General features: G+C 36.5%; 3 protein-coding genes, 3 long non-coding RNA genes and 4 pseudogenes across 7 annotated transcripts; 4 read left to right on the forward strand and 6 right to left on the reverse strand.

Annotated features, from left to right (window-relative positions):
• Window positions 1-4366, forward strand: part of LOC139823605 (uncharacterized) — a 9393-nt pseudogene extending 5027 nt beyond the window's left edge.
• Window positions 4367-22043: 17677 nt separating this feature from the next.
• Window positions 22044-23871, reverse strand: LOC139823606 (uncharacterized; annotated as a pseudogene).
• A 1430-nt stretch (window positions 23872-25301) lies between these two features.
• LOC139823569 (GTPase-activating protein and VPS9 domain-containing protein 1-like) lies at window positions 25302-26563 on the reverse strand. 2 transcript variants are annotated; one of them, XM_071796104.1, is made up of 3 exons: window positions 26344-26563; window positions 25872-26263; window positions 25302-25803 (listed from the first exon to the last, which is right to left on the reverse strand). In XM_071796104.1, exons 1-3 carry the CDS (start codon window positions 26366-26368, stop codon window positions 25765-25767), a joined length of 456 nt encoding a protein of 151 aa, XP_071652205.1. In that variant the 5' UTR covers window positions 26369-26563; the 3' UTR covers window positions 25302-25764. The 2 variants fall into 2 exon arrangements, with proteins under 2 accessions (XP_071652205.1, XP_071652204.1); XM_071796103.1 differs by having other exon boundaries at window positions 25888-26263; window positions 26344-26560.
• Window positions 26564-28189: 1626 nt separating this feature from the next.
• Window positions 28190-29112, forward strand: LOC139823574 (uncharacterized). The gene is made up of 3 exons (XR_011734821.1): window positions 28190-28548; window positions 28639-28808; window positions 28927-29112. It is a non-coding gene; the product is annotated as an uncharacterized lncRNA (long non-coding RNA).
• Window positions 29113-29118: 6 nt separating this feature from the next.
• On the forward strand, window positions 29119-30598 carry LOC139823573 (uncharacterized; annotated as a pseudogene).
• A 2285-nt stretch (window positions 30599-32883) lies between these two features.
• LOC139823607 (transcription factor Adf-1-like) lies at window positions 32884-33542 on the forward strand. Its single transcript, XM_071796134.1, has 2 exons — window positions 32884-33049; window positions 33301-33542. Exons 1-2 carry the CDS (start codon window positions 32884-32886, stop codon window positions 33540-33542), a joined length of 408 nt encoding a protein of 135 aa, XP_071652235.1.
• A 1134-nt stretch (window positions 33543-34676) lies between these two features.
• LOC139823583 (NF-kappa-B inhibitor-interacting Ras-like protein) lies at window positions 34677-35262 on the reverse strand (annotated as a pseudogene).
• A 591-nt stretch (window positions 35263-35853) lies between these two features.
• Window positions 35854-36657, reverse strand: LOC139823584 (uncharacterized). The gene is made up of 3 exons (XR_011734823.1): window positions 36503-36657; window positions 36274-36416; window positions 35854-36196 (listed from the first exon to the last, which is right to left on the reverse strand). It is a non-coding gene; the product is annotated as an uncharacterized lncRNA (long non-coding RNA).
• A 246-nt stretch (window positions 36658-36903) lies between these two features.
• Window positions 36904-38859, reverse strand: LOC139823577 (uncharacterized). Its single transcript, XM_071796109.1, has 3 exons — window positions 38780-38859; window positions 37940-38702; window positions 36904-37869 (listed from the first exon to the last, which is right to left on the reverse strand). The coding sequence occupies exons 2-3, from the start codon at window positions 38585-38587 to the stop codon at window positions 37168-37170; spliced, it is 1350 nt and encodes a 449-aa protein (XP_071652210.1). The 5' UTR covers window positions 38588-38702; window positions 38780-38859; the 3' UTR covers window positions 36904-37167.
• An 8702-nt stretch (window positions 38860-47561) lies between these two features.
• On the reverse strand, window positions 47562-52655 carry LOC139823572 (uncharacterized). Its single transcript, XR_011734820.1, has 5 exons — window positions 52238-52655; window positions 51931-52112; window positions 50703-50834; window positions 49970-50391; window positions 47562-49653 (listed from the first exon to the last, which is right to left on the reverse strand). It is a non-coding gene; the product is annotated as an uncharacterized lncRNA (long non-coding RNA).
• Window positions 52656-66056: the final 13401 nt, after the last annotated feature.

A 66056-nucleotide genomic window follows, 5' to 3' on the forward strand; every position in this document is an offset into this window, starting at 1 on the left:
AAATGCATTTTGTGTACTTCACACATTGAAAGAATATATATTTTTGGACAGTATTGCACGTACAAAAGTTATCACATTGTCAATTTTGTAATCGCTTCATATTACATTACATATTACGTACATCTAATTTTATTGCATCAAAAAGTACAAAATACATTTTTGGATAACTTAATAGAGAATACTGAGAATACTAAGGAAAGAATTAAACAGAACTGAAGAGAACTAAACAGAACAGAATAGTTATAGATATTAATAGTATCACGCTCAAATGCACAGCCATATTGAATATACATTTAATACTAAGCAAGGAATTAAACAGAACTACTATTTCCGTCGAATAAACTTATAAATCTGTCGCTTACTTATAAAATACATTTGGCAGCATGCATAAAAAATCTATTAAAAAATCTATTCCATTATTGATACACATACGAGGGTAGTCAAAAAAGTTTAGAGCCTATCGACTTAAAAGGAGACTATTTGACCGAATTTGACCGAAAAAATAATGTTTGAGGTTCAAAACTTTTCAGACTACCCACGTACATTGTGTTATTTTTTGTAGTTTATAGAAATGAATAAGTATCACATTCAAATGTACAATCATATTGGATATACATTTAAGCAAGGAATTAAACAAAACTGAACGGATCTAAACAAAAGTTCTGTTTAATTCTGTTTAGATCCGTTCAGTTTTATTTAATTTCTTGCTTAAATGTATATCCAATATGACTGTACATTTGAACGTGATACTTATTCATTTCTATAACTACAAAAAATAACACAATAGGTTTGTTCGCGTTGCTTAAATCCCCAGACATTTTGCACTTGAAATGAGATAAATATATATTCGGCCGTTGGAGAGAGAGAAAGCGAAGATGCTGAGTACAAAAAGTGCAAGCAACGCGAATGGAGTGAATGTATGTGTATCAATAATGGAATAGATTTTTTATGCGTGCTGCCAAATGTATTTTATAAGTGACATAGATTTAAGTTTATTCAGTGGAAACAAAAGTTCTGTTTAATTCTGTTTAGATCCGTCCAGTTCTGTTTAATTCCTTGCTTAGTATTAAATGTATATCCAATATGGCTGTGCATTTAAGCGTGATATTAAAATCTATAACTATAAAAAATAACAATGTGTATCAATATCAATAATGGAATAGATTTTTTATGCGTACTGCCAAATGAAAATAAGTAAGCGACCGATTTAAGTTTATTTGACGGAAACAGTAGTTTTGTTTAATTCTGTTTAGTTCTGTTTAATTCCTTCGTTAGTATTCTCAGTATTCTTAAGTTATCTAAAAACGTATTTTGTAATTTTTGAGGCAATAAAATTAGATGTACGTAATGTTATGTAACATGAAGCAATTACAAAATTGAAATGTGATAACTTTTGTAAGTGCAACACTGCTTAAAAATATATTTTTTAATGTGTGAAGTATAAAAAACGTATTTAAAGAGATTTGATATCCTTTCGTATTATTAAGCCATGTTGCTTGCACTCATAAATATAAACTTGGCGATAAAGTCAGGCGGGAGACTTCTGCATGTCAAGTAAAGCAGATTACATTTTCCACTATCTCTCTCTCTTAATATCTATCTTAATATTTACCTTAATATCTAATATATATTCGATAACCACAAATCCGGGTAAATCATAAATCCGGGTCCTATATATTGTGCAATTTTACTTAAGACACATAAATAGCTTTCTATTTACATCAAAACTCAGTTAATTCTCACTTGTGACGTCAGTTGAACGCACGTTCCTTTTAATGCTGATGGAGAGTGAGATTCAATGAATTTTTATTCACAATCGAGACCATGTCCTTTCTACTGTACTATTAAAAGTGAGATTAGAAACTTGTATTGTTATGCGATAGCTTTGTCACCAAAATAATCAGGTAAATTTCTTTTACTCACTAAAAAATTGACGTCTTATCTGATTATTCTCAGCCTAAAGTATTCACGTAACTGAGTGACTCAGCTCACTTAAGTGTAAATAGAAAGCGCTTATACTATCATAATATAAATTGTAACGCAATTGCCTCAAATAATAAAATTAATATAAAGAACGTAGATACATCTTTCTCTTTTTTTCAGAAAAAAATAGAACTTCGCTTAAAGATAGGAACTAGAAAAGTACTTATTAAAAATTGAACTTCTTTAGCAGGGATAACGCTATAACCAGCTCGAACAATATGGTTTACAATTTATTCTGTTATTGATTATGTTAATAACATTGTTTCAGCATTTTTATTTACTATTGTATATTTAGTTTAAGAAATTTATTAACAAATTATAACTCTATAAAATTCATCATAAAATGACAATGTCGGATATAATTCCGTACCACTGCATTGCACATTGCTGATATCATGATATGACATTTTTCCTAACCTCTTATACTAACGTAAATTACTGCAATATGTAAAATATGAAAGCTGTATATAAACGAGAAAAATGATGAAAAATGTGACATAATGCAGTATCGACTATATCAATTTATTGCTCGGGAAAAAATAACAAATACTATTAAATGCAGCGATAACAAGATCGCATTCAATATTGTCAATTTCAATGTAATCAAACGAGACCGTGGTCAATCGGGACGGTAGTCAATCGGGACCGTGGTCAATCGGGACCGTGGTCGATCGGGACGGTGGTCAATTGGGACGGTGGTCAATCGGGACGGTGGTCAATCGGGACGGTGGTCAATCGGGACTGTGGTCAAAATCAACGTGGTTAATCGGGACTGTGGTCAATATCAACGTGGTCAATGGGGACCGTGATTAATAGGGACCGTGGGCAATCGGGACCGTGGTCAATCGCAACGTGATCAATATTAACGTGGTCAAACGCAACGTTGTTAATTTCAACGTGGTCAATAGTGACCGTGGTCAATCGGGACGGTGGTCAATTGGGACGGTGGTCAATCGGGACCGTGGTTAATCGGGACTGTAGTAAAATGGGACCGTTGTCAATCGGGACGGTGGTCAATCGGGACCGTAATCAATCGGGACCGTGCTCAATCGCAACGTGGTCAATCTTAACGTGGTCAATCTCAATGTGGTCAATCGGGATTGTGGTCAATCAAAACGGTGGTTAATCGGGACCGTGGTCAATCGGGACCGTGGTCAATCGGGACCGTGGTCAATCGAGACCGTGGTCAATTGGGATGGTGGCCAATCGGGACCGTGGTCAATCGGGACGGTGGTCAATAGGGACCGTGGTCAATCGAAACCGTGGTCAATCGAGACGGTGGTCAATCGGGACCATGGTCAATTGGGACCGTGGTCAATCGCAACGTGGTCAATATTAACGTGGTCAACCGGGTGCCACTCACCTCAAACTTATGTAACGCAAGTGTCAATCAAAGCATCGAAGAAAGAGCATCCTGTCCTAAAGCAAAAGCTAAACTTTCTCAAAATAAAACTTGCTAACGCTGCCACTCAAACCTTCTTAAAGAATACTTTTACTATAGACACATTTGGTAACAAGCCAGACACTGTGATGTACTATACTGGTCTTAAATACTTAGAGAAGTATAAATTAGTTTTATATAGTTTAGGGCCAGCAGCTTATGAGCTAAAGTACTGCTATGATACAGTATCAAATATTAGTGTTGAGGATCATTTTGTTATAACTCTCATTAAGTTGAGGAGAGCCATACCTGATTTAGGTTTAGCTTACATGTTTGATGTCAGCAAAAAGACAATTCAGAATATTGTTATTACATGGATATATTTTATGTATTGTCAGGTCTGAAATAGACATATGGCCTAGCAAGGACCTCATAATGTATTATATGCCCTCAGGATTTAAACAGATGTATCCTTCAACTAGGGTTATAGTAGATGGAACAGAATTTCCTATTGCTGCTCCTACAAATCTTACATTTAAGCAAGCAACCTTTAGCACATACAAGAACAAAACCACATTGAAAGTATTAGTTGGTGCAACGCCTAGTGGACTTATTTCCCATATTTTGCCAGCTTATGCGGGGTCAGTGAGTGATAGAGCGATAATTGAAAGAAGTGATCTTATTAAGAAGTGTGATCCTGGTGACTCTGTAATGGCTGATCGTGGATTTACAGTCCAAGATTTGTTTGCTCCAAGCCAAGTATCAATAAATATACCAGCTTTTCTAAAAGGCAGGACTCAGTTACCAGGCATGACTCTTCTTAAAGATCGCAAACTTGCCAGCAAAAAAGTCCACATAGAAAGACTCATAGGCTCAACAAAGACGTATAAAATTTTGAAAACTGAACTTTTTGTTTGCTATGTAACTGTAGGAAGTGAAATTTTCTATGTGTGCTGTATTCTTTGTAATTTTTGAGAAAATATTGTAAGTGCAGATGCGTAAGGTTTGAAAAAGGATACCCATGTGCAAACATAAAGACTCAGTGCTGGCTTGGTACTGGTGCCAGAATTACCAGTACTGGGTGACGATTCTGGGCCAATACAAGCTAAGATCGGGATCATTACTGGTGCAATGTCGGAATGATAACACGGGTCCCAGTTTTGGCGCCAACTTTGGCTTGACACAGAGTACTAGTACGGGGACAACACTGATTGCCATATCACTCGCGGCGTGTTGCTTTCGTGCCGCGGTCGTTACCTCCGGCGCCGCTCGAGCAAAAAGCTAAGTTCCCTCGCGGCGTGTTGCTTTCGCGCGGTTGTTACCTCCGGTCCCGAGCAAAAATTTTTTAAGTTAACCCAATACATCCCCAGTACTGAGCCGACTTTCGGCCATAGATCAATATCATTTCTGGCCTTATACACGGTCAGTACTGAGACGAGACTCGCCTTGGAACAGAATATGGTTGCATGGGAGTACTGGTCACCGAGACTGGCACAATACTGATCTAGCGGTTTATCCGTACTGGGGCGGTACCACCCATCAAGTCTTGGCAGCCAATATTGTGCCACTTCTGGGCCATGTGGACAACTCTGACAGAAGTCCGACATTCGCACATGGGTATCTATTTAAAAAAGGATTTTGGGTATGTTGCACAGGAATTTTCTGTACTCTTGTTTAAAATAGTAATCATTTGATTGACAAATTGATTGATCAGATACTAAATAAAATACAAAATGAATGCAATGCAAACTGTTTTTTTTTTAGCATAGTTACACTTGAACATACAATCCAATACCGAAAAAGCCTGCATTAAAATCATTTATTGCTATACAATTTACAATAAAACAATATAGCTACATTACAGAACATTGTATGAAACTATATAAAATACAAAACATTTGAGACATAAAAAAAGACAACGTAGAATAAAATATATAATAATACTTTCATAGATTTAATAATAAATAATTATATATAGCATCTCTCTCTGTAGATACAGTATTAAAAACAAAACTAAACTTGCAATTTTCTTCTTTACATATTTGTCGTATTATATTCATTTTTAATTAACTTTACGTAAAAAAGTTATAATTTTAAAAGTAACTAGCATAATGCATAATCTGTAAAACATGGCTTGATGCCGGTAGATCAAAAATTAAAAATGAAATTGTTTGAGATCGTGCAGTTCGGTACGGAAAATCGCGTCATTTCAGCAATTCAAGGCATAAGGCCAGATATTCCAATTGCTCGCGCAGCATATATGCATGAAGAAAGGGCGGTCGACAAAATTCAATTTCCACCGTGTCGTTTTAACCGCATTGCAGATCGCCTCTTCAATATTAAAGTTATCAGTATAGCATGGATCTTTCTTTCGCTCATATTCTAGAAAGTTCGCTAATCGCTTGCAAAACATTGCCACAGCTGACCGAGTGAACAAACAAAGTCAAGCTACACAATAGAAAGGTCCATGCTATAAACAAAAGCGAGCGCAAACAAGTAACGATCCGCGGATCGTCACGTGCGAACAGTGACGTCAGTGCAATGACGTAGGGTTCCGACGGCCAATCACCCTCCCGAAATTCGTAGAAATTTGTCTGGAGGGAGTTTCGCCTCGGAGGTGATAAAACGACCACCGCCTCGGCGCGGAATCGATTTCGCTCGCAGATCACAGTAAACCCGCTTTTCGTACTCCGCTTTGCACACCGCTTTTCGCTATTCCGCGTTTCGAACACGCTTTCGCCGCATCGCTCGCCGTAGCTTCTGTGCGCGCTTCACGGCTTCCTTGGCTAAAAGGAAAAGAACTGTAAATACTTGTATATTTTAGACATTATCGAATATATTTGTTTATTTCACAATTCGGTACTTGTTCCTTGCTTTTGTGGTCGTCCTGTTACCTCGCGCTATCTCGCGCAACCGCGTGCTCTCGAACAAAATACTGTTTTTTAAACATTTTTGTCTCCACAAAATATATGAGATATTTAGTTGCTTAAGTCAAAATGTAAATATATACTCTGAGTAATGCCTGTAATAATACTTATCTAAAAGAGCTGGAAGAAAATACTTCTCATAAAACAGATCAAGTTTAGATAACATTTCACTAATAAAAGTAGGATCTTGTTCAATTGATATTATCTTTAAATCACAATAGGTATAAACTACCAGGTAACAAACTTTTTTTTCCGCAACTGATAACTGACCTTGAATTTGGTACATATATTGATGGTCAGGTTTTAAACATAGAGAACCTTTTTCATCAAAGTACAAATATGGCACAGTAATTGGATTTATCACACTGTTACGTGAGAGTATGGGCATTTTACTTCAATTAGATCATTTTGTCCCAACAAACTATCTGGCGAAATAGCTAAATATGGGCGTTCCTTTGACACAATTAACCCTGACTCTTCTACCTTAAATTTATTTCCAGTATATTCAATATATTTACAGACGGCAACCTCTTCAATAATGATACCATGATCCATTGCCGCACTGTGTATTTTCTTTGGATTCAGCAGTCTTAAAGCAAGTGATCTCGCAGCCTCTTCTGTTTTAGCCATACAGCAATCTTTAAAGTGACTAGCTGTCATACGAACCTTCCTACGAGTAAACCACAAAGGATTATTAGACTGACCACGAGTTTCTATCTCTATTTTTACCACATCTTCGTCTGCCACATCAAGAAGGAGCATGGATTGAAGCAGTTTATTTTTACAATTCACTCGTGAATATGTATGATCCAATTCCACGCCATAGGGATTTGCGGGAACAAGAAGGTGCTTAAAAAGCATGCTCGAATTAAATGATGCACACAAATTATGAAGTCTTTCTTTGCTATATCTCTCCTTGTATTTCGGAGGTCTGGGATCAAACAGATTGGATGAATGGTTACTTTTCAGGGAAGCAGCTTTCAATGGAGTGCCTTGGTACTTCTTCTTTGGTTTATGGAAAGTTTGTAACTGTTGAGTACATGCCTGTCTCAATATTATATTACCTTCATGTACCATTTGTTCAATTTCAAGGAGCAGCACAATAACATGTTTGCAATGAGCTGAGCCTCCTTCTCCTGCAGCACATTCACAATGACTGGCTTCTATTACAGCTTCATTTGTAATCTTGAGATACACGTTGTAAGTCACTTTTTTTTACAACTGGGCATGTACCAGTCCTTTAAAGAAGAAAATGTCATCCCTCTTGCAGCATCTGACATATTCTAAAAACTTATCCTTGTACACGGCCTCACCCATATCATCCTTTTTCTCAAACCTGAGAACAAAAAATATGGATAATAAACAAGTGTAGAAATACTTTTACTTCATACAACTGCAGAATGCAAGTTACCTGCTTGTTTAAAGATTAATATGAAGCTTGGTGATCTTTGGTAAAGTTAAATTAGCATTTATATTCTTAAATTGTTCGTCCGGAGGAAGATCAAACTGGGGAAGGACTAAATCTAAATTGACTTCGATATTAAAATTGTTATTAAAATATATTTGAGCGACCCAACTGGCCAAAATTTCTCCTTTATAATATTTTACAACGTTTCGGCCAACATCTGGCCCTTTTCAAGTGAGGAATATAACAATAATTATTGCCAGCACTCCACGCATATACATCCTATGTCGCTTAATATAGTTCCCAAAACACATCATGCTTCATAAAGCTGAAAAGGTGATTACAGAGATGTATAAAGACATGAAACATAGCGAAAAAGGTGCCAAAAATGACTTACAAGTTTTATGCGTCGACAAAAGCAGAAGTAAAAGATACAATTAGTCAAGATAGTTGAAACCGAACATCTTGTCAAATGCGTCCGAACGTTACAACAGTCAAAGTCACAATAACAAAACTCAGAAAACACGCCGATAAAGCAAAATAGCGGGTTCTTAAAATAACTAAACAGCGGTCAATAAGCATAGATTAGGCAGCATTAATAACACGATCGTAAACAGCCGGTAAATCGGTGTCTTTTTGAAGCCTGCACTTTTTAATGAAAAACATCTCCGAGATCTCTTTTTTTTAATGGTTTTCTTTATATAAAATCGTTGACATTCTTTATATGAAGTCATGTTTATATGTGAGACGATGTTTGGAGACCACAGAGTGATTATTAACATGTTTATCACTTAATATCACTTTGATGTTCTTTTAATCTTGTCTCTAAGTGCCTTTTAGTTTGCCCAATATAGCAAGACTTGCAGCAAAAATTGTTATTGTTTACATATACTGTCAACCTGGAGGGTAGAAATAGAGACTGATGACAGTTTGCACAGTAACATTATTCTAACCTTAAACCTTTATGCCTTACAAACAGTCTATTAAGGTTCTTAGTTGAAGACTGTAAATATATATCTTTATATAGAAATAATGCTTCTTTTTGATCACCTTTTATTAAAATAATAATAACTTAACAAACGAAACGTACTTACCTTTCTACAAGTTCAGTCTTTCTTCCTGTCAAAGATGCTCCCCTCTTCCTCAATTCTTCCTTCAATTCTGCAATTTTCATTTTAGAAATATCCATTCTTAATTTTTATATTAATCTACATAATCACTATTCTCCAAATCTCTCCACTCATTGAACTTTCCACATTAAACGTAAACAGTATGATACGGCCCCAATCTCGGTTCTGCCCTCCGCGCTGAACTTGTAATCTCGCCGTCCCCATAGAATGTCAGCAGGCTCTGTCAGATTTCTAGCGACAGTTTTGGAATATTATCAGATAGAACAAATTCTGTGAAAGTTGCCTTTATGACATAAAAAATTTATAACAAACTGTTCAGAATCTGTCTGCGCAGGAGGTTTAGCTGTTTGGAGAAGATGTGATTTTGCAGTATTTATTCAATATTTGCCATATTTACTTTGTTTCTTTGATATAAAAAAATAACTTATTCATAAATCACCTTCTTTTAATGTAATTGATATGCTTATGTATTTAATTAGTAATTGAGGCTTCTGAGTATTTGTTGCAACTGTTCTTGTTTGATAACGTCAGAAGCGAGAAATTGCATGTTAAAAATGCTGTATATATTAAAATAAAAAGAAAGATCCATAAAACAATACTTTTGATCGATTCAGTGAATTTTTAAAATGCGCTAAACATTTCAAAAAAGTGTTCGGAGCATTTCAGTTTGCTGAATTAATTGCAAGTATCGTTTTATAGATATATCTCTTTATTTCAATGTATACCGCAAGAATTTTTGAGCATGCGATTTCTCGCTTCTGACGTTATCAAATAAAGACAGTCACAGTAAATATCTTGGAACTAAAGCAATGCTGGGCTCCGATATAACTGCTTTCGAAGTTTACTCTTTTTATTGGTTGCATAGAATAGCAAATGCTTTTACAATATAAAAGTACAAATGCTAATAAATGGAAAACTGCTCAATGTTACATGAAACTCTTTTGCTGAGTTTTATATAACTTTAGGCAGTGTTCTCTATTCATTAGCATTTAAACTTTTACACTGTAAAACCATTTGCTATTATATATATGGATTTATTGTTTGTCCCCGTAGGGTTTACAAGGCGTTTCTTTATGAGGAACGTACCCAAACCTCTTACAAACCCTTCGTTCATTCCCTGGCCATGTGCGACCTTACAACTAATCTTTTTCCCTTCCCTTAACCCTCCCTTCTTCTTTCGCGTTTTCGTTCGTCTCCTTCCACATCATCCTGTCTCGGTTCTTCCTTTCTATCTACTTCCTGCCCTGGGTCTGTTGATCATCGTCCGCGCCCATGAGAAGTTTCTCTTCCAACTCTCTCGTGATCTCCTTCTCCGACATCCTCTCACTCCTGCTCTTCTCCACTCTCCCTCCTAATCTCCCTTCCCACTCCGCTCTCTTTCTTATCCTCGCCTCCACCGACCTGTTCTCGTTTATCTTTACCTTTAACCTATTTCCCGCTTTTGTTCTTGCCTCTAGAACCCTCCACTTCTCCTCCTCATTCCCCAGCCTAACCAGCAACGTTATTCAATCCCCCCTCAGCCCTACTACCCTTACCCTCTTACTTCCGCCTTCACCTTCAGGCTTTCCACAAAGAGCTCCCTCACCGTCTCCAAATTTGATTCCTCTCCTACCCACCTCTCCTTCTCGATTCTTATTATAACGTTCTTCCTTCTCATTTTATCTTCGCCTCTTTCATCCTCTCCTGCCCACCATTTCCTCCTCCCCGTCCTACCTTTACTCACGCCCTCCTCCCTCCTCCCCCTCCTTGCTCCATTTTTTCCATCCTTCCTTTCAGACTCTTTACCTCCTCCTTCAACTCCTCCATCTCCTTCTCCTTCCTCTTCCCGTCCTCTACCACCTCCTTTAGCAACTTTTTCACTTTCTCCTCCACTGCCTTCTCCACCACCTCCTTCTCTACTATGCATCTTCCTTCCATCCTGGGCTATTTCTTTCGCATCCTCCTTAACCTTCTACCCTTTCACCACCAAATCTTTCTATGCTTTCCGCTTGCTTCCCTCTGCTTCGACTCTTCTTACGACCTACCTTCTCTACTACCACCATGTGCGTTTCCTTCCTCCCTCTTCACTTTGATCCATCGACCCCCTCCTTCGGTCTCTCGATCTCCGTGTCTGTCCGTCGATACCGTTGCAAATCCGCCCTTCTCTCTATTGCCGCCCTCTCCACTCAGTCCTACCAACCTTTGCTATCAGTCGTCCGTCATCTCGGTGCCCAGCGCCGCCTCGGCCTTCGCCTCAGCGCCATCTCGTCCCATGACTTGCTTCTTGCCATCCTCCCCCTCTCGTCCCTGCCTCTTCACCATTCCTCTCCGCCTCTTACCCTCAAAGGGATCCACTCCCTTTCTTCCCTCACCATTCTCCACTTACGTTGTTCTCACACTCTCCTCCATTTCCTCCACTTCCTCCACATCTCCATCGCTTCCACCACTTTTTTCCCGTTTTCACACCCTTATCTCCTCTCACCGTCTCATAAACTCTCCACTTAGCCTCCGGACCGTCCGTTCGCTCCCCCTCCTAACCGTCTTCTCACCATTTGCTATTATATACAATTAATAAAAAATAAACAGTAAACTACAAAATCAGTTATATCAGACCTCTATCAAGTTAGCCCCCCCACCATCGCAAAAAAAATCCGGACCTATTAAAAAATTTAGTGCTATTTATGTGCTAATTTGTTGCTCTAGTCCGAATTTTGTTGCTCAAACCGTTTAGCAGAAAATTGAGATCGAAAAGGGTGGGGCCAGTTTGTCGTCAAGCTAGCCTCCCCCCCATAATAAAAAACCTATATAGAGTGCTCAAATCCAAAAAAAAAATACACCAGAATTTTTTGCTTTTTTGTTGCTCCAAGATAGCGTGAAAACATTTCTGAAATATAACGTTTTTTTAGAAAATACGTATATCCAAATACTTAACAGATAGCACTATATTGACTACATCTTAAACAACGTTGTATTTCAGAAATGTTTTCACGCTATCTTGGAGCAACAAAAAAGCAACAAATTTTGGTGTACTTTTTTTGGATTTGAGCACTCTATATATATTTTTACGCATGGGGGGGCCAGCTTGACACAAGTTCTAGCCTTACCACATACTAAAAAACACATATAGAGTGCTCAAATCCAAAAAAACAATACACCAAAATTTGTTGCTTTTTTTTTGCTTTAAGATAGCGTAAACAAATTTTCGAAATATAAGGTTCTGTAAACAATGCCACTAATAAATACTGCATCTTCGACCGTTATCCGCGACTTCGATGGCTAAAAACTAACTAAAAGAATTTGTTGCTCAGGTCTTTTTGTTATTTAAATATTCTATGGACCGTGCCCTACCAGAATATACAACGTATGATTTTGTTGCTTGCCCCTAACTGCAAGTAAACAAATTATTTATCTCCGCGTCGACCGTTACCTACGACTTCGATGGCTAAAAACTAACAAAGGCTGCGTTTAGGGAGCGCGCTATTAGCGCTATTTGCTTATTCTATCCTTGTTTTACACTTGACGAGCGATAAAGATACAATAATGCAATAGCGCTAATAGCGCGCTCCCCGAATGCAGCCTAAAAGAATTTGTTGCTCGGCTTTTTATGGTCTTAAAATATTCTGCGGACCGTACCCTACCAGAATATGCAACGTATGATTTTGTTGCTCGCCCCTAACTGCAAGTAAACAATTATTTATCTCCGCGTCGACCGTTACCTACGACTTCGATGGCTAATAACTAACTAAAAGAATTTGTTGCTCGGCTTTTTATGGACTTAAAATATTCTGTGGACCGTACCCTACCAGAATATGCAACGTATGATTTTGTTGCTCGCCCCTAATTGCAAGTAAACAAATTATTTATCTCCGCGTCGACCGTTATTCACGACTTCGATGGCTAACAACTAACTAAAAGTATTTGTTGCTCGGCTTTTTTTGGTCTTAAAATATTCTGTGGACCGTACCCTAGCAGAATATGCAACGTATGATTTTGTTGCTCGCCCCTAACTGCAAGTAAACAAATTATTTATCTCCGCGTCGACCGTTATCCACGACTTCGATGGCTAACAACTAACTAAAAGAATTTGTTGCTCGGCTCTTTTTGGTCTTAAAATATTCTGTGGACCGTGCCCTACCAGAATATGCAACGTATGATTTTGTTGCTCGCCCTTAACTGCAAGTAAACAAATTATTTATCTCCGCGTCGACCGTTACCTACGACTTCGATGGCTAATAACTAACTAAAAGAATTTGTTGCTCGGCTCTTTTTGGTCTTAAAATATTCTGTGGACCGTGCCCTATCAGAATATGCAACGTATGATTTTGTTGCTCGCCCCTAACTGCAATAAACAAATTATTTATCTCCGCGTCGACCGTTATCTGCGACTTCGATGGCTAAAAGTTCGGTTAAATAATTAATTTTTTCATTTGTTACACGACGTATCGCGTATGTATGATTGATTCAATTATCTTGATTTATCTATAGCTTTTTTATTTGATTATTAAGGGCGCGGGCATATAGAAACGACTTTCTTCGCACGGTGTTTCTCTTTCTCTCTCTCTCTCTCTCTCTCTTTTTCTCGAGAAACAGTCGCCGCCTGAGAGAAAGAGTAGAGAGAGAGAAAGAGACGCCGCGTGAGTCTGGCGCCGCGCTCTTGTTGTTTTTCACGATTGTCGGGAAACTTCAAAAGGACATATTTGCGTTGCCGTCCTATGATTTTTCTACTACTAATACATTCGCTACTAATGCATACGTGATTGTCGATGAATTCTGATTTCGTCAGTCGCTTTTGATCACCGGTGAGAGCAGCATAGCTTTTCGCGTTAGTAGCAGCATAGCTTTTCTCATATCGTATCGAAAGCTGTTTGAAGGCGCAGTTCGTATTATACGCTTTATACGCGATTTACGCGTGTGTTGTGCGTGTATCACACGAGTGTTGTGCGCTTTTATATTATATATTTTTTTTATCTTACGGTTGTACGTCATACGTAATACTTTTGTTTAATACCTTTCGGTTTTAATATTTGTTGCAATGGCTACTCGTGGGCGTGGACGACCTAGAAGTATTGATAAGGATGTCATAATTGATATGTTAATGAAGTATAAAGATTAAATAGTTCAAGACGATGAAAAAATTATTTCAAAATTTAACGACATTTGGATAACAATAGCAAGAGATTTAGAAAATGTTATTACATCTTTATCTTTATACACACTAGTTACTTGCAACAGATATAAAATAAAAGAGAAATTATGTAATCGGCCACCTGTTTCTCCTTCTCAGCAACAACATGATGTGCAAGTTAGATTTTCAAACGTATCAAGTGCCTCAGGAATCGACGTTCAGACATCAATTGGCGAATCAACATTGAACGAATCAGAAGAAGGGCTTCACAATGATAAGGATGACGTGTTGAGATTTACAGTAACAATGCCAAAAGAAGATTTTACATCGATGATCATGACCAAAACATACAGGCGAAACGAAAAAGGCCGACCTCCTTCTACACGACAATACACAATATTGCAACCCGGAACATGGCAACAGGTATTTAGTGAAAAAATTTGGGAATGTGCAAAATTATCTTGCGGGTTCCATTTTAAACGAAATAAATTAGAACGCAATGGAGAATCAGGATCTGCATATGGCACGTGCAAATGTGGATCGATAATAAAATGCGTTATAGATAACACAGAAGAAATAATAACTAAAATAAAATACAAATTTATTAAAGGAGAAGGAAATTGTTGCGGGAAACGTTATTTGAGAAATCCTGTTAGAGAAGCTCTTGTGGAAAAATTAAAAGGGACCACTGTTATGAAATATAGAACAGAAATGGCCGAAAAATTAATGCAAAGTGATGACAGTATTGAGCCTCCGCATTTATTTAGTTCAAATGTCCTGCGAACCGCTAAATATGAAGTTAAGCAAAAGAATTATTTCTATAAAAATCCTATAAGAGCACTAGGAATTATGCAATTGGGGCCATTAAGAAATGTTATCCATAATATTGGATTAAATCCATTCTTTGTTCATTACTGGTCGAATTTTCGGTAAATGTTTACAATTAGGGCCTGACCTCCGATGACCTTGACCTTGACATATGTTGTCAAGGTCACCCTTCTGAGTGACCTTCAGAAGGTTTTAGTCGGGGGTCGCTTCTTAGTAAAAAGTTATAAACAAAAAAGTTTTGAAAATATAGCAGTTATTTTAAGTACTGAGAGGCATAAACGACTAATATTACGTTTTTCTTTAAAGCAGAGAATACTTTATTTCGCGAGAAAGTCGCTGCTTTACCAAAACACAACATTTAAAGCAGTAAATTGTTGATAAATTGAAGTCTTTTTGTTAAAGCAGAGAATACTTACATGGGTTAGATGACGCGCTTTAAACAGTTGAATATTTTTAAAGCGCGTCATCTAACTCATGTGGCATCTCGCATATTAACTTTCCACGCATGAAAAGTTCACGCATACACTTTCCACGCATACCGAGGTTCACCCACAACCCCCCCTGCTTTCGGGGGAGGTGCGGTAGCCCCGAAATAGTTCACGCGTACACTTTTCACGCGAACCGAGGTTCACCCACACCCCCTGCTTTCGGGAGAGGTGCGGTAGCCCCGAAATGGTTTACGCATGGGTTAGTTGACGCGCTTTAAACAATTAAATACTGTTAAAGCGCGTCATCTAACCTATGTAGATTAGTGACGTGCTTTAATCAGTTAAATATTTGTAAAGCGCGTCATCTAAACTACGTATTTTCCAAACTTTTTTGTTAATGACTTTTTAACGAATAACGAGCGACGGCTAAAACCTTCTGAAGGTCACTCGGGGTCATGACCTTGACAACATATATCAAGGTCATTGAAATCGGTGAGGTCGCCAAACTTTTTTTTGTTAATAACTTTTTAATAAAAAGCGACCCCCGACTAAAACCTTCTGAAGGTCACTCAGGAGGGTGACCTTGACAACATATGTCAAAGTCAAGGTTATCGGAGGTTGGGCCCTAACTGTAAACATTTACCGAATTTTCAATTAGATGTGTACAGGACGTACACAACGGATGAAACAGCTTCCGTGTATATTGATGCAACTGGAAGCATTATAAAGAAAATAAAACGGTCTGATCAATCGAAAACAGGAAATATCTTTTTATATAATTGTGTTGTCAATTCAGAAAAAAGTGGTCTCTTTCCAGTAGCACAAATGATATCAAAAAAACATAATACAAACATAATTCAATATTGGTTAACGGAATGGATACGATCCGGCGTGCCACGACCACGTGAAGTTGTGTGTGATTTTTCACGTGCACTGTTAACAGCAGCCGTGCGAAGTTTTACTAATTACTCTACGCTGGACAAATGTGCGGACGCTTGCAAAGAAAACATTTTACCTGCTTGCTACATACGCATTGATGTAGCACATTTTATTAAAAAATATGCTAACTTTTTGAAAAATTTACTGCCGCGTATAAAACAATTTTATTTATGTATGATAGGACAGCTGATTCTATGCCGGGATGTTGAAACAGTAGAAGACATGTTAAAAGGAATTTTAATTATTGCGCGGAGTGAAACAGAAGGGGTGATGGAAGATAATAATAAAACGATATGCGAGAAATATAAAATAAGAATGAAGAATCTTCTTGCAAAAGAATCTTTGGACGAAACAGTTACGGAAAACGTAAAAGATTATAACGAAAAAGAAAATGAAGACGGAAACAGTTTTAATAAGTGGAGTTACTGGGTAAAAGATATAGATGAAAAAGTTAAGATTTTACTGGCTGATAATGTGGGAGACAGAGAAAATGCACATTATATGCCACAATTGGTCGATTATCTTATGAAAGATGTAAAATTACTTCCTTTATGGTCTTGCGTGTGTCGAGATAAATTTGGATTTGGTAGAATACCAGCCAGCAGTGCTTCGGTAGAAAGTGATTTTAACATAGTAAAAAATATTATGTTAAAAACAGAGAAAACGCGTGCAGATGAAATTGTCACGAAACACGTGGATTTTATGAGTGGTCGTTTAAAACTAGTACGTGCGAATACCAAAGATACTGTTTTAGAAAATGATGTACAAGAAGAACAAGTTAATGATAATCAGAATGAGATTAATAACATCATCACGCAAAATAAGAATCTAGAAAAAAGATGCCCAGCTTGTGAAAATGGACACGAACCTACCGGTGGACACACGTGTTATGTATGTAACAAATATGTACACGCTTTGGATGGATGTTCTATATCAGTTGGCGAAGAAGGATATGGACAGAAGCGGATATGTGTTAGCTGTCAAAACATGAACAACGTTGAAGATATAATTGCAAGCAAAGAAGTTGAAAATTGGCGCGGCTTGGCGGATACGCAGTCCAAAGGAAAGTATTTGCAAAAGGGCAGTATACAAAATAAATTTTTATTAGACAGGAATTTACATAAGATACCAATTATAAGAAACGGTAACAATATATCTTTAAAACCAGTTCAGATTGAAAAAAATAAATATTCATTAGCAAATACTTGTGCATTTGATAGTATTTTACAATTATTCATTGCTGTTTATTTTGATTCGGAAAGTATTAAAAATCTAATATGCACTACAAAAAATTTTAAATTTTTTGAGTTAATTAATGAAATAGTATCTCACAGTTTTAAAAAATCATCATACAGACTTCGTGCAATAATTTTAAAAGAAATATTTGAAAACAAAATATTACCAAATAATTGTATTCTTATTGGTTGTGAAGTAACAATTGGATTTTTGTGTTGTTTCAGAACTATCCATCATTCAAGGAAATATCCAAATGTGAAAAAGGTTGTCCTCAGAGAGTCAAAACATTACCACTGGTGTTGGTTAAACTGGAAACATTATTAGAAAATAATATCAATCAAATCGAAGAGGATATTACAATTCAAGGATTTCGTTTATGTATTCAACCGAATTGTAACGGATTGGAAAGCACTACAATATCCGAAACAGGTATGTATTCATGTTTATTATGTAAAATTATTAGAATAAAATACAGGATGAGACATTTAAAACAGGCTATCTGAATAACTTGCTTGCTTTTGGTGAAACAGAAATAAATGCATCAGACTAATTTTACTTGGTTTCAAGAGAGACATAATCTGAGGTCAATAGTTTTCTTGTGAGTGGAGATCTGGAGGAGATGCAAAGGTCAACTTCGTTTTTTTAATGGAATTGTATGATTTTTTTACATAATATGATTTTTCTAATTATTCTGCATATAAAAGTATTAAAATAAAGTTATAAGAAAATGAATAGTTTACGAGATGCTTCAAATTTTATTCTGACACATTTTGATGTAAAATATAAAATATCTCATAAATTACTTATTTTTTCGGTAACTGTACCTTAACACTTTTATGTTCAGAATAATAAGATAAATCAATTAGTGTAAAGAAAACACATTGTTGCTTCACAAAAGAAAATTATGCAATTTGTAATATGCAACTACATATCTTTTTTACAAAGCAACAATATATTTTTTTTCGTAAACTATTAATTTTTTGATAATTCTACCTTAATACTTTTATATGCAGAATAACTAGAAGAATTATATTATGTAAAAAAATTATACAATTCTATTAAAAAAACGAAGTTGATCTTTGCATCTTCTCCACAACTCTACCTACAAAAAACTATTTACCTCAGATTATGTCCCTCTTGAAACCAAGCAAAATTAGTCTGATACATTTATTTCTGTTTCACCAAAAGCAAGCAAGTTATTCAGGTAACCTGTTTTAGATGCCTCACCCTGTATAAAATACAAATTTTCAAATTATTTAATGATATCTGAGAAACATTTTTTATTACATTTGAAATTTATTATTACTTAACAAGAATGTTTTAAAAATAAATACATGTACACGATGTAAAGATTCAGTTTGCACCCTAATCTTTTCTTCAAATTAAGTTTAAAATAAAAGTGGTCTTTTAAATTAATGAAATTTAATAAAAAGATAAAATTACTGCTTTAAATTTCGATTATTAATTTAAGTTCTTTAATGTGAAAACAACACAATACAGAGTATAATTAAAAAATATAATAAAATTAAACAATAGAAAAGAACAGATACAAATTTAAACTTAAGATTGATATTAATAAAATTTATTTAAAAAATTAAATTTATTTCTTTAATTTTCAGGACAATTTATCTTAATGGAGACATATTCTACTTCTGGTGCGGGAGAACAGTATGCTGTACAACTGAGGGTGCCGTCACATGCGGCGTAACTTGCGTAAGCGTAATGGTGCGTTCCCACTGTACACGTCGCGCGTCGCGTCACGACGCCGCGTCTTGAGTTATCCAATCAAAACGTTTCATTTTATGACGTCATTTCCGACGCGAGATCTTGCACGACGCGACGTCTGTTTGCTAGACTTTTGGTTACGTTGTGGCATTCACCAAAGTACGAAATTTCCCAATCTCACGATGTCTCAGCGGTACACGCGTATAATGAAGCGTCATTCGTAAGTTCAAAATTTATTTATTTATTTACATGATAATGATTATACAATTTTAATATTATTATTTAAATAATATTTGTAATAAATTATTACAGATATACGGTTGCCTAACCTAACAATTCACTTCATTATAGTTGTTACAATACTTTTCATTTGCAACGCCATGTACGGTGCATGACACTTGGCAGATTATTTATTCACAATCTAGAGAAATTAATAATAAATGACATTGTACTGAAAGTATAATCAAATGCCTTATATAAATATAACCATACAATGATACGCTTAGGACACAAAGAATGTATTACACAAAAGAACTTTTATTCGAGAAATTTATTTTTGGTCTATTTTCTTTATATACAAGTTTATGAACCAATCAATTTTTTTATGCATGTGTTTATGCGTTATGCATAAGAAAACTGATTGGTCCATAAACTTGTGCATAAGGAAAATAGACCAATCCATTCTCTTATGCATATGCTTATGCACTTATGCAAGTTTAGCTGGATTCCCAGTTACAATGTTAACATCATGCTATGTATATTCACGCGATAGATACAAATATATAAATAGACTTTGCGTTCACTATCCGTTCACCTGTTACAGATTTGCGACAACTGTGATACAGTCATAGAAGGCAGTGCAGCTGCCCAACAGCATTATAGTGTATGTACACTAAACGCGGGAGACAGTGAAGGAGAAAATTCACATTACTCAAGCCAAGCTGCAGATAGTCGAGAACTTCTCATTGGAGAAGTTTTTTGCCGAGAGCCGTTATGGAACACATCACTTCCGTATGCCAGAAGGGGTTTTAAAGTAACTTCAGAATTGTGGCAAGAAGTCGATATAGCTTTAGGTAAGTAAAATTCAGCTCTTTACGCAGTAGATGTACATAAATATCACTTCTTAATCATGTCTGAAGAAATTGATTTCACACTTTCGGCAAATAGAATAGGGGTTGGTTATACATATATACTATCAGTGAATATCGTAATATCATTTTCAGGTGTGCAGACTGGGTGGAGTCAGAAAACATTCAAATCCTTAAGAGATCGTTTCGTAAAATTACTCACAGAGGAAACAAATTCAAAACACAGTAGCAGTGCCACAATGAAAAAAACCAATTGGAAATATTTTACGCAGTTGGAATTCCTCCGTCCCAGTGTAGAATATAGATCGTAAGTCCCTTAATTACCGTATACAATCATAGAAAAGGGTACAATTGTAATTTGTACATTGCTTTTTCGTAATTTTCTTTACTTCACAAAGACCTCAATGTAAAAAATAAATCTGGAAAAATTACAATGTTTGGCTTGTATAATATTTAGCACAATAAGCGATATTTAAATTTAAACGTACACTACTTTGTTGTCAATTATTCAGTGACAATTGTCATAAACAATTACTAGTAATTTCTTAAATTATGAGATAAAAAATTTTCAAAGTTTTCTTTGTTGGTTCTTGCTATGATAAATAGCAATCGTAAGTTAAATACATTCAAATTATTACATTTGATTTCCAATATTATACATTTTGTGCAAAAGTAATCACATTTTTAAGAAACATATATGTATATTAAAAACATTCAAATTTCTGACGTTCGATAGCAGTTTTAATGAATTACATTGTCAGATTTGAAAAAATTATATTTTTTTAAATTATGCTATTTTTTTTTAAAAGAAAGTATAGTGTCTGAGAGTTATATATGTGCTATCTTATGTCAAAAACTTATCTTTCTAGATTATTAATAACGTTTAAATATTTACACAACTTTAACTAACTTCTTGAAAAATATTTCCTGAGAGAAAGCAAAATAAATGAAGAATGTACGTACACTATGTATATTTTTAATTATAGGACCATAAGCAGCCTCTCGAAAAATAAACGTCCCAATGCTGAAGTAGAAGCATCGGAGGCAAGCTGTTCTTCCAAAGAAAAAAGACTTAAGAGTCCCCAACATACCAAACCTTTGTCAGAGCAATTTGAAAATTTCTGTAAAAACAAATGGATCCAACTATACCCGATAAGATTGGGTCTTTTCTTCTTTATTTAGAAAATGAAATGAGAGCACTCCCAAAATAAGCTGCGACAAAGTTGATACGAAGAATAACGATGTCTCTGATAGATGCTCAGGATGAGTTAGCTTCATAACGAAAAAGACCTTACCTTACTTTAGTTTATAACAAACAAGCCAAACGAACCTTTTATATATTTTTATATAGCATTTATTCTTTTTTTATTTTTTCTACTTTTTATTTTTTAATTTTTCTACTCTTCTACGACTGTAATCAGGCTGTGTATTAGGCGGGCTTCACATCTTAGCAGAAAAGCAGGAAAGCAGAACCCAATCAGAATTCTCACTCATAGTAAGCAGTATGTAATAATATATACCAATACATACTGCTTACTATGAGTGAGAGTTCTGATTTGCTTCTGCTTTTCTGTTTTTCTGCTAAGGTGTGAAGCCGGCCTTAGAGTACAAACACTTACATAACTTTTTTTTTTTTTCTATGATAATAACCTTACTGTATTAGATATGTTACTCTATAGACTATTGAAAGTTATGTATATTCTATAGCGTACGTGTATATTTTATACTAAATATGTAATTGTTACATTTTTATACTCTTCTACGACTGTGATAATGCATCAGAGTACAAAACAGTTTTGAAAGAAACTGAAATTTAAGACTGTATAAAAATATGTTTAAAATAAACTTTAATACGTATAAATGTTACAAGATTATTGCCCGTATTTATATATATAATTTATTAATTATATAATTTTGTTTGCTATATTTGCCATTGCCAGGGTACAGCTCCTTCGGTCATAAAATAGTCGGCAAATCGATCTCTGATCTCAGATGCTTGTCTTGAATAATTAGTTGCACGGGCACCATGATAATCCTCAATTGCACCTGCTAGTGGTATATTTTCTCGCCACGCACCGTTCGCTATGATACCATGACAATCCATATGATCTGCAAAGTTGTTGTTACAGTAGCAATCTCTTGTCATCATAAAATTGTGCAGGCAAACAGTAGCTTGTACAATTGATTTGGTTGTAGCTAGTGATGTGTTCATAGGCTTATGGTAGATTCTCCATCGTGCTGTCATGATACCGAATGCATTCTCAACTACTCTTCGTGCCCTGGACAATCTGTAGTTAAAAATTCGTTTTTCTGGAGTAATGTTTCGTCCTGGGTACGGCCTCATAGTAAAGGTGTTCAGCTGAAAAGCTTCATCTCCGACGATTACATATGGAAGTGCGTACGAGTGTGCTGGGTCAATAATATTTGGAGAAGGCAAGTTCATTAGGCCTGCACTAAATTGACGACCCATTTCGGAGTTTTTAAATACACCTCCATCACTATGACGACCTTGAGCTCCTATATCCACCATCAGAAACTTATAATCTCCCGATACCAAGGCCATGAGAACGATGCTGTGCTGTCCTTTGTAGTTGTAAAATGTTGATCCAGATTTCGCTGGAGCCTTAAAAGGTAAAAATTTTATTATCTATAAAATATTTGTAAATGTGTTAACTCGTGAAATTTTTCAGTTATTCAGCTATCAAAAACAGTGCTCCAATTTGTAAATTCCCGAGGATTAAATTAATTTATACCAATTATCTAATTAATTCACACCAATATATAATTTTGTTTTTATGTCAGATATAATAAATAAATTTAAATGGCAGAATAAAAACTGGAATTTAAGCTAGGTAAGGATAGCTCTAACACACGTTCCTTCAAATATTTATTTTTGAAATATTTATTTTATTTTTTTTTACTTAAAGTATTTTGAATGAGAATATAAATTTGGGATATAAAAGTTAAACATAATTTTCATAAGGGCAATTAATTTTAATACGTCTCAATGTAACATCTTGACTCATATTGCTTGTGAAGAAATATACTTACCATAATGACAACATGTTTTCCATCCAATGCACCAACACAGTGTAGAAAGTTCCAGCGTTGTGCAAATTTTTCCTCAACGTATAGCCAATTTTCTTGAGAAGGAGTAAAGAATTGATGGTGCATGTTAAGCCACATGAGTTTACATGTCTCTCGAATTATTTTCGACGTAGTAGATATCCCAATTCGGAAGGCTAAAGCCGTTGACTTCAGAGAATCTCCAGTAGCTAAGTATCTGTAAAAATTTCGTAAGTAGTTATTTATTTATATCTTGTCCACTGTAAAACCATTTTACTAGCTAATCATCCTAAATTTTTAATTTACCGTATCGTTAAAGCAAGCGAGCTTCTGCACTAATTGGCTCTCGAAAATTTGTGGTTTGTTTCACAAGCTGTGGTCCAATTAATGAAAGAATTTCTTCAAAAGTCTGTGGTGTCATTCGCATAAAATTGAAGTAAGTTTCATGATCATATAATCGCAGTTCATTAATTAAGTGTTCCCAGTTTCCGTGTGTTTGTCTAGTATAAAGTATGGGACGTATCCAGAATCGACGAATATTTTGGTGTTCCTTCTCAAAACGTTGTATTTTTTTATGAAGTATCATCATATCCATAACTTTTGTCTGCCATCTCCTTCGATAAGCTTCCATAATTCTATAAACACAATATAAATAAAAATATTGAATAATTGGAGTAAAAATACCCATTAATAATGCGATAATTAATAATATGTAACCTAAAAAAAATTGAATATGAATTAAATATATTTCAGATATTTCATAATATACTTACACTCTAATTCAATTAAAACTGTGTATTACTTTTTATACTTTTTTTATTTTTATTTATTAATACAAAATATTTATTTACTTATTATACAATTGTATAAGTTCGAGTAATATTATTCATATACATTCATTTTTAACACATATTCTTCAAACGCGACTTTTATTCCTCTTATGGGTTATGTTCTGCCCGTGCGTTGATATAACGTGACGCGTTCAGTGAGAATACAATTGACGCTGTTTTTCGTCTTTCGTAGCGTTGCGTCGTGACGCGTCGCGCATTCGTATGTATTTGACCGGAAATGAATGTCCGGGAAAGAATCTACCATATGAAATCGTTTGTATTTCGTATGAAGACTTTTGAAGTGCAATTGAAAAGGTTTGTGAGTCATTCGTTTAATTGTAATTAATTAATTATTTTTACACCATGCATTTAGCCGAAATAGATAAATTAATAAAAGTTTTTATACGGAATCGTTTGTATTTTGTATGAAGAGTTATGAAGTGTGATTAAAAAGGTTTGTGAGTCACCCAGATAATTTTAATTAAATATTTATAAACTCGGTAATTAGCCAAAATATAGATTTTTAGTTCATGTTAAAAGAAGAAGGCGCTAGTGTTCCCGAGGGTCCGTCTGCAATCAGAATTAATATGAACGTTTTAAAAATTATTTTATACTGAAATAAATAAATATACAGGCTAATAATCCTGTAGCTATAAGCGATAGTTGCTAATTAAGTTTGTAAAGATATACCAGCTGTGCAGGGTGAAGAGCAGGTTATCTCAAACGCCCTGCCACAACCCAATTAAAAGAGACTCAAATGTCATTACCGCTGAGAAGTACTTTTTGCCATTTAAGTTAGCATGTCAGAGCAACCGGATTGTCCATTGCGTTCCACCTTGAATTTTTTTTACAGTCGTTTATTAGAATTGCCCTACTTTTAAATTGAGCGCTTTTAAATGTATTATTATTAAACTACCGATATCGATATATTATTAGTAATTTAATATTAAAACTTGACAGAGTGACGTAAACTAATTCGCTCATAGTATTATAACAAAGTATTATGCGTTCAAATTCTCGAAAGCTAATAGCTTCTTTACTAAGCTCTCTTTTTATGTCGATTGATTCAGATAAAAATCTCCGAAGTCTTTCTTTCTCTTGCGATATTCCTAAAGTAAAACTGTACAAAAGCTCTACGAAATTGGCGATATTTTTCACGGATCTGGTTCGAGTCTCGGCTCTTGAGGAAGGTGCGCATGTAGAAAGAGTACGCCAACACAGTTTATCTTGCTAAATGGTTATCAATTCTCTATAAGTTCTGTATTGTACATAAATTATAGAATATCTAAACGTTTCTTTTTTTTTCGATGTCCTGTGACATTGTACAATAGAGTTACAAATAAAGATAAAGCCACACTTTACGTATAATCTGATTCAGTCTTTGCTAATGTTACATAATAACGTGCGAAAGAACTAACAGTTAGACTATTTAAGAGGCTATTTAAGAATTTTAATTGATACTGGAAGCATAAAACTGTTCAGCTAGCTTTACACAAGATATTGGTCTTCTTCTTTATGAAATCGTCAAATTATGATTATGATACATTTCTACATTATCACCAGCATCGAATCTAATCTTATTTATCGTGATACTCTTGAGAAACTGTTAATCCATTGTCTTAACTCGATCGCGGCGCAGAACTGCGTCCACCAATATTGTTCTTCTCCCTCCAATCGATTCCCGTAAAAGCTGTCTACATATTGAACAGTCGATACAACGACGGCGGATTAGTCTGAAATTAAGCACACGTTAACAATCACTCTTCTTGCTAAAATCACAATTTTCTTTTCAATCGCATACCTTGATTATGACATACCTAAAGACCAGCACGGGAGTCAGATCGTCGGCAGCAGGTATGCCTCTTTCCGACGCCATGGAGAAGAGATTCATGATGGTAGTCGCGCAACAAAATACACACTGCAACTTATCCCTAGGAGTCTTATACGCCGATATCACAGCCAATTCAGCCTGCGCCCATGACCAGGGGCATTCGTAATGATAAACTTTTGAAATGCGTAGGTCCCTGTGATTTGAAGTTACGACCTTTGCCAACTTATTGATATGACCGTGAAAAAGCTGGTCTCTATATACATCTCCATCTTCATTTAAATAGAGCGCATTGTGGTACACCCGTGCCATGACGGTTCTTTCCACCACGACTCTCGCCAAATCTAACTGGTTGGCGCTTGCCGCTGAAAGTAAGAAGTAAGTTCAGACGTCTCTGAGCACTCCGCTAAGATCAATTGCGAGATAAATAATTATATTCATGTACATTGCCAAATCGGATCGTTGTCCATTTCCACGTGGACCTTCCCTAGAAAATTATCTACGAGATCCTGTTTCTCGTCAGCTAGCGTAAGCTTTTTAAACTCTTCGCAGGAGAAAAGCTTTCTTTTTTTTCCAAAAATACCCTCACACAAACGGATACAAGATGATTATTGATAGCATCCCGATCGCACTTAACTCGCACGCATAATCTGAAAAATATTATTAAACGGTTAACATCTTACATTTAAACATCTTACATTTAAACATCTTACTTATACATTACATACAAAGATGATATTTATATATATATGTTTATAAACAGTACCTGTCTATGTGAGCTAATGTCGACAGCAATCCCTGACGACATCTGATTAAATATGCGATATAAGGAGATCGCTTTTGATAATCCTCTCGAAGTGATTTGAAGAGCTTTCTACATCCATCGTCATTAAATAGACGCACGCAACGTAAAGTTTCATGAAGATGAGTTAGACTTAGCTAACTAAGGCTTAGCTCAGCTTCAGTTTTGCCGTTTGCTATGACAGAACCCTCCTGTTGATGTTCCCCATCAAGCCTCACGTTCTCTTCCTCCGCTTGAGTCTCCATTCGCGCGAAGATCACGTTGATCATCTGCGTGAGAGTCGCACAGGCTGTTGTTTGATTCATCAGGTTGCGCGACGACAGGTAAACGTTGTAAACAGTACGAATTGTTAACAGTACCGTACCCTCATATACCTCCACATGCTGGCTTGTCATTACAGTCAGCAGAGCTTTAATAATCTGCAGCTGCACACTCTCATCGGTCTGTGGACCGGTGAAGCAACCGCAAATTGTCTCGACAATGCGCACAATCAGCAGCTTGTTAGGCTCCGTTGAATCAGGCACATTGCCAGTGAGATGGCTATATGCGATTAACTTCTGCAGGCAGTCCAGTACTGTGTCACCACAATCCGTAGTGACTAGCTCTGACATGCTGACTCAAATGGCAAGAAGTACTTCTTAGCGGTAATGACATTTGAGTCGCTCTTAATTGGGCTGTGGCCCAATTAAGGGCGTTTGAGATAACCTCTTCACCCTGCACAGCTGGTGTACATCTTTGATCTCGTTACGGAGGTCCTCTGCAAGATGGAAATATGAGTGACAAACTTAATTAGCAACTATCGCTTATAGCTACAGGCTTATTAGCCTGTATATTTATTTATTTTAGTATAAAATAATTTTTAAAACGTTCATATTAATTCTGATTGCAGACGGACCTTCGGGAACACTAGCGCCTTCTTCTTTTAACATGAATAACTAAAAATCTATATTTTGGCTAATTACCGAGTTTATAAATATTTAATTAAAATTATCTGGGTGACTCACAAACCTTTTTAATCACACTTCATAACTCTTCATACAAAATACAAACGATTCCGTATAAAAACTTTTATTAATTTATCTATTTCGGCTAAATGCATGGTGTAAAAATAATTAATTAATTACAATTAAACAAATGACTCACAAACCTTTTCAATTGCACTTCAAAAGTCTTCATACGAAATACAAACGATTTCATATGGTAGATTCTTTCCCGGACATTCATTTCCGGTCAAATACATACGAATGCGTCGCGCGACGCGACGCGTGACGCGTACAGTGGGAACGCACCATAACTGCGGCGTAACTTGTGCCGACCAATCACATTATCTCATTTGAGTATCAACTTTCGTCTAGTTATTTTACGCTCTTTACGCTATTGTCATTACGCCAAATCGAATTTCTAGCGAAAGTAGCGGAACTAGCGATAGATAGTGCAGACTGGTGCAGGCTGGTGCAGGATTGTTACGCACAGGACGGATTGTTACGCACAAGAGAGAAGAATGAATACGGATCAATTAAAGATAAGTTAATAAATAGTTTTGTATAGAATTTATTATAATTATTTATTATAATTTATTATATGAAAGCTGTGATAGCTGCATTCGGTCATATCCGATCCACTGTTCACGGCATGTCGATACGAGGTTATGATGGTTTTAAGATTTCAATGCCTTCTCTTTGGCTTTTTCATCTTAATGCATCATTATTCACATTGCATGCTTGCCTTTTAGCACAAATGTGGGTATTGCGGGAGGCTTTACGAATTTTATCGAGCATGAATGCTTTAAGCATTATGTGGAGGATGAAGATCGCATTTGTGTGGATGAAAATTATGTTGTGACAATATGTACGTTTACTACATCCTTTTATTCTTCACGCACATTTTATTGTCTCATAACAAAAGAATTAAATTTATCTATTTGTTAAATAATCAAAGGCACTGCAAAGACTGCCGAAGATCCTGCATGTAAAGATACTTTGGATGAACTCTTGTGATTGGGGCTGTGAAGGAAAGGAGAGCACTTTACGACTATACTATACCTGCTTCTCAAAAAACAAATTTGCGTAAAAATGCGTTATGGTTAGAAGTATCCAATCTTTTAGGAGGTACTATATCTAAATTCATTTCTATCTCTATATCTCTATGTCTTATCTTTTGTGAATACACATATAGATATTTTATACGTTATAAATCAATTATACATTACATGTATATGTTTGTTAGGTGCTCTTGGTCCAGAGGAAGCTAAAGCTCGCTGGAAGTATTTGCGAGATAATTATGCAAAAGCTCGCAAAAAGGCAAAAGCCTACATTCCCAGTGGATCGGCAGCTAAAACTGGTGGACTAAAAAAATCTAAATTTAGATTTTATGACCTCATGACATTCTTGAAGACTTTCTTGAAACACGGCAGTAAGTTCTTTCTCTTCAATATGCAAAATTATACCACTTTCTTAATTTGTCAAGTATATTGAGAATACAGCTTGTTTCATGTTCGACATACTCATATAGGATGCTGTATGTAAGTATATATAAATATATATATATATATATATATATATATATATATTTATTTCAGGACTGTCAGTTCAATGCCAGACGTTACTGAAAGTCAAGTATATGCAACATCTATGCAATACGAGGACGATAGTGTTGCTTCATCTTCACAGTTCACCGATATTCCTTCTCAGACTGCTATCCATATTTCTCCAACGATGCAGACTCCCATTCGTGTTTCTCCAAAAACACCAATCTCGTTGTCAAAATATCTCGTTTCTCCGCGAATCTCAACAGAAGACAGCGCGGCAGCGTCTCTCCAGAAATATCGCCAGCCCTCAGTAAAACTTCACCAATACCGGCCACAAATTCGAAAAGTTAGTAGTTTGTTTATATGTTTTTCCTCTCGTTTTCTTTGACGATAATAGCTTTATAATAACGATAATAACGTATCGAAATATGTGTATCACAGCAATAACATTGCTGTCTTGTTTTCAGGACCATTGCAAACTGCTGACTACGATTTAGATAAACCCCCCCGGCAAACCGCTGCAAAGAAAAGTAAGTTATCGCGATTTAGGGTGCTTTTCAATTAACGATACAAATATTATTCTGTCTTTATTGCTCTTTGGATATTGAACAAAGACAGAATGATACTTGTGTCAATTTGTGTTATCTACTAATAGGAAACATCGTTAATATGTCCAAAAATATCAGTTTAATACCTACGAATAAATTAGCGTACGGTTGTTGTCAATTAAAATTGTTTACTTTATATAAATTCTACATTCTTGTTGAATGTAGAAATGTTTGTATTGTGTGTCTTTACGCGAACATATAACTCAGTTATATTAGTTAGCCCGGTTTATTCGTACGTCTATATTACGTTTTAGAGCAAAAGGGCGAAGATTTGCAAGCAGCGTTGATAAAAGCGTTGAAAGAGGATGACTCAACAGTGGAGCCAGCGCAAACTACTGTTCCGCTAGATAGATTTTTAATTCGATTGGGAGAAGGTATGCGAAGGTTGCCATATCGTGACAGAGCTCGCCTGGAAATACGATTTCTAACGTTGCTTGCAGAGACGGAAGATTCTTGTGAGAATAAAAAAGAATAATCGATGCGTTAATTGCAATATTAATTAAAAACGTTTCCTTTCATTTATTACAAATTAGTTAGTTTTACATACAGAGGCATTCATACATACATTACGTATACACACGGCGCACTCGCTCTTATTTGTAAGTCATCCGCGAAAACGCAATACGTTACAAAAAAATAATCGTTTCAACAGGTGGATGACAAATATAATAATTATAGTTATATAAGTATATAAGTTTTAGTTCAAAATTTTGTACTGGTTTACGCAAACATATGAAATAAAAAGTTTAACAATGGCATTGTATATTCTTAATGGCTGTATAATTTTTTCTTCAGATATTCTTAAAAAGTACGCTGTCTTATTTTATGTAGTTGCACAGTTCTGCACTCATTCGGAAGAAACGAAAACAATCGCCCAAGTCGCATTTCACAAGCTTCCCCTTGTTAATATCGAATTGGAATTATATCAGCATGTTTTACAACTTGAGAAAGTTAAGAAGCTTGGCTTCTGAGCAATACTTACGGAAGTCAACGTGTATATTAACGATAACATTTCTTTTTGGGAAATAGTAAAATCCTGCATAGTAAATGCTAGCATATCACCTGAGCAGCATGAATGTCTATTAATTAGCAATTGTTCTCGCTGTGGAAGTAAAAGCTTCAATGTGCAGAGAAAGCGTTAACAGCGTGGAAAACGTAGGAACTAGCAATTTGTCATTTACGATTGGAAATTGTCATCTATGTGGTGCTAATGACTCATACAATTTTGAAAAATCGTTGAGGTATAATTGAAGGTATCAGACACTGGACGTATCCCTAACGTTTCGTCTCAATTTCGTAAAACGTCGATTTGTGCTCTGTTACAATAAAAAAGGAGAAAAAAGAAAGTAACAATGTAGCATAGTAGATAGTAATAGAATAATATACATATATAACTTGGGGGGCATTTGCAGTAAGTCGTGTGTCTTAAGTTCTCCGTACACTGAGCGAATTTTTATTTTCATTGTAGAAACTTTTTAGGAATAAGAGTAGCGATGGTGGATGGAAAAAGTATGAAGTGGTTACCACAAAGGCGAGTATGAAGGCAAAATTGCACGTTCATCGTATTTTTATCCACGTTGGACCGCATTTGTACAAAAGAGAAAGCGATTTTTCTGGATTTTCTCGATGCACACCAACAGTCGCCGCACTGTCCGTTTCTCCTAGCGTAAAACCGCCCATATTACTATTTGCTCACGGTTCGGTTTTACCATTCCGCGTCCGGTGCGGAAATTCTTGGTCGCCGGCATATCTGCCGAATAAAATCCTCGCCAAACTAATTTACCATCAGGTTGTCTAAAATTTTTACGTATCAGACATTTTACGCTTTTATGCTCCTTTATATTTTGAATTGATTTGTATATGATGCAATAGTAGCTTAAAATTGTACACGATATTTTCGATTGAAAAAATCTGCTCGCGCGTTCGGATTGTCACGATATTCAAAATACTATCATCAAAAGACTGTTTAAATCAGCGTAAAAATATGTGGAAAAAGATAGTGAAACATAAAGAAATTGTACCTGACAATATGCAATAGATTAGATGGCTGTGAAATGTTTTGATCTTCAATTTGAAATAATTATTATTAATCATAAATCTAGTATAATTCAGGAAGGGCAAATAATTTTTATTAATATAATTATGATATCAGATTATTATAGGATAATGGAAATAATGGTGAGAATTATCAACAAGTAATTATTCATATTTTCGTCCAAAAAGTTATCAAAAATATACAATGATATATTAATGAATGCCATTAATTAAGAGGGATATTTTAAGGATGATTTCACTCGATTTAATCATTATTTTGTGTACTTTTAATTAAATGGAATAATGTGAATAATTAACAAAAAATCAGATTCTACGCTTTGGTCATTAAAATGCTTTATTGTTTCTTATAACGATATTACTATGTGCCACGAGTATGAAACTAATTAGCGTTTTAATATTAGATATAATATAAATAACAGTTACAATTAGTGACTTATATCTAATACCTATCAAAATTTGTTTTATTATTTTTACGAATATATCGGCGATTACGCGTAAAAGGTTTTCACGCTCTAAGTGCAGTCTCATTCTCACGCCGATTTTACTCTACGACGTCGTTTAGCCGCCGATGAAATTTGACGTAAAGCCCGTATCATACTAGCGGCTCGCGGCGCGACTGCGATTGCGTCTGCGATTGCGATTCTATTTCAGCCAATCAAAAAGGTAGCTATCAGCGATTACGATTGGCGTCAGCGATTGCGACTGACGACTGCCGTTTGGTAAAGCCCATATGGCCACGACTACGATTGCGTCTGTGATTGCGATTCTATTTCAGCCAATCAAAAAAGTAGCTGTCAGCGATTGCGACTGGCGACTGCCTTTTGGCTTTGAATCCATTTTTCGAGTCGCAGTCACAGTCGCAGCCAATCACAGGATCCGATTTGGTCACGTGGTGCAATGTGGTGCTAGTGCGTGAAAACCACGTGTATACGACCGTGTTGAAAACAATAATATTGAACATCTGTGATATTGAAGCAGATAGAAAGTCACACAATGCCACCAAAACATAATTTCTCGAAAGAGACAGATTACCGTCTGATCGACCTTGTGGAATTAAAACCACTTCTTTGGGACTGTACAAGCCATTTGTACAGACGAACAGATCTCAAGATTGCAGCATGGGACGAAATAGCCGAGCAGTTGGGTTCAGATTTCACAGGTATGTCTCACAATCAGAAGTGAAACGGTTCAATACTATCAGCTATTTATAATTTATTATAATTAATTTAATATTAACTAACATAACCTATAATTAATGAATAATTAATATATATTAATGTTTCTTATAGTTTATACTGGAGTGGATTAAATAATTACATTTTTTTGTAGGAAATATATTAATAAGTTAAAGTTATGCAGAATTAAAATAATAAAATTATGTAATAGGCTTTTTATTGATGCTATTTACAGGTGCTGTTGTATCAAGCCGTTTTAAAAACATGAAGGATACATTTGCAAGAAATTTAAAAGTTATGAAAGAATCAAAGCGCAGTGGAGCTGGCACAGACAATATATACAAGCCCAAGTGGCACATGTTTGAGAGATTAATGTTTCTCCAAGAGTTGTATCCAAGAAGACTCACAATCAAATATTTCCCCCATCCAGCTAGAGACAACTGCAGCATCAGATTCAGAATCTTCACAAATCAGTAATGAAGTGAATGATAGTACATCATGTACACAAACTACAACACTTATCTACCATGATGAGACAATGCAGGTAAATTATTTTTTAAAGTAATCGCCATTATGTTATTTTCTTTTTATTTTTTTTTTATTTCTTTTTTGAAGTAAAAATGATATTTTTACAATCTCGGTAAATCACAGTACAGAAACTAATTCTATATGTATCTGTAATTATTTTTCAGGAATTTGCGATAATATCACCTGAAGCAAATGTAGGAAGTACACACTTGACATCTTCTGATCCAAATTCTTCTAGTGTATCTGCATGTAGCGATTTTGAACCAATTGCACCTCTACCAGAAAAGAGTCCGTCACCTCAATCTCTCCCAAGGCTGGCATCTAATTCTGCACTCAGCAGCATCACTCAATCTTCTCAACAACAAAAAAATCCTGTTACTGTATCCAACAAGCGATCATCAGAAAACCAAGCAATTATTTTATAAGAGAGGATTGAAGACGAAAAAACAATCATCAATAATGGAGGAGGCTGTAGATGCCTTGAAACAGATGGCTCAACCTGACCCAGTTTTATCTCTTCCTCAACCTGAAATCAATGATTCAGCTCATACTTTGGCATTATTCTTAGAAATCAGGCTTCGTTCATTACCTCCGGAGAATCGAAAAAAGTGTGAAGACAAAATTTTGAAACTGTTAGCACAGTTTTGAAGAGTTTAAAATTAAGTAATTAGTTATTAAATAAGTTTTTTTTTCGGTTGTGCCATTGTAATGCAAATGCCTAAGTTTTTATTGTTTTCTTATTCAAAGATAAAGTAGATATTATCTATTATAGTGAGACATTTAAACAAGTGTTAATTTATTTTATAGAGAACTTGTTACAATACATGAACATGTATTTTATTTTATAGAGAACACTTATTTGATACATAGAATGTTTCTATGGCTTATTTTCATATTGTACTTATGTAATATTGTACTTAAAAAAAATTAACAGAAAAGTATATATGTACCATTGAGATCTCAAAACATATCTTTATTGTAGCGTTTAACTATCGTTAAATACATTATATCTGAGTACAAAATTCACAAGGGACTCATATTGCTGTTATCCGAATCAACATTGATTAAATTTCTAACCAAGCATCACTGCGCTTTGGTCTTGACAGTCTTCCTACCCATACTTAATTGCGAAAATGTACCTTTTATTAGCGGGAGGATTAAGCTTGGACGACAAATGCACGAATGCCTCAAATAGAGTAGGTCTATTCATGATATTCACCTCGTAATGCTTAACTTTCTCTCTGGTGCACCAGTTAGCCGCTTTGCTCACAGTGTTCTCCAAGTTATTCAACCCGGCATCGGTTTTCGTCGTTCAATTACTAATCACGATCACAGTTATCTCCTTCTTATCCTTATTCTTGTCGATGTCCTTCTTCAGCGGAAAGAGCACATCGAGAGATTCGGGTTTGCCAGTGTCGTACAACAGGACATAGTCGTCGGCGAAGCCAAGATAGTGTCGTGGAAGCTGCTGATTATTTACATTGCTCTGTAGAGATTCCAGCCCAGCTGTGTCGTAGAACCTGACCTTCTCTTTTGTGCCCCGATCAGTCTCAATGAAGACTGGCGAAGACTGACGGAACAATATTAAGCTTTTACTCACAGCATCGTATTTGGAATTTTGTCCTGTAGATGTGAGTAAATTCCACACCGCTGTAACAAATAGGGGTAGTTAAGGCTGGAATTCCTCGTCATACTTTAGAGCATATAGGCCAACATTATCACATACTTGTGACTTTAATTGCTCTATTACACTTGCTTCTTCCTCGTCCTTTAAATAAATTTCGAATTGAAAGATTATTTTATTTCTATCCGTTTAAACATATTAATATATATTTTTTGAAAATATACAAATTACCGTAGTTTGCAAGGAAGGAACATCAACGTGTAACAAAGTATAAAGGTTTCTCCATGCTTCCATATTATCTTCAAAGAATTCTGGTAGATCCTAATGTGTTAATAAAATAATATAATTTGTAGAAATAAATTCCTACTTATACTTTTATATATACACGTATAAATATAAATGCTTACTTGAAAGTTAAGAGAGTAGAAAACTTTACATAAAATAACTAGGGAATTATATATAACCTTCAAGGCTTCCATATTATTAACATGTACTTGCGTTAAATTCATTGTAGCCTGCAAAATATCTTATTTAGAAATATCCATCTTTGAAAATACATGAATTTTTAATGCATGCAACGCAACTTAATAAAACATAGATACTTACTAAAAACAGATTTGTTAAATGCTTGGCAAAATTATCTGATACAAATTTTATTTTCGTCCATAGGCGGCGTAGCTTTTCGATACCTTTGCCGATGCCGCGGCTCTCGCTTTTAAATTCGTATCTATATCTCTTAAATAAGGAATGCGCCGTGTGTAGGACTCCATTGATCACATGAAAATCGCGTGTTGAACTTCTCTACCATCTGATCAATCAATTCTGGTCACTTGTTCGGAAAGTCATATTTTCCAATGATAGATACTGCATCAGACAACTGCTTTTGTATCGAATCTGGTGAATGTAACATCAGATTAACGATTAGTTTCTTGACGGCATCTCTGTCTTGGGCATGTATACGATCCACTGAATCCTTCTCCTAAAATAACATTCCGCAATAGTAAACTAACATACGATGTAAGAACATTAAAATAAATAAATGAATATAAACCCAACCACTTTCCAGTTGCGCTTAACATAATTCTTTTAAATTGCGCCGGCAATCCTAGTCGTGATGTTAATCTCAGACTTGTCCACCAAATGAAGTAGTAGTAAAGGATAATTCTGATTGACTTCCACCGACTCCAGAAACTTCTCGGCTAAAATATAAATTGGATATTAACGTACGACACGCGTACAACGTTTAAAATATCACAAAAATAATAAGTTTGTAGGTTATACCAACCTGGACGTTTGACATTCACGTCTGGGCTGAGAGTGTGTGTTTCAGATATTCGCTCAACGTTACCAAATTGTCGTCGGTGAGCTCCATGTCGGCGATCAGGAAAACGATTCCTTTACTCATTGTCAGTTAGCCTTTCTTTCAGGAGATACAACACGGCGGCATCGGCAAAGGTATCGAGAGAAAAGCTACGCCGCATATTATCGCATGTAATGGCATGTAACAAAAGTAACAACCGGCTTTCCGTTGGTCTGTTCGGTCTGTTGCGACAGGTCACACGAATTCCAATCAACGAAAAGCGTAAACTGCGCTACCGCGGCAGCTGCAATATGATTGGACAGTAGCCAGTCGCAATCGCAATCGCAGTCGCGCCGCGAGCCGCTAGTGTAATACGGGCTTAACGAGGAAAGTTCGATAGGTTTTAAGTCAACAGCGAAAATAAGTTTACAGCCAAATACCAGGTAGGAAGGACGCATTAACGTTAGAGAGCGATAATAGGAAAAGTCTCTGACATTCGTGGGAAGTGCTTTGAGTTTTTCGGAGGACCTAATGTAGCGTCTTTTAAATTCAGAGTATGTTTTGCAGTCCTTGTCGGAAAATTCTTGGTGGGTTCCTGATCGCAAGTTGCAAATTCTGATAGAGACTTGATCAAATTCTCGATTTTTCAATTAGAAATCGTCGAGTAAACCTTTTTCCCACTGCCAGGGTACTGCCCCGCTGTTTTCGAAATATGCAGCGAAATCGTCTCGACTTCTAGAGGCAATTCGGGCGTGGGCGTTAGTTCTGCCTGCGTCGTTCACTTCTTGTAATGCACCGTTTATCGCGGCTCTCTCTTTGTTGAGCATGCCTATATAATACCTTTCAGAGAGTGGCAATTTGTTTTCTTTTTGGATAATAAAATTATGCAAGCATATAGTCGCTTGAACAATTTTGACTGCAGTAGAAACAGATGCAATTATCGATCGACGATAAATTCGCCATTTTGCTACCAAAATGCCGAAAGCGCTTTCAATCATTCTTCGTGCTCGACTGAGACGGTAATTGAATATCTTTCTTTGACGGTTCAGAAGTCCGCTTCGTGGATACGGTCGCATCATGTAACGAATCAAAGCGAATGCCTCATCCGCTACTAACACAAACGGTAATGCGGGCCCAGAAGCTTCAATCGGTCTCGGTTCTGGCAAATTCATTTGGTTTCTTTCGAATCGTTGGCCAAAGTTTGAATGCGCGAAGATACCGCCATCGCTCTGTCTGCCTTCCGCACCAATGTCAACTAGTGTGAAACAGTAGTTGGCATCACAAACCGCTAGTAAACTGATGCTGTGATTTCCCTTGTAATTGAAGAATTTTGAGCCGCTGCGAGGAGGTGACTGAAATTAAAAATTACAATTTTTATCTCTTAAAGTAAATATAAAATACATTATCTTAACATCGACTCACCTGTATTACTACGTGCTTCCCATCTATCGCACCAATACAGTGCGGAAAATTCCACTTCGTCTCAAAATCATTCGCGATTTTCAACCAATTCTCTTCATTTATTTCAGGGAAAACTGATTCGTGGAGAGTATTCCATAATACTTCGCATGTCTCAGAAATAATTTTTGAGACAGTGCTTATTCCAATTCGAAAAGCATAAGCAATTGAAGCCATAGTGTTCCCAGACGCTAAATAACGCAGGCATACTAAAAGCCGGGTACGGGCTGGTATTGGATCTCGGACGACACATTGTTTTTCAATAAATAGCCCAACAATGACCATTAACTTATCAAACATCTCTCTGGACATTCTAGTATAATTGTAGAACATTTCGTGGTCTTGAAATTCCATTTCTCTGACCAAATTTTCACTGGCACCCTGGAATAACCTTTGTTTTTTTCTGAATATCGGGCGCACCCATATTCTGTGACGAGCGTTTTCCTCTTGCAACATCATCATTTTCCATATTATAAACAGTTTTAGTATACGACGTTTCCCAACTTTCCGTTGTTGACGCGTTTGTTTCATCTTCTTCCACTTTAGCCATCGTTTCCATATAACGATTAATATCAGGTCAGGATCTATTTGATTCAATTCCATCTTGTACATTAAATCAACTGTTTAATCTGGAGATCACACGGTATCCTCACTACTTTCCCACTCACGCAGAATACTGGGGTTTGTCGGGGTATATCTAAATCGTAGTCAGCAGTTTGTAATGGTCCTGAAAATTAGACAGCAATGTTATTGCTGCGATACACATATTTCGATACGTTATTATCGATATTATAAATCATTCACCATTAAGTCCACATTAACAATAAATTTGTTCAACGTGATTCACGCTGGTTCGCTCTGTGATGGTGATTATCCCATTTTAGCATATCAGACTGAAAGTATATATTACAATAAAAATATCTTACATGTAGAGTTTTTATTTTCACAAATTTAGAGAGCACATTCTCTTATATATATATAAAATATAATTGTATAAATTATTTGAATAATAACATATTTTATATGTAAATCTTACATCATATGGCAATTTTCTTCATGTCATCTGGTGAAGGTTGAGATGAAAGAACACTCATAACCTCCGAGTCTGGCATAACCAATTTCAAGTGCAGATGCAGAGAGAGAAGTTACGTCATTTTCTAGCCTAGGTTTACATGGAGCGTATTTCGCGCAATGCGTAAGTTGCGAGAACCAATCGCAAATCAGTTTTGTATTTCTGTTGAAGGATACAACGGTAACTCTGATCTCCAATTGGTTGTATTAGTTACGCATTGCGCGAAATACGCTCCATGTAAACCCAGGCTAGAAAATGACGTAACCTTGATGCATCATGTACGTAACTTCTCTTAAATCACTAGGATACGCAGGTTACGCTTTACGCAAGTTACGTCGCATGTAACGGCACCCTGACAGATATACCAAAGAAAGTTAAATTTTCTTTCATGACGGATGAATATAGTCTCGCTGGAATGGTCAATTTTAAAGCACCTGCAAAGCAAACCACACATTCAACGGATCAAGATATTGGACACTACACCGCTATTAGTTATCGACATAATAAATGGATACAGTATGACAACTGCAAAGATGCAAAAAAAGTTTTAAATGAGAATTATATTGCTAGTCCACATGTTATTTTGTATACTGCATAGTAATTTTATAGAAAAGTACATTAATATGTTTAATAATTTCTTTGGAATTTTTGATATAATTTTTTAGAAGTAATATATAACATGAAAATTTTACAAATTGCTTGTTAACAATATATATATTATATATATATATATATATATATATATATATATAGAATATTCTAACATATATGTATACTGTTAACATAAGTAATTTGCAAAATTATCATTGTATATATTACTTCTAAAAAATTATATTAAAAGCTTTAAAGAAATTATTAAACATTAATACATTGCGTTCGCGCAATGATCATATGAGAGCGTGAACGATCAATCATATACAGCAAGTAAAATGCGTTCGTGGAATGATCTTGTAAACTCGTGAACTGCATTTATTATTATATAATCTTTTTTTATGTATTTGTTATTTAGAAACTTTTGGTTAAATTAGCGTTCGCGTAATATTTACAAGTGAAATTCATATCATGAACTGTAATTGATACTAGGTAATCATAAACAGTAGTAAAATTCATAATTAGTGTCAATAAAGAGCGCTGAATTACTGTTTTTTAAATATCTTAACATAGTTATTAAATTTATATTTATTAAATCATATTTTTTACTTTTATTTATACAATTATGTTCTATTTATATAATATCTTAACCTTTTATTTAATATTTATATTTATTTAATCTTTTTCTGTATAACAACATTTATAAACTGTATAAGTAATTAGTTAAATAATTATATAAATTTATATAAATATATAATTTTTTTATTTGATGTTATCTAAATAATGTAGGTATTGCTTATGTAATATGCAAAGTAATCAGCAATCTTCCACAGACACTTTTTATATATACTTAAGCGTTCGCGCAATGACTGCACAGGAGCGTGAACTGCAATATTTATATACTTGTTTATTCTGTACATAATGTATAAGAAATAAATAAAGTACAGATAAATGAAATGTTTACCTTTTTATTTGTGTCTTAATTTATACCTTTTGCCTTTATCCTTTCTATTAATTATTCAATAACATATCAACTTCTTTAATACTTATATGACTACTTGTTAAACTATAATTTTTGCAAATCTAATTATTCTTTATTTTAAGAATACAGAATAACTGTTTTTTTTTACTTGAGAGAGAGAGAGAGGGAGGGAGGGAGGGAGGGAGGGAGGGAGAGAAAGAGAGAGAGAGAGAGAGAGAGAGAGAGAGAGAGAGAGAGAGAGAGAGAGAGAGAGAGATACTGTACTCATGTATTCATTTTCATATTTAAAATCATAAAACAATCATAATTTAATCATAAAATTTTTACTACATCTGTAAAATACAGTCTAAATAGGCTATCAGTTAACAAATATAAACGTGATTTTAACATATTAAAAAAAATAGTAATGGGTTAATAAATTAATTGAGACATTAAGTATAACTAAAATAACAATTATGAAAAAATATAAAAACCTTAAAATTATAAAAAAAGGGTGCGGACCGTGCAAGAGCAAGATATCTTTATTATTATATATTTAGTTTTAAAAAAACTAAAGGAATCATTCTTGCGAGATATTTTTTCGAGGAATAACTTTTTTCCTAATTGTATTTATAAAATATGTATGTAATAAATGCACACAATTACAATTTATTAATTTATTTAAAGTTATGTAGTATATATAAAAATATAAAATTTATAAAATATTAAAAACAGATAGTTTAAGATAAATAAAGATTTTTCGGATAAATAATTATCTGATGGTTGCCATAGCCATAGCCATGGCCACGGCCACGGCCACGGCCACGACCGCGACCACGATCGATACCGCGGCCGCGACCACGGTCGCGACCACGACCACGACCACGACCACGATCGCGTCCGTGACCGCGACCACCATAAATATATCGGCCTCGTCCTAACTCCGCTCGAATTTGGTTTCTTATCAACTCCAATATCTGCGCATTTTGCGGGTGCAGCTGCTGTTGTTGCCCCTGTTGTTGTCCTTGTTGTTGTCTCTGTTGTTGTCCCTGTTGTTGTCCCTGTTGTTGTTCCTGTAGCTGCTGTTGAGGATTCTCATTCTCTGCAATTGTCACAGTAAGCAAACGATCTTTTCTGCGCTGTATACATTTCGCGCGAGAGCGCTGCAATGCCGCTTTTCCCGGTCGTCTCCGTAATGTTATGCCTATATTGGACATAAATTATAACGTATTTTAAGTCTCAAAAATAACGTCTAAAAATGCTATTAATAAAGTAATAAACGTAAACTGATTAAGTAGACCGTACACGAAACTTCTTTAATACGTAATTTATATTAGGATTTTGCATAAATATAATTCAATAAAAACATAACATTAAGAATCCGAAGCAACATGTTATACACAACAAAGATGATTATTTATAATAATCAGTCATCAAAAAAGTCAAAAATATAATATTGAAACGATGCAAATATACAATTATTATTATAACATATATACCTTTATCATCCAACATGGAAGCGTCATTCCAATCAATGGAACCCGTGGCGTTTGCCATGAGCTAAGCTTTATCACTTTCGACGTAAGGAGATACGAATGCCAAACAACTCCTAAAGGAAGTGTGTGTACCTGTAAACCGGGTTATAAATTACAAAATAATAATCGCACTTGCAAAGACATCGACGAGTGTCAAATTTATGGCATATGCGATCAAGAATGTATACATTCTACAGGATCGTATAAATGCCAGTGTCAAGAGGATTACCTGTTTAAGGGGGGAGACTCGTCTCTTTGACCCCTTTTTTTGATAATTTTTTATAAAAAACTGAGAGTATTTATTGCTTTTAGTACTGTGAGCGTGAATCGAATTGCAGCCTCATAGAACCGAACAAAAACCGTAAAAATGTCACACTGCATCGCACGCGCGTAATACAAAAAATTGATTTTTAACATATAACAATAATTAACATATAAAGAAACATACTAGACAATTTGATACAGTTAATATTTATGACATACAATAAAACAATTATATGTAGTTATGTTGTAATTATAATTATATTATGCAACTGTAACTATTATTCCAAAGACTAAGTACGTGTTTAGTAGAATAAAAATTACAGATAATACAATATTTATAAATACAACATAATTACATATAATTATTATATTGTAGTCAGAAACAAGCAACAAAATCATATGTTGCATATTCCGGTAGGGCACGGTCCATAGAATATTTAAATAACAAAAAGACCCGAGCAAATTCTTTTAGTTAGTTATTAGCCATCGAAGTCGTAGGTAAATATTGGTCGAAATTTAACGGTCGACGCGGAGATAAATTATTTGTTTATTTGCAGTTAGGGGCGAGCAACAAAATCATACGTTGTATATTCTGGTTGGGCACGGTCCATAAAATATTTAAATAACAAAAAGACCCGAGCAACAAATTCTTTTAGTTAGTTTTTAGCCATCGAAGTCGCGGATAACGGTCGAAGATGCAGTATTTATTAGTGGCATTGTTTACAGAACCTTATATTTCGAAAATTTGTTTACGCTATCTTAAAGCAACAAAAAAGCAACAAATTTTGGTGTATTGTTTTTTTGGGGACGACCCATAAATGCGACTGAAAAGAGTCAAAGAAATAGGACACGGGAGTCAGACGATGAAACGTCACGTAGCGACAGCAGTAGCAGCAGCCGCAGCAGCGGTAGCGACAAACAAGAGAGATGGAGAAAGCATAAGACGCGACGCGCGCTCGAGTACTGAGTAGCTCAAGTGACAGGTAAAGCAAATAAGAATTCTAATTTAGACCTCGTCACTCTCCCGATGCGAGAAGCAATTAAGGGAAAACTGAATTTTCTACTTGACTCCGGCGCCGCCATCACCTTCGTCAAAGTAGGAAAATTAAAAGATAAGACTAAAGTAAGAGAAAAGAAAATAGCGCTAACCGGCGTAACTGGACATCAAATCTACACCCTCGGGAAAATACGAGCATCAGTACTAATAGGCAAGGAAATAATACGGCATACAATGTACGTAGTACGAGACGATTTCCCGGTGGACTACGAAGGTATCCTGGGAATCGACTTCCTGAAAAAACACCAAACCGTGCCCAATCACGCCGAAAATATATTAAAAATCGGTACCGCGACATTTAAATTGCAGCCGTATCGAAAGTTTACCTTACCACCGCGTAGCGAGACAATAATATATGCGACAACCAACACAAATAAAGTAGGTATCGTAAGGGGTGAAGAGGTAATCCCGGGAGTATTTATCGGTAACTGTATGGTAAAACCAATAGACTTTATCTATCCAATCAGCACAGTAAATGTTACTGAAAAGCCCGTCGAAATTATCACACCGCATGTAACTCTGGAAGAGGTACCGGTGACTGACACGGCCGATAGAAGAGCGCGAATCCATTACGGAAAGACGCGAAAAATTACGCAGTAAATTAAGAATAGAGCATTTAAATAACGAGGAAAGAGAAGCGTTAGAGCAAATATGCGATAATTACTGCGATGTATTCCATTTAGAGAACGACCAGCTAACATGTACCCCAGCGGTAAAATATGAGATCCCGACGCGTGCAGATAGCGCGCCGGTGAACGTCCGACCTTATCGCCTGCCGGAGAAGCATAAGAAAGAAATAAATCGACAAATTAACAAGATGCTAGAGGATGGAATTATCCGCCCTAGTACGAGTCCATGGAATTCCCCAATATTAGTAGTACCAAAGAAACCTGATGCTTCGGGAAAAATAAAATTTCGAATAGTTGTCGACTTCCGCAAGATCAACTACCTTACAATAGGAGACTCATTTTCATTGCCAAATATTGCAGAAATACACGACAAATTAGAAAAGGCAAAATATTTTACAACATTAGATCTCGCATCCGGTTACCATCAGATACCGATGCAGGAGAGAGATAAAAAGAAGACAGCATTTTTCACACCCAATGGACACTACGAATTTAACCGAATGCCTTTCGGATTAAAAAATGCGCCAAGAACTTTCCAGCGAGCTATAATAGCAGCACTAATGGGATTAGAAGGTATCAAATGTCTCGTTTACCTCGACGATATCGTGATATACGGAGCAACCTTGGCCAAACACAACAGGCGCCTAATTGAAGTACTACAACGATTACGAAAATATCGTGTCAAACTTCAACCAGATAAATGCAAATTCCTGCGTAAAAAAGTACTATATTTAGGGCATATTATTTCAGAAAATGGAATACTACCAGACCCTGACAACATACAAGCAGTGATAAAGTACAAAACGCCTAAACGAGCAAAAAATGTCCAAACTTTTCTCGGACTTGCTGGTTACTATCAAAGTTGACAACTTTTCTAAAATTGCAAAACCTCGAAACATTAAAGGAAAAATTAACTACGGCACCCATATTAAATTACCCTGATTTTAGCCAAGAGTTCTTAGTAACTACAGACGCGTCCGACTACTCAATCGGAGCCGTGTTATCGAAAGGAACAGTAGGACAGGACAGACCGATAGCATGCGCTAGTAGAGTATTAAATAAGGCAGAGCAAAATTATAATACGACGGAAAAAGAATTGTTAGCCATCGTATGGGCCGTAAAACATTTCAGGCCTTATGTATTGTGACGTTGCGGCTCGCCGCACCGTCGCGGCGCCCCGCCGCCGTCACAAGGCGCGGAATTTCGCGCCCAAGGACGGACCAGGGAGGCAACGACGAGATCTCCAGGGGTCGTATTTAATCGCGTTTCCGCATTTTTATAACTTTTTTTTGTTTCTTTTTGCAATGTAATACGCGCGGCACCTCACCCACACCACGGCAAACCTTCGAGGGAGTACTTGGCGAAGGAAATCAAGGACGATCGATAACCAAGGAGGGGTGGCAAACGCGGAAGCAGCAGAGATCGCGGGCTGGCGAGAGCAACGCGGCAGGCGGGCGGCACATGCGGCAGCGACGGACGAGGCCGCCGACAGCGGGGCCCCAAGCGCTTGGGTAAACACCCCGCTTCAGCAAATGATCTCCACAAAACACCGACCCACGGGGTGGCTGGCCACCGCCCCAGGGTCAAACCGGAGGCACACCGGCACGAGCGAAGTTCCGTCCACCGCTAAGGACAAAAATTTGAGGAGTCGCATGCCGCCGAGGGACCGTTGCCCGCCCCCGAAGGATCTCGTATCGACAGCACTGCGCCGGGACACCGCGGGCTTGCAAGCTCGCGCTCGATTGGCTCGCGCGCCCCTCAGGAAGGGGTACCGTATCGATTCCGCAATCGAGCGAGTCTAGCGTTTCACTCTCTGGTCGTCCGTCGGCACGATACGTTTTGTAAGATACGCGATAGCCACCCCGAGTCGGGTATTTCGATAATTGTCTGGCGGATCGAGGATCGTTGGAGGAAGGTGACGGCGAGGAGCCCAGGAGGAGGCATGTCACCGGTGAGGTTGCCCGTAAATCGCGTTATGTAAAGCCACGACACCGCCCTCCGGTGCACGCTCTCGCTCGGGATAACGCATGTTAAGATCGAGTGTAATTTCGCGATCGATAACGAGAGCGAAGGGCCTCGGGATGGTATCGTGGCCGCGGAACCGTGGTACGAGCGTTATGGCGAATCCCTGGAGATCGCGATAGGCGTTAATGAGTTCGATATCGCGAGTATATTGCGTTGTCCTCGCGACCTTGGGGTACGGCCGCATACGGGCCGGTATTTCGTCAATTGCGTTACCGTTTCTTCGCGTCGGGAAATTCTTTTGTTCGAGCGTCGGTGTTAGCGTATCGATTTGTGTTCGGATCTCGTTATTACGGGTGATAATTGTGCTCTCGCGTTGAGAAACTTGCGTCCGGTAGTAATCGCGTTACGTCCTATGGCGTCCCGGCTCGTGATAATCTCGAATTTTGCGTTGGAATGTCGATGGCATTGTTAATCGCGGTCGAATGTCGTTCCCGCCAATTGATTAATTATGTTAGACTTGCGTTAAGAAATTACCGGCGTTCACACGCTTCGTGCGTTTAGATGTTACTCGCGTAGTTCTTCCTGGCGTTCCGTGGTTATTCGACGCGCACTTCGAGTCAAAGGTGGTGTGGCCTAGAGACCCTCCAGGGAGAGACTGGCCAACACGCCGCCATTTGCATGCAAACAGGAAATAGGATTGTACGCGGCAAAAATTAAAGTGTACCAGTTTAAAATATCATATATATATATATATATATATATAAAAGTGTATATTATTTTAAATATAAAAATAACAAAACGCGATAAAAAAATAATAAAACATTACTAAAGGAATTAGAAACAGATAAATAAGTGCTCAAATATTATTCGTGTGTATAGTTATAAAAGATTTCAAATAAAATACAAATATCTACACGGTTCTACTTTGGACATTTTTCAGTAAAAAATAAAAACAAAAAGAATTTAAATAACAAATCCAGCAATAATATTTTGTTAACAGCAATATTCTTCTATTAATAACTTGTATTACTTTTGCCTTTATTAACGGTATTAAATAAATAATTTAACAGTGCTTAGCTTTTATTTAAATGTTTATTATTCTTTCTATAATTATGTACCTATTTTCAGAGCTATTATTGTATTTGTTAACAAAATATTACTTTAAGATTAAAAATAATTTTACTTGTTATAGATTGGTTAACAAAGAGCTCCCTATAATATTAAAAATAATGTAAACTTTATTGTAAAAATCAATATCTAATAAAATTATAATTCTGAAGTACAATCTATAATCAAAACTATAAAAAAAGTAAAGAACTATAAAAGAAGTAAAGATACACGAAAGAGAAATATATAATCAGTAAATAACCAAGACAGCACACATGTCCAAAAGCGGTACATAAGACGTGTAAAACATCTTTTAGACATCTTTTAAACGTCTTACGAAAAGATGGCTAAAAGACGTCTTATGTCCCGATTTTGGACATGGTGCTGTCTGAGTAATAAATCACATTATCGTTATTAATAGGTATATTTATTTGAAAAATTCCATTGATTGATGTTTTCACTCTTGCAAAATTGAACGCAATTTATTTGTTAGCTCCATCTAAAAAAGAAAAACAATTAAAATTACTTTAAATTAAATAGATATTTATAAATTAGATTTATTAATTAGATAATTATAAAGATGTTAAATGTTTATGACCATAGCACTGAAGAAAGTCTGATAATAGGTGTGTTCATAAAAATAATAAAACAAACCTAGATAGCACAAAATATCCTAGAAGCATCCTAAATATGTCCTTGGACATCCTGAAAAATGCTTCAGGATATCCTTCAGATATCCTGGAGGTCCCTAGGATATCTTATACTATCAAGAAAATTATGAATTAAAATTACAAATTTTATTTTATTAAATTATGCATTGCCATGCTTTTACTTGCAAAAATAACAGATTTATCTTGTCGTAATTTATGAGATGAAATTTTCATACGAAACATATAAAATCTACATATTATTTTTTCTTTTAAATTGTGGCACTTAGGTAAGAAATATTTAATTTTTTGACATTTTTCAATAAAGAAATGTTTTAACTTAACTCTACTATTTTTATGTTTGCTATACTTAAGAAAAACTCGGAATATTTTTTCCATCTGTAAAAAGAAACGCAATGTCGCAGAATTAAGGAAAAATAGAGAATTGGTGTGCCAAGCTCTAAGCCGTGTAAGTAGATGATAAAAAGCATTACTGCTTCTCATTGATCCAGTAGCTGAAATACATGTAATACACACTTTTTAATTTTTGAAAATACTTCTAAGTATATATCCACCAATGTGATGTATTTTATTTAAGTCTGTTTTACTCCAAGTAATTACTGTTGTATTTAAATCATTATTAATGTTTTCATAAACAGAGTTATCAATTAAGGAACTTTCTGAATCGTGGTTTACAGTCAATACATCAAAGAAATCTGAAAAAAATGATCTGTCATCTTCTTCATAACTGCTATTACTAACATTCTTCATAAATTGAGACACTGTAATTAATTTTAAATTATTTTTAAACTGAAGTGCATTAGGAATAACATTTTTACGTCTTACAGTAGAAAAAAAGTTTTCGATACAATCTTGCGTCAGTCGTGCAGGTAAAAAAAATTTAAAATTTTGTTCGTTTATCAAAATCAAACTCAAGTCTAAAACTGTAGATGTTGATAATATAACTGCAGCTTGAAATGGTTTCCAATTCTCTTTTTCTCCAACTTTTAATTGAGTAAATAAGTTAATTACCTCATGTAAAAAATCTCTAGTTTCTAAAAGTTTTTCAGGATTTAAAGAGCTAAGAGCAAGAGAAACATTTCTACTCGCCATAATATCATACCAACGCCTTAAAAAATCTATAAACCATGCAGTGGTTTGCCGAGTATCATGTTGATCATTATCTGCTAAAAACTTTAAAGAAGAACTGACATCTCGATTAATAACTTTCAATGCATTTGAAACTTTCATTTTTTGAAAGTGATCTTTTGATACTAAATTCTCCTCTCGCATATTTGGAGCTAATTTAATATCACATTCTTTATCAGCCTCTATAATATCAAATAAATGACTAGCTTTAACTTCATCGCAAGGTAATTGATATTTTATTACAAATTCATTTGGAATTTTAAAATTAAATTTTAGTAAAGCCCTACATATATTTTTTAAAGCATGTGGTACATCAGAGTAAAAAAACAATTTTCTTTCGGGGTTACAAATATGTTGAACGTAATTGACAACTTTAGAACGTCGAGACACTACATTAAATTTTTTCCACATAGATTGATTATTTGGTCCCATATCTGATGTAATTGCATGTACAACAAGACCTACGTTTTCAGCTTTCTGTATTATTTCCTCGCAAATTGACTTTAAAATATCACCACGCGTTGAATTAGCTGTAAAAAAATATGCAACTACTTGTTTCCAGCGACCGGCCAATCCAGCTAACATGAAACAAAGAGCATGAGTCGCATTTCCTTCATGTTCAGGTAAAGTTACTTTTCCATAAAAACTGTCAGTAGCTACATCATACTGTTTACCAGGAGTGATGCTCATTTCATCCAAAACTAAAACGCAATTTTTATCATAATCATTTTTAAATCGTGAAACTTTAATTCGCATAAAATCGAAAATTTAATTGCAAATTCCACTTTTTAATATTAAACTCTGTAACTTTCTTCTGAGAGTACGCTGACTAGGTAAAGGATAATTTTGTTTTAATAATTCATTATAACCTGTTGTGCCACAAGTGAATTTTAATTTAAATGCTCGTACTAATGTTTCTTTACTCCAAGAAGATATTTTTTTAAGTTTATTTTGTAACAAGTGCACTTGGTCGTCGTTCAATACGCTTCTTAAAATATAAGATTTATTTTTACATACTTCTTGCTGTAATCTTTTTACTTTATTCTTTGTTCGAAATAATTCACTCTTCATTACATTTTTCAATTTATTACTTTCTTTTAATGACTGCTTCATTTTTGCTAATTTCCTTTCAAGTTTTCGCACTTGCGAACAATTACAGACAGTATCAGTGTTGCATATTGATGCTACTTCTTTTTCTTTATCAAGTGTTTCTTCTCCTCGTACCAATTCACCTCTTTCTTTGAATTGTATTTTTTCTTCATTTTCTATTTGTTCTTCTCCTTCTTCTAATTGTATTCTTTCTTCATTTTCTATTTGTTCTTCTCCTTCTTCTAATTGTATTCTTTCTTCATTTTCTATTTGTTCTTTTCCTTCTTCTAATTGTAATATTCTTTCATTCTGTAAATGCTCTTCATGTACTTCAGCAACATCAACAAATTCTATAATACGAAAAATATAGACAAAATTTTTACGTTAAAAACAAAAGTTTATTATAACGCAATTATTTTACCAAAATCTGCAAAAATTGTTATTTTTATTTATATTTTGATTTATAAAAACCAGTTAATAAAATAATTATTGTAAAACAACAAGTTTTTGTTATTATATGAATGATTTAAAAACATTTCATTAAATATAAGAATATAACCAGTAAATTATTAAATTTACAGATATGCACAACGCATGCCTACACATGCACACATGCGCACGCGGACATTTAAGTCAAAATCTTATTATTAAAAATACATACCATAATTTGGAATAGGTTGTTGTATGACATAAAAGTCCTGTTCACTACTTTTAAAATAGTTGGAATTGCTGTAGATTTTAATCTCTTTCTTCCATTACGTGTCTTTTCCCACATTTCTTTTGTGAAATAAACCTTCAACATATCATGTAAATAAAAATTTTATAAAATTTATTTTAATATTTTATAAACATCTACTTTTAAAAAGTTATAAATTTACAATTTAAATAAATTTTACTTTATAAATTATTAAATATTTTATGTATTAAAAAAAATCATTTAATTAAAGAAGTTGAGACTTAACTTCATAAATTATTAAATATTCTTATGTATTAAAAGAAAATTATTTAATTAAAGAAGTTGACTTATTTTGTGAACACACACATACATACAATTATATCATATAAACTAATATGTAAATAAGATTTTAACTTGAATGAAATTATAAAATAAGAAATACTGTAATTTTTAAGTATAATTAAATATACTTCTTTTCGCATGAGTATAATCAAATTCAAATTTATATGGAGATTATTTTTAAGTTTTATTAGTGGTATATATAGCAAAATCTAAATATCGAAATGACACATGACATAGATGTGTGTCAAGATTTTTGAGAAAACTGTATTGCTTAGAATATATATTCTTATGGTAAGTGATATTTTATGTATTTATTCCCAATATAAAATTAAAATTTAATATAATACTAAATATATTTAATATAATACTAAATATAGATATAAATCCAGACAATCAAATCTGTCAAAATAAATTTTGCAAAGTATCTGTTACAAATTTTGTTGGCAAAATGGCAGTAGAAATGTATTAAACAAAATCAATTAATAGTATAATGGCAGATTGATAGCAAAGCATTTGTGTCTTTCTGTATCTATAACTGAAATGTATTTAAATAAAATATATGATAGAGCCTATTCAATTTCTACTACTAATCAATTATTAAGGTATGTTGATTCTGCTGATAAAATATGAGTTTAATGCAATAGCAACGATGATACTGGATCTACTTAGGCAATAGTCAGACTTAAGGAACCTATTTTTTGTAAATGTTAACAATACTGTTATGTGTTTTGCGCAGCTATTCTATGATGTATTATACCTGTGCAAGGCACATAATGATGTCATTAACATTTACAGAATAGGTCCCTAAATCTAATAGCTAAGATTTTGTTTACTAGAAATATAAATAAGTTATAAAATATTTGTTTCTTACCTCACATAAATAAGAATTTAATGTTGGTTGATAATCACATCTGTTTAAATTTTTTATCCATATTTCTCTTCTTTTCGGATTTGTAGGAAATCTGCACATTTGGAAACGTTGTTTAGATTTTATGCACATAAACTTTTTGGATGAATTTGTGCAATATGCTGCGCAGCAACTAACCATTCTTGCTGAAATATTGTAAATAAATATATTACAAAATTGATTATGTAGGTTAGATTAGGTTAGATCATAGAAACTATTATTTTTAATATTAAAAAATAGAAAAATAATACTTTTCTCAATTAAAATTTACCTTATAATAACGTTGCACACAATTATTTTTATAAGATTCTTCTTTTTTCCTCTCAATTAAATGCTTTTCAGAGCGTAATACGGCGCACGAGAACTACGAAAAGACGCAAGATGATGTCCACCATTGAACTATATACATAAGACTGTATCTCTTATTTCCGGTTTGAATGCAAATGGCGGTAGCCAATCAAAATCGGGTTCTCCTTTTGGCCAGTCTCTCCCTGGAGGGTCTCTAGTGTGGCCTTCTCCACACCTGGCGCCCAACATTAGTAGCGATATCGCGACTTGCTTGGTTAAATGACTCGGCGCCTCCCCGTTGCGCCCGAGCCGAATATCTCGCGTTAAGTTAAGATATTGCGACAGAGTTTTCGTACGGTTTTCGACTCGAATTATTCATTGTGTGAGAATAGAGCCTTCAGCGTGTTTATTAGAGACTCAATTTCTTGATTTGTTTATTGAATTTATTTTCTCGACAACCAGTACTCAATAAATGTTATTTTCTTTGTTATCTGACTGAGTATGAAATTACCGTGTCACCCCGCCGAAAATCGCGCTGCCCTTCATTAACCCCGCCCGTGATTAGGTCAAGCTAGCCGATTCCACGCACCTCCACACTTCGTTTGGCGTCTCGTTTAGGTTTTCGCGATTTCGTGGACGCGAATGTACGCGTCTGGCGCCCAACATTTGGAACATTTCGTGGAGTATCGGAGGTGCGAGGAAATCACTGGAGAGGCCAACCATCCCGCTCTCCTAAGTCCTTTTGATCCGGCACACGTCCCGGAGCGGTCCAGGAGTGTAAAAAGTCGTGACAGTATATGAAACGAAATTTAAAATAATTACGGATCATAGACCACTAATATGGCTATTTAACGTGAAAGACCCCGGCTCGAGATTGATTAAATAGAGACTTAAGCTGGAGGAGTACGATTACGAGATCGTCCACAAGGCAGGCAAAATGAATGCGAACGCTGACGCATTAAGTCGAAACCCGATGGTGCAAGACTTACAAGTAAATAACGTGCATCAAGAGGAAATGCCGAGAAAATACTCGGAAGAAGATAAACTACAAATATTACACAAATATCACGACCTACCTATGGGAGGACACCAAGGAGTCACAAGAACTATAAATCGAATCCGATTAACTCACAATTGGAATGGACTTACTAAAGATGTCGAAGATTATATAAATAAATATGAATACTGCCAAAAGAATAAATTGAGCAGGAAAACGAAAATGCCTTTGTCAATTACGGATACTCCACTCAAACTATTCGAAAAATGCGCCCTTGACATTGTGGGACCATTAACTATTACTGATAACAGAAATAAATATATTTTGACTTTCCAAGACAGCCTGACGAAATTTAGTAAAGCAATTCCTGTAGAAAATCAAGAAGAGCTACTGTCGCGAAAGCTTTTGATACTAAAATCGTGTTAGAACACGGAATACCGGAAAAAGTACTCACAGATCAGGATACTTACTAGCGAAATGTTCAAAAACGTGTGTAAATTTAAAACAACCTAGCTTCCAAAGCGCGGATCTAGCTCGCGGTGGGTCAGGGTTCGGAGTAGGCGCGGAGGAAGACACAAGACTCGGTTAAGATATAACAAAACAAAATAGGATTTTATTCAGTTACCGTGAATACATCGAGGTAATCGCGCAGACGGTACAATAGATCGCGGGCGTGATTACGACGGTGGCGATATACAGAGAGCGCGGAGTAAACGGATATATACAATAGATTGCGGGCGTGATTATGACGGCGGTGATGTACAGAGAGCGCGGAGTAAACGGATATATACAAAATCGCGGACGTGATTACGACGGCGGTGATGTACAGAGAGCGCGGAGTAAACGGATATATACAATAGATCGCGGGCGTGATTACGGTGGCGGTGATAGACAGAGAGATCGCGGCGTTCGCGGATCGGCGGGCGCGCGGGCTCACTGAGGCACGGTATACGACCATCGTGTGGACGACGCGGTATCGTAAGCTTGGATAGCGTCGGCGGTAAGCGCGCGCGGCGCTGGGGCGTGATTGGACGCAATATCGAGCGGCTAAGACCCTTAGCGGAGATAGAGAAGTACTTTCTATCTCCTGGCGCACCGAATCGTGTAGGCGGAAGGCGGCACCGGGTGGCCAAGACCCTTGGCGAGTAAGAGAAAGACTCTCTTACCCTGGTTCACTCCGGTGTCACAGGTGCGTGGATGGAAGTTCGAGTCAACCGCCCAGATGCTTCACTTGGCAGAGGCAGAGAACACTCTACCTCCTGGTTGTTCGACTGTGGGATTTCGGGATTCGTGAGCAGCGGGGAATCGGTCGGATCGGTTTGCTGGCTCACGGCAGAATCTAAAACCTAGCAACATTGCTCGGTTTATATACGCCCGCGGTGGCGTGTCAGCGTGACGGGGGTATACGCGACGGCAATCGCGCGCGCCGGGATGGAGCGGCGGAGCGTTCGGGAAGTACGGCGCCCCGACGCCGCGATTGCTTTCGGTGGCTCTCGGCCGTTTTCGGCACCGCTCGGCGCTCGAGTCGGTTGCCGCGCTAAGTCCGTTTGCGGACTGATACGCAAGATGAATAGTTTAAAAAAGGGCACATCGTGCCTTGTCTCGCCCGGCGGGTGTTCGGCATCCGGCTGATGCTCGCCGGGAATGTTGCGTTTTGGGGCGCATCGTTACAAATTATTAAAAATTGAAAGAATACAAACGACAGTTTATCACTCGAAAAGTAACGTAGCATTGGAGCGGTCGCACCGCACATTAGCCGAGTATTTAAGACACTATATAAATGAAGATCAAACGAATTGGGATGAATGGCTGCCCTATGCAATGTTTACATATAACACAACCCCTTACACCACGACAGGGTTTACACCATTCCAATTAATTTACGGTCATCAAGCTATATTACCGACAGCCCTAACGAAACCGCCAAAACTTACATATACCTACGACAACTACGCACAAGAACTGCGAGAAAGAATACGCGCAACAAACGAAATAGCTAGAGAACACACCAAGCATGAAAAAATTAAGGCAAAGCAACAATACGATAAGAAAACAAATATAGAAACATTTAAAGCAGGAGATCCAGTATTATTATACGACAAAACGGTTCGGCGAGGAAGATAAAAAAAGCTAGAATCGCAATGAATAGGACCATACACAGTAATGGAAAAAATTAATGACGTAAACTACATAATAAAAAAAGGACAAAAAACGCTACGCGTATACGCAAACAGACTAAAGACCTTTATTGAAAATTAAAATGTTTGTTACATCAATTGGTGCAGGAAACAAGAAGCATTTCTGTATGTATTGCAATACGTTTCAGAGCAAAATAGCTCGTTATCTTGAAAGAGTTGCATGCCAATGAATTAGAAGTACAAAAATTTAAATATATGCCAAAAGGAAATACAGAACGAAGAAAGATCATAGAAACGATACGTAGACGTGGAGATTTCTATTTTAATGTCGATTGTGCACGAAATGATGGTGAATTACTAGTAGAAAGATGTTCAAAAAAAGAACACAACAGGTTACCTTCTGATTATGTCGTATGTCCAAAATGTAAAGCTTTTGTTCTGAAACTTACAAGCAGACATCACTATCAGAGATGCGTTACAAAGGTGGTTAAAAGTAAAGATAATAAATCAATATCGGTGTTAGGAAGACAAATAATAGGGCGTATACATAATGAGGCAAGCAGTGCTCTAAGATTACGAGTTTTTCCACTTTTAAGAGAAGATATAGTAAGAATCATACGTTATGATGAGTTAATAATCGCATTTGGTAATCAATAATGCAAAAAATATAAAACATCTGAACACAATGATGCGTTAATTAGACAAAAAATGAGAATGATGGGTCGCCTACTTCAAACGTTAAAATATAAAAATTCTGATATTTCGGATTTTGCTTCTATTTACTTCCCCCAATATATAGTAATACTTGCATTGAAACAATTAATACTTTAGCTGGCTTATCTTTATGTGCAAAATTTTATAAAACTCCTTCATTGGCTTCTGCACTTGGAGGTCTGAAAAAAGAAGTGGGTAGACTTTTGATTAATCGATGCATTAGAAAAGAAGACGAGGAAAAGAAATTATATACCGAAAATTTTTTGAAAGGTGACTATCTGAAAGGTGACTTACTGAAGATTTTGCAACACGTATATCAAAAACAATATCGGAAACAATGAGTAGAAATATGAGACGCAAGAAAATTACGTTACCCTCTAAAGCAGATATCATTAAGCTCCATAACTTTCTAAAACAAGAACGTGAAACAGCTTATAATTCCTTGAAAGAAAAGTTTTCTTATGATGTATGGCTTTCACTTACAAAAGCAACATTGACTTCAGTACAGGTGTTTAATCGTCGTAGAGCTGGAGAAATACAAAGGACGTTAATCGAGGATTACAAAGCTTATCAAGGAATTAATAATCAAACACACGATACGTATAAAGCGCTTTCACGTGCCAAAGAAATTGCAAAAAAATATGTACGATTTACCTTAAAGGGATCCTATAGTGGCAGTCGTTACCGTCATTTAGTTAAATGAACTAAACTTTTAATTGGCTTTACGGAATTGCAAAATTCTTTTACAGAATTAAAGTACGTACAAAAATGTAGGTCTGGCTGGTCGACTTTACATAAAAAAACAAAAAAAAATTAAAAATTTGAGCACATACAGCTGTCACTGACGACAATATTTGCTTATACAAAAATACTACAGGTTACATATACAAAATGAGATACGGTCAGACCTAGGGAAAACATTTCAGAACAATATCGTGCAATTAGAACTAAAATTAAAAGCCTAGAAAAAAAAGGTTACTTATTGTAACTTTTTATATGTGCAAATACACATGCGGAATGACAAGAAGAGCAGTATGGTGTCCAGCATTAGTTGCCGGATTTTGCGAGAGATGGCGCTGCAATCGCTGCAATCTGACAAAAACAGATATATCGTACAGATGCCTCGTTAGACAAGGACGTTTGAAGCACTCACGTACACGGCTCTTTCCATGTGTGCGCTACCTTCGCCACGTGCCTGAAAACAGACAGCGTCTCGAAACTCGAAACTAAAACGACGAAGATCGGCGAGGCCTACCGGCCTACCATGTTGGTTGAAAACATAAATAAATATATACGGTCATAGACGGAAATGTTTTACTGGAAAATTAATTTGTAACAATTGTTACAAACACGATGGATGTTTCACTTTCTTCCTGATTAGTGATTTACATACACAGATACACAAAAAATACTTTTTACGCAACGAAAGCTTGTCGCTCGTAAACAGATGGGATTTGCATTATTAAAGAGAAACATATTCGACAATAACTAGACACGTTTGCGAAAAAAAAGGTTTTGTACCTTATATTATCACTGATTTTATTATGTAATATATTGTTGGGGATTCGTTCTGTATTATTCAAATCAAATTATATATACTCTTTCGATTTTTTATTATTAGGAAAAGCATATAAAACTGTGTAATAGATTATCTTTTCACTTCTTATTATTCTTTATTATTTATATCAGTTCTTATATAATACTACTTCGTTTCATTATAAGAGAATAAAGAATACATAAAAAATTTTTACATTCAGAAAAAATATACATATCACTTTTGAGTTCTTTACGAGTAAAGTTAGTTACAAGAAGAAGATATGTAATGGACTAATCACCGATTTTTATTCTCTTGCATTTACATGAATCTACATAAAAAATAAATCTATCCGTGTCGATCGTATCAGCTGAATCAGAGCTCGCTCGCTCGCTCGCTCGGCACGTTGACCTTGGCCACGGCCGCAGTGTTCGTAAATACAGGATCGCTGACATGCAGTAGCGTGTGTGTTGAGAATTGAATAGTTTAAGTGAAAGTGAGTATCTTTCGAGAACGCTCGAAATGCTCCAAACCGCTAATGTTTACGTTTCCCCCCTTTTTTTGGTTTTCTCGAGCAACCGGCTCGCAGGTGTACAACGTGTGATCCGCCGCGTGATCGCACGTACCTCGCCCAATAGAATTTTCGCTAGACAATTTGGAGCCAATCAGAGGATTTCGCGTCACGATATTCCTCGCGGCATAATGCGTAGCTCTGGCCGCGATTGTTTCGCTTGCTCCGACCGGGAGACCAGTGAGCCCTCGAAACTTATACGCGACACTTGTGCTTCGTAGCAAGTGCTCGGCGATATAGAGAAAGACGGAGTATCATATCGAGTCGTATACGAGCAAGTGCGGCATTGTAACGCGACGAGAACGGCATTGTATATAAAGTGTGCTGAATAAATTGACAAGTGTATCGCACGAGACTGATTTATTTCGCCTTTCTCGGCGCAGCGCGCGAATAACCTGAGCGGTCCACTAACAGTGTAAAAGTAATGTTTTTGTATAAATATTACTTTTATTTCACAATCGTTGCAAATATATTAATATACGCTTGTCTAACTATGTGCTAAACATTTATTTCACGTAGAAAATAATACATGCTTGGAATATGGAGCGGTCGATAGTGTACGCGTGTTATAAAGTGTGCTGAATAAATTGATTAGTGTATCGCACGAGACTGATTTATTTTGCCTTCCCCGGCGCAGCGCGCGAATAACCTGAGCGGTCCACTAACAGTGTGAAAAAATAAAAGTAATATTTTGGTATAAATATTACTTTTATTTCACAATCGTTGCAAATATATTAATATACGCGTGTCTAAATATGTGCTAAATATTTATTTCACGTAGAAAATAATACATGCTTAGAATATGGAGCGGTCGATAGTGTACGCGTGTTATAAGACATATAAAGAGATATGTTATACTACATGTTGAGTCACGGTCGTAAAAAAAAGAAGGATAAAGAATTTTACTTTATACACCCCAAGGGGCCTTAAAGGGCGTTTTGAAGGGACGTACCCAACCCTAACCTCCAATTCATCCACTACCTTACTGTTTCCTTCTTTGGACCAATGGTTTAACGTCTCTTCCGAAAGACGGAGCCCAGTTTTCTCCGCATCTTGCACGGAGGGGCACGGTTTTTTCGGAACAAACTTTTCCATGATTCATGGCTCTAATGGACTCGAACCTGGTTCCTCAGATTACGAATCTGGCGCTCTACCACTAGACCACACCGCCGCCCTTAGAGTCACGCTGTCGTATTTTTGTAGACTTAGAGCTGGATAGTTTTCGAAGATTGAGATAATGGCGGATATTAAAAATCGATATACGTGGTATATTGAGGAGAACAATTTATTGACCGTACACATTGAATCGATCGACTAGACTGCTCGATACTAAAATTACAAGCGCCCCTGGCGGATAGAAAGAAAACTCTGTCAGTGACGTGGAAGTCTTTCCTGCGCGCACGATTGGTACGCGCTGAGGTGGAATAGTACAGAAAGTACGAAAACCTTTATTTTACTCAACACTACATATATGGCACATTCAGTAAAAGTGAGAATAAGTAATATTAGGAACGCGGAATCGCAACCTACGCTGTTCAATTTCTTTTTTATTCTTGTTCTTTACTAATTTTTTGACTATTTTATATACATAGATAAATGTATTGTTTTCTACGTGAAATAAATATTTGGCACATATTTAGACACGCTTATATTTTAATGTATTTGCAACGATTGTGAAATAAAAGTAATATTCATACAAAAATATTACTTTTATTCTTCCACACGCTACCGCATAGTACCGAGTCCGATAACACTAGCTGCGGCCGCGGCCAAGTTCGGCGCGCCGAGTGAGCGAGCGAGAGAGAGAATATCATTCCCTCTTTCTCGCTCTAACTCATTGTCAGCTGATGCGATCGAGGCCGCTACTCCAGCTAGCCCTACATTATCCGTCATATCCTAATATTTAATATTTATTATAGGGATATTTTTGTACGTATATGGGCATTCTCGCTAAAATTTTCATGTTTTGACCTTGAACTACTCCAATAGTTTTGACAATTTTTTCCGAGAAATGTTCTGAAAAGGAGAAGACACGTATTTGTGTTCGTTTAAGCCTACAACCAATATATCCGATAGTGTAATTTTTAAAATTTGCATTTTTTTGTAACTGTACTTTTTAAAATAATGTTGAAAATATTCATTCCTATCGAAAAATAACTGAGATGAAATTCGTTCAGATTTAAATGAATTTCATGATGTATATATTTTTTTTAATTTCTCGACAGTCTAAAGTTGTGTTATACGATGTAGAGGAAAAAATTGTTTTTCGTAAAGTTTGTCAATTGTTTAAATTAAAAACAAAATTTATAAAAATTATACACGAATACATATACACGGAAATTAATATTGAGCTGCCTAAGATCTAAGCTTAGACCAAAAATGGCTTGTATTCTTATTCGATTGTATAACAATTATATTGGAAATAACAAAATTTTTTCGATATGTTGGAGCATGGCAAGATTTTTTTTTTCGAGAAGTTTTACCTAATTAAAGTTTTTGTAATAATCTGAATTTGGGGCTCTATACTCGGACTAAAATAGTCTAAAATGCATCTATTAGTAGATGTTTTATACCTTGATATTATATTGTTACGCATTAGAAAAACACATTGTTCGGTATTATATTTTATTGTCTATTACGATTTTTTTGTACAAAGTCTGTACTACATTTTATAACTAATTATATTTAATGGAGGTATAGTGTTCGATATATTCCGAAATAGAATATCTTTTTGTCTATCTTACAATGTATATATGTGAGTTGTAAATGTAGAATAAACAAGTAATAAACAACATATATATCTCGCCAAAAAACATAGCGCTGAATAATTTAGTTTTAAAATACAATTATCACAAAAATTTCAATTAGCGCTTACATCTGCAACTCGTGTGTACACTGCGAGATAGAGAAAAAGATATTCTTTTTCGGAAGATATCGAATACTATACCTTTATTGAATAAAATTAATTATAAAACGTAGCACAGACTTTGTACAGAAAAATCATAATGGACAGTAAAATATAGTACCGAAAAGTATATTTTTCTAATGCGTAACAATATAATATCAAGATATGTAACATTAATTTGCTACTAATAAATGCATTTTGACTGTTTCAGTCCGAGTAGAGCCCTGAATTCAGGTTATTACAAAAACTTCAATTAAGTAGAACTTATTGAAAAAAAAATCTTGCTTTGCTTCAACAGATCAAAAACGTTATTTCTAATATAAGTTTTACAAATTTTGTTTTTAATTTTAAAAATTGACGAACTTTACGAAAAACGATATTTTCCTCTCGTATAACACAACTTTAGACTGTCCAGAAATTAAAAAATATATATACATTATGTAATTTATTTTAGTAAACAAACTTCATCTCAGTCATTTTTCGATAGAATTGAATATTTTCAACATCGTTTTAAAAAGTAGAGTTACAGAAAAATGCAAATTTTACAAAAATTACATTATCGGATATATTGGTCGGATATATAGGCTTAAACAAACAAATACGTGTCTTCTCCTTTTCAGAACATTTCTCGGAAAAAAATTACTAAAATTATTGGAGTAAGTCAGGGTCAAAACGTGAAAATTTTGGCGAGAATGCCCATATATATACATATACATATACAAGAATATTCCTGTAATAAATATTAAATATTAGAATATCCCCCCAAGGGTCGGGAGCTGACTCCGGGAGCCCATTTGAGGGCTTTCCGGACTGCCCCCGACACGGGTTTTGCGAACCCGGGGTACCCGCGCACATCAGTACCGTAATCTTCGTCAGTCTTCGGGCTGGCAAAGACCGGGGAGTCCCTCCGGGGAATCGCGAGGTAGGCGGCCTCTATAAAAAATCCGTCCGGTCGGACGGGACCGTGAGAGACGAGCTAGCTTAGGCTAGCTCCGTTGCTCGACCGTCCTATGGGAAGGAAAACCCAGAGAAAAAACCGGGGGTCCGGCTGCCCTGCTTAGAAGACTGACTAGCTTTGGCGAACCAGTCTCCAACAGCCGGTAGGGGAAGACGACCCTGACTACAAACGCCCGGCCGGGACCGTTAGGGAGATTGTGATTCTCCCACCGTCCAACGGGATTGAGTGGGCCTTTCCTCCATCCATTGCACGCCGGTGCTCCGGCAGGTCCTGGTGGAACCGTACGTTAAAACGTCCGTTCCGCAGCTTAGTCGCGAACCGAGCCTGGAAACGTTGGAGATGTCGCAGGCCAAAGATAACACCAGCAGGGAGCAGAAGGTGCAGAGGACGGCAACACCTGTGCCTGTGCAGTGCAGCCAGGACACCCAGGGACTGGACAGCGGCCTGTGCGAGGCCGACAGTCAGCTTATAGCCGAGATACTCACCCAAAGAACTGACGAGGAGGTGAGCAGGCTGTTGGAGGTGGGCTCTCAGCCCGCTGGACACTCCGAACGAGCCGAGGTGCTTCCCAGGAGGACCGAGGTGCAGAAGGGGCAGCAGCCGGACTCAGCCGAGTCACAGCCGATGGACTACGCGGAGTTGTAAACCGTGTTTTTGCTCGATAAGAGAGTAACCTTTTATTTTTGTTTATTTTATTTTATATTTCTCTATTTTATTTGATAAGCTTTATTAGAACACACTCGTTTAATTAGGTAGGGTACACAACCCTTGTGAAACTTTCTATATTGCGTTATTTCGTTTGATTTTTATATCTTTTTTGCGTATTATGGCTGCGTTTCGCTATTCACTCGCAGTACTGGTGTGACCGGACGGCACGTGTTGAGCCCGATTCCGGCGGATAATATTCCTATCGAACGGTCGCCACTCGGTTTTACCTTAGACTACCGAGAAGGTAAGTGTTCGCATCAACGCCCCGATTATTTGCAAGACGCTAATAGGATTTATTTGTTTCAGAAGGATGTCCCTGATGGATCACCGTTGCTGCTTCTCGTCCCTGGATCCTCGCTTTACATCGCATACCAGATAGAGGTAAGTCAGGATAAAATAATTATATCCTAATTATTTAAATTTTATTTCAGACTGATGTCCCTGTTGGATCACCGTTGCTGCTTCTCATCCCTGGATCCTCGTTTTACATCGCATACCAGATAGAGGTAAATAATTATAAAATAATTATTACATATATAATTATGTAATAATTATTTTATGTTTTGTTGCAGATCGACGTCCGGAATGGATCGCCGTTGCCGTTATCCGTCTCTGGATCCTCGCTTTACCTCGCATACCAGATAAGGATAAGTCCCGATAATTATATTTTAATTATGTACTAATTCGCTTCTTTTCTTTCAGGTTCCCGCCTCGGATGGATCGCTGCTCTGTTGCTGCTCTGCTTCCCCGGATTCTCGCTTTACATCGCATACCGGATTGCCGCTGGCCAACGTTGGATCATCGCCGAAGGACAAGGTAAGTAGAAGGTAAGTATCGATAATTTTTTTATAATTAATCAGGAGAATTTGTTTCAGAATTAATTAATCTTTAATTTCAGATCATCATTTCAACATTACAGGCCGTTTCACAATATCATAAAGGTGTCTCACAACGTGAGTTTCTCGCCTCGGTGTGAATGTCGCTTTATTTTAATAAAGTTGCACAATTATTCAAATTGCGTATCTCGGCTTATTCGTTTAGTCGATACGATGCTTTTATTCCAGATAATTATTCCGATCGGAGGACTTTGTTCCCCGTGATTGTTAAACTATGATCACGCACTCGGCTGTGATCATCACTCTATCGTACAATGTTCGTGCGCAGAATTAATGAACGAGTATTCGGTGGTTAAATACAATAATTAATAATGTCCGCACAATATTCCGTATCCGCGTGACCCAATGCCCGTGGTTGTTATATACTCGATAATTGCACTTCCGTTAATTAACAATGTATCCGAATTTCAACGCGCGTATTGTTGCTAACACTCGATTGTATTTGGCAATTAATTGCCCCTCGCTGTTATTTAAGACGAGTAAATTTTACGCGATAGTACGCGGGAGTTCTCGGTTGTAAAGTATAACGCGTATGCCGATCGTACAGAGTGTGATACGTGTGTTCGCCACGGCTATACCCGAGAGACTGCGTCGAGCGATCGCTCTCGCTTGGGCTCCCCACTTATGCCGGATCGTTCCCACTCCTTGGAACTTTCTCGATCGTCTATTGTTCGCGGCCGGCACATCTGGCGCGATCATGCGAAAACACGATGATTTTTACTACCCTCTCGCGTGCCCTTTTGCGCATCTTTCACTTATGCCCGTTCTAGAAGGTTCCCGTGGAATATTCCACGCGCAACGCAGTGCGAGAACCTTCCTTCCTTGGCACCGCTGCACCAGGTTTTCACTCGCGGAAACTGTTTGACGCGGACAACGTCGACCCTTGCGCACCTCCTCGGAAATGCCCCTGATGATGAATTTGGGTGTTCTTCCTTACGACGACGTCCGGGTGACGTCGATGTCGTCGGCCGTTGACGCCGACCCTCTGGCTAGGTTTCTCGGGAGCTGGTATCGCTGTTCCGGGCCACTGTTCCCATAGATGATGCGTTTCCTGGGGATCTTCGTCGGAGCTCGACGTCGACCCCCTAGGCGGGTGTCCCAGGATCTTTCGCGACGGATTCCGTCGTTTGTTCCCGGGGAAGATGTGTTTCCCGGGGAACTCGTCTGACCTTGACGCCGACCCCCTGGGAGGGTGTCCCAGGTCCTGGTGAGATTGTTGGATGACAGTTCCTGGCGAAAGTGCATTTCGCCGGGATTTTGTCGGACAATGGCGCCGCCCCCCTGGAGAGGCTCCTCCGGTCCTGGCGAGTCCGTCGGACCTCTCTTTCCCTGGAGAAGTTACGTTTCCCGGGGATTTTCACCGGGTCATGGCGCGCACCCCCTGGAGCTGTGTCCCAGGTCCTTGGAAGACATTTCGGCCTGGTTGTTCCTGGAAAAGATGGTTTTTCCACGAACTTAGTATTTTCTCGGCGCCCACCTCATGGACGCGCGTGCCGGGTCCGGGGGATGTTCCTCCGTGCCCCCGATACGGGTTATCGCCGTAACTCTATGTCGGCGTTTCGATTAAACGCGCTTATCATTATACGATCATTATCGCTTAAACTGTATCGACAACCGCTAAATAATATAAGACCTTTTTGATCGGCGGTGAGTCAAAGTATCAACTAAACTTGGTTTCATACCTATCGGCCGGATATAATTCTTAACCTAAAATTGCGCGCGGTCTTTGCCGTCTTATCGAGCCTGTATTCTTTAATAATACGCAAAAATCTAAATGTAATTAGCCGCACGGGCTTTCAACGCAACTTAATCCTAAGTCTCTTACGAATGCCGTAAGTGTAATCTCAAAATAAATTGAATAAATGTGAATGGCAGAAATGAAAATCTAACGAAAATAAACTCCGTGACCATTTTGGCGAGCAAGTTATCAAAATAAAAATCAAACAAAAGAAACGTGTATTCTATATGTATTCTATCGTCAATCGACGAGCCGTCTTTCTTTACTTCGGCTCCCAAGCCTCGTCGTCGTCACTCTCGCTTTCCCCCGACGGTGACTGGAAGTCATCGGAGGGCTGATCAACCGGGCCGATCGGGAAATCGTATCCGACGAATTCCGCGATCGCATCTATCAGAGGAGGAGGCGCGGGACTCATTATGGGGACCTGCAATGCCGACATTAACGGCGTGGGCGGCATGCTTGGGAGTTCGGTCTCCCGTGGTACAGGTGCCGCTGCTGGTCTCCCCTGAGGCGGCTGCGCTTCCGCTACCGCTCGTCCTGTCTGTGCCGCGCGTGGCTCTGCAACGGGTAGTCTCTGCAACATCACTCGGGGTGACCGTTTGGTCAAGCGACGCGGCTGTTGGGAAGTGCCCGGTCGCACTGG

Source organism: Temnothorax longispinosus, unplaced genomic scaffold (genome assembly GCF_030848805.1).
Source record: "Temnothorax longispinosus isolate EJ_2023e unplaced genomic scaffold, Tlon_JGU_v1 HiC_scaffold_14, whole genome shotgun sequence".
NCBI lineage: Eukaryota > Metazoa > Arthropoda > Insecta > Hymenoptera > Formicidae > Temnothorax > Temnothorax longispinosus.

Bases quoted from the DNA above. Each gene is read 5' to 3' on its own strand.
- LOC139823569 (XM_071796103.1), bottom strand. From the start codon at position 26,368: ATGGACAACGATCCGATTTGGCAAT. The intron at 26,264-26,343 runs GTACATGAATAT...TCTTACTTTCAG, and splicing joins CAACGATCCGATTTGGCAAT to CGGCAAGCGCCAACCAGTTA. The intron at 25,804-25,887 runs GTATGTCATAAT...GCTTAATTTCAG, and splicing joins ACTCCCGTGCTGGTCTTTAG to ACTAATCCGCCGTCGTTGTA.
- LOC139823607 (XM_071796134.1), top strand. From the start codon at position 32,884: ATGCCACCAAAACATAATTTCTCGAAAGAGACAGATTACCGTCTGATC. The intron at 33,050-33,300 runs GTATGTCTCACA...TGCTATTTACAG, and splicing joins GTTGGGTTCAGATTTCACAG to GTGCTGTTGTATCAAGCCGT.
- LOC139823577 (XM_071796109.1), bottom strand. From the start codon at position 38,587: ATGTACAAGATGGAATTGAATCAAATAGATCCTGACCTGATATTAATC. The intron at 37,870-37,939 runs GTGAGTCGATGT...TTTTAATTTCAG, and splicing joins GGAAGCACGTAGTAATACAG to TCACCTCCTCGCAGCGGCTC.